Below are 71676 nucleotides of genomic sequence, written 5' to 3'. Positions count from 1 at the left end.
TGATGTATGAACAAATACATTAAAATGAATGGGTACATGTAGTGTCCATGGAAAATGCGGATAGCACGTGTCCGTGAAAAAGGTTAACGTGAACAAAGCCTTAGGCCAGTTTCAGACGAGCTAGTTATCTACAGGAAACACGGTATTATAAAAAATGTTAATGCCGTGAGATCCAGTTATAAGAGCAGGACGTCGAGGATGAGAAATCACACTCCCACATGGAGCATGTTTCCAGGAGACATCTCGCTCATCTGAAATGGACCGTAGCATAAGGGCTCATTCACACGACTGCAAATTGTGATCCATAATACACAGATACCAGCCGTGTGCCTTCCACATTTTGTGGATCGGAAAATTCTTCTCTATGATAGAAATGCCTATACTTGTCCACAAATACGGGCAAGAATAGGACATGTTCTATCTTTTTTCCAGGGTCACGTAATGGAAGTCTTTTGCGGCCCCATTGAAATTAATGGGTCCACATCCGATCTTCAAAATTGCTGAAAAATACAGTTGTGTGAATGGGCCCTTAGGGTTAGACCTCATGCACACGACCGTTGTTTTATTCCTTGTCCGTTGTTCTGTTTTTCGTGATTTTCTGCGGACCCATTGACTTTCAATGGGTCCATTGAAAACTCGGCTAATGCACCGTTTGTCATCCGCATCCGTGATCCGTGGTTCCTGTCCGTCAAAAAAATATAACCTGTCCTAAATTTTTCATGGAAAACGGTCCGCGGACCCATTAAAGTCAATGGGACCGTGAAAAAACGCAGAGGCACACAAGATTGTCATCCGCGTCGTTTTTTTTCCTATCATTTCCATGGCAAACTTGATTTTTTTTTACTTTCCATCATGTCTGGTGATCCTCCAAAAATAAAGGGTAGACACACGGAAACGGATCACGGAACAACGGAACCCCATTTTGCGGAACGGAACACAACAAAGGTCGTGTGCATGAAGCCTAAGACCCCAGGTGCTGATGGATGCATTTACGTCTACCTGTGACTGCTAAAGACTGCACAATTTGCTCTGTGTGTTTTTGCAGTTGGCATGGAGGTTCGACTGCGTGTTGTTCTGTAGTGTTTTTCCACTGGGATTTTTGCAAAATTGATTTTCAAAAACTTTTCGGCCTTTCAGGCTCACAAAGAGATGGACCGTTACCGAGCCAAAGCCAAACCATGACATATATAATCCCTTTTTTATATTGGTATGTATCAGGTTTTTACTGCAGATCACCATGCTACATCATCAGGCTCTGCCTCAGAGTCCAAACACACAGTAAGGGGTAATGGCTTATAATAAAAAGGTGTGGTCTGAGAAAAAGAGCATGTCAATGCCCCCCCAATATATTATCTGCACTCTCAGACCTCCCATACGCAAGTACAGAGAACACCTTTGTGTTTCTTTTGGACTGGATTGGGAAACAAGTGCTATGGCCAATTTTAAACAGAGACACACTACACCAGTAAATGATGATAAAAGGGTTTTCTAGATGTACTTTGAGCAGAGGTCATTGTGCAGGGAGGGGTTTAGATAAGGTGCATCTATCACTTATTGTCAATGGTGGATCCTATGCTATGTATACATAGGTTGGAATTGATGGAGTTTTGTCTTTTTCCAACCTTAACAACTATGTAACTATACAGAGGTGTTACTTGTCGTAGTAATCCAGCCTGTAATAAGAATGAGATGACTGCTGTATAGTGATCTGTACGAAACAAGAAGTTTTAGCATATAATAAGATTAGAATTTTCTTCTTTTTTTTTTTATACTGAAAATGAAAAATAACATCATCAAAAATTTTACATGAAAGCTTGTAGATTGTGCATTGTCAAGATATTGATGACCTATCTTCAGGATAGATCATCAATATCAGATTGCCACGGTTTTTATTCCCAGCACCCCAGCTGATCAGTTGTTTAAAGGGGTTGCAGCACTTGTGTGAGTGCTGCGTCATCTTCAGTGTTTACCTGCATGCTGTCTAGATCAGGGATCAGCAATCTTCGGCACTCCAGCTGGTGTGAAACTACAACTCCCAGCATACACATTTACTTGGCTGTTCTTGTAACTCCCGTAAAAATAAAGGGGAGTTGTAGTTTCTAAACAACTAGAGTGCTGGAGGTTGCTGGTCCCTGGTCTAGATTATAGTGGTTGAGCAATGTAATTACAACTTTTTTTCCCATTCAAGTGAATGGGAGATAAAATTGTAATTACTTTGCACTGCCGCTAGAAGCTAGATGGTGTGCTGGTAAACACTGAAAAGGATGCAGCGCTTGCACAAGTGCAGATCTGATAGGTAATCAAAATATCGTGAGACTGTGAAAACTCTTTAAACAATAGGTCATTTTCTGAAGACACATTCCCTTTAATTTATACAAAAAAATTGCTTTTTAGTAGATTTTTTTGCCTATTATTTTTCTATTCTTCTTTATTCTAGATTATCCATGCTGTCCCTTTATCAGGATTTTTTTGCCTGTTATTTTTTTTATTCTTCTTTATTCTAGATTATCCATGCTGTCCCTTTATCGGAATTTAAGCAATGCAATGTAAAAAAAATATTTACATCTAGGAAGGCTAAAGATAGGAAGCGATAGGAAGACATTCCAAGAGCACAATATTTAGGTTTGCACAATTGGTTTCTAACAATGGTTGATACTGTAAATAACAAAAACATTAAACCTGTTCAAGCACATGAATGAGCAGTACTTGTAAGACAAACAAGACCAGAAAGGGAAGAGGTAATGAGCACTGGCTTCCTGTTGGTTTGCGTCTTGAGGGTTCACGGCTATCGGAAGAGCGTAGGATGAAACATCCGGAGTGAGCTTCCAAACAAGCAGTAGAATGGGTTGACGTCTTGTGACATACACTGAAGGAATGCTTAGTTTCCTTATTCTTCTAAACAGAACTTATTGGAGGGTCTGCAGAAATATTAAATATGTGTGTGTTACAGGGGAGCTAATAAAGGGGAGTAGGGGCCAGCATCATTTGGCATGAGTGGAGATTGGCAACAAAGAAGAATCTCTGTCTCAGGGGCCAAGCCATTCTGTGCATTACATACATGGCCTATTACATACAGGGCACACAGTAATGCTTTGTTTCCCCAGATTACAGCTGATCCTTGGTGGTCCATGAGACCAGCTTCTTGTTGGTGGACCCTTCTAACCAAAAAAGATTTTCTAGAGAGATTGCTTTTAATGCCATTCTTTCATAATAGACAACTAGCAACAAAAGACGAGATCTGTCTTAACGCTTTCAGATGGTTGTTTTATTGAAATAATATCTGTTCATACCCTGCTAGGCAATATAGAGATCCCCCTCTCAGTAACCCTCTCTATGAACCATGGTGGAAAGTCCTTGTGTCGTCCTTGTATTATTACATGAAACAGCCGATCACCCTTTGGACTGCATATTGAAAAAGGTTGTCTTTAAGAAGACAATTGTCCCATCTAATATATAAAGCTGAGTGCATGTATGTGTGTATGTCCGCTAAAGGAATTCGTACCGTTGCATTTACAATCACCAAATTTTGAACACAGGTACATCAGGTTTTAGACCATGTCTCAGCTCTCTAGGACGTACCGGTCCTGAGATACAGTTAGGTCCATATATATTTAGACACGGACACAAATTTTGTTTTTATTACCTGTTTGCTAGAAACATATTCAAGTTATAGTTATATAATGGACATGGACATAAAGTCCAGACTTTTAGCTTTCATTTGAGGGTATCTAATTAAAATTGGATAAAGGGTTTAGGAGTTTCAGCTCCTTTACATGTGGCACCCTGTTTTTAAAGGGACCAAAAGTAATTGGACAATTGACTCAAAGGCTGTTTAATGGGCAGGTGTGGGCAATTATTTCATTATTTCATTCTCAATTAAGCACATAAAAGGCCTGGAGTTGATTTGAGGTGTGGTGCTTGCATTTTGAAGATTTTGCTGAGAAGTAAACATGAGGTCTAAGGAGCTCTCCATGCAGGTGAAACAATCCATCCTTCATAAGCGAAAACAGAAAAAACCCATCCAAGAAATTGCTACACTATTAGGAGTGGCAAAATCTACAGTTTTGTACATCGTGAGAAAGAAAGCACTGTTGACCTCAACAATGCAAAAAGACCTGGACGCCCACAGAAGACAACAGTGGTGGATGATCTCAGAATATTTACCATATTGAAGAGAAATCCCTTCACAACAGCCAACCAAGTGAACAACACTCTCCAGGATATAGGTGTATCAATATCCATATATACAATAAAGAGAAGACTGCAAAAAAGTAAATACAGAGGGTTCACTGCACGGTGAAAGCCACTCATAAGCCTCAAGAATAAGAAGGCTAGATTGGACACAAAAAAAAAATCTTAAAAAACCATCACACTTCTGGAAGAACATTCTTTGAACAGATGAAACCAAGAACAACCTCTACCAGAATGATGGAAAGAAAAAAGTATGGCGAAGGCATGGTACAGCTCATGATCTGAAGCATACCACATCATCTGTAAAACACGGTGGAGGCAGTGTGATGGCTTGGGCATGCATGGCTGCCAGTGGCACTGGGTCCCTAGTGTTTATTGATGATGTGACACAGGACAGAAGCAGCCGGATGAATTCTGGGGTTTTCAGAGAAATATTGTGTGCTCAAATGTAGCCAAACTGATTGGTCGGCGTTTCATAATACAGATGGACAATGACTAAAAAAACATGAAGCCAAGGCAACCCGGGAGTTTATTAAAGCAAAGAAGTGGAATATTTTTGAATGACCAAGTCAGTCACCTTATCTGAACCCAATAGAGCATGCATTTGACTTGTTAAAGACTAAACTTCAGACAGAAAGGCCCACAAACAAACAGAAACTGAAAACCACTGCAGTAAAGGCCTGGCAGAGCATTAAAAAGGAGGAAACACAGCGTGATGTCCATGAGTTCAAGACTTCAGGCAGTCATAGCCAACAAAGGGTTTTCAACCAAGTATTAGAAATTAACATTTTATTTACCATTATTTAATTTGTCCAATTACTTTTGAACCCCTGAAATGAAGGGATTGAGTTTAATAATGCTTTAGTTCCTCACATTTTTATGCAATCATTTTGTTCAACTCACTGAATGCCGAAAGTCTGAACTTCAACAGCATCTGAATTGTTTTGTTCAAAATCCATTGTGGTAATGTACAGAACAAAAATGAGAAAAATGTGGTCTCTGTCCCAAAAAAATATGGACCTAACTGTATTCCCAAAAAATACATTAGCCAATAGAAGCTCGCAGACCCTTAGTCTCCACATACACACAGTTTTACACCAGGTTTCCATAACAACCCAGCCATTTTACTTCACTGCTGTAGGTCAGCTTTAAAGGGGCAGGGCACTGTGGATGATACTGTTAAGGGAGAGGAGCACTGTGGAGTTAAGGGGGCAGGCTGCTGTGGAGGTCACAGTTAAGGGGACGGTCCGCTAAGGAGGTCAGTGTTAAGGGGAAGATTGCTGTAGACACCACAGTTAAAGGATTTCTGTCAGCAGGAAAATGGTTAAATGGTTATTAACCTGGCTGACATTAGTGATGTACTAATGTCAGCTGAACATAACTATAGAATAACTTTTATAATATTCAAAAAAGCCTCTAGGAGCAGAGGGAGGCGTTGATCCTGCTCCTAGAGGCTCCATTCTCCCACCTCTGGCTGTGCCCTGCTACACTTGATTGACAGGGCCAGGCAGCCTTGGTCTCCGCTTGCTGGCCCTGTCTCCTGTGGACAAGTATCCTTCAATTACTGCACCTGCGCCGAATACTGAGCGGGACGACACAGGCGCAGTAAGTCGGCTGCCGGCTTCACTCACTGTGCCTGCACCTAATACTGAATAAGATTTCCACAGGAGACAGGGCTGCGAAACCAACTTTTTCTCAATAGCGATGGCACTAATATAGTTATGTTCAGCTGAAATTAGTACATCACTAATGTCAGAGGTGTGGTGTTGTGGAAATCACTGTTAAGGAGATGGGGTACTGTGGAGGTTATTAATAAAGGGGTGGCCGTTGTGGAGGTCACCGTTAAAGGGGCAGTTGTTTCGGAGGTCTCTGTTAAGGGGGCAGGGAATAGTGAAGGTCACAGTTAAGGGGACGGTCCACTATTGAGGTCAGTGTTAAGGGGCGGGGTGCCGTAGAGGTCAATGTTAAGGGGGCGGAGTATTGCGAAGGTCACATTTTAAGGAAACAGAGCTCTGTGGACGTCACTGTTAAGGGGTGGGTTATTGTGGAAATCACTGTTAACGGGACGGGGTACTGTGGAGGTCACTGTTAAAGGGACGGCTGCTGTGGAGGTCACTGCTAAAGGGACAGGCGCTGTGGAGGTCTCATTTACCCTTCCCTATTTATTGTGGCTTCTCTCACCATGCTGTGCGGTTTATAGCTTCAGTCCTGTTATGGATTGTGGGGTTTGGATCTCAGTGGAGTTCCTGTGCTTCCATAGCCATTTGAAGTTAAGTGTCTTCTTCCCCTTTTGTTTATTGTTTGGGTTTTCTTGTGTTGCTCTTTTCCCTGTCATTTGTGTTTAGGCCTGATGGAGACTCCTGTTCGTCCTACCGTTTGGAGGAACAGGTTGTCTCTTGTCCTGAGATTAGTACCAGGGTCTTACAGGGTGAGTTAGGACTTTAGGTTCCGGAGTATGAACTCACCTACCTCTGGGGTCAGTTCATACTTGCAGTCAGTCAGGACTTTGATTAGGGTTTCTCTAGGTGACCTGCTCTTTTATCTAGTTTCCAGGCCTTTTCCCCTCACCCCTTTCCTTCCTACATTTGGTGTGGGTTTCCCTCCCACATTGAAGCGTGACAGGCAGCTTCTGTGGAGGTCACTGTTAAGGGGGTGGGTTATTGTGGAAATCACTGTTAAGGAGATGGGTTACTGTGAATGTCACTAATAAAATGGCGGCTGCTGTGGAGGTCACTGTTAAGGGGGTGGGTTATTGTGAAAATCACTGTTAAGGAGATGGATTACTGTGAACGTCACTAATAAAGGGGAGGCTGCTGTGGACGTCATTGTTTAAGGAGATTGTTTAAAGTGCTGTGGATGTTACTGTTAAGGGGGCATACTGTTGTGGAGGTCACTGCTAAAGGGGCGGGCACTGTGGAGGTCACTGTTAAGGGAGGAGGAGACTGTGGAGGCCACCATTAAAGGGGCAGCACGGTACTGTGAGGTCACTGTTAAGGCAGCGGGGTACTGTGGGGGTCAGTGTTAAGGAATGGGGGTTGTGGAGGTCACTATAAAGGGAGCAGGGTACTGTAAATGTCACTGTTATGGGGGATACTGTTGATATCTTTTAACGACACACACACAAACATTAAATGAAATATATGAAATATACCCGAGCGAAGCCGGGTCCTCCTGCTAGTCCTTTATATGTCTGACTTAATCATGAGTTCCTTTTCTCCCCACCCAGTGGCCCACCCACTGATGATAAAAGACTTAGAAGACTAAGGAAAGAACTATCAATCATCATAGGTTGGCAGGGAGAGGGGGAACTCATGCATAAGCTGGACTCTTCCCTGGTAGCTTGTGACTTTTCTTGGGCACACACTGCCAACATTAAACTGTATATTCTTAGCAACCATTGCACATTAGTAGCTGAATGATATCCTGCTGAATTCAGCGTTTATTGCTACTTTATACTGCTCTCAGTGACAACAACATAAATTATGTGACGGATCCCCTTTAAGGACAAACCTACAGTACAAACCAAAAGTTTGGACACACCTTCTCATTCAAAGAGTTTTCTTTATTTTCATGACTATGAAAATTGTAGATTCACACTAAAGGCATCAAAACTATGAATTAACACATGTGGAATTATATACATAACAAAAAAGTGTGAAACAACTGAAAATATGTCATATTCTAGGTTCTTCAAAGTAGCCACCTTTTGCTTCGATTACTGCTTTGCACAATGAGTTTTGATGCCTTCAGTGTGAATCTACAATTTTCATAGAAAACTCTTTGAATGAGAAGGTGTGTCCAAACTTTTGGTCTGTACTGTATATTGGACATGTCCTTGTTTTTCTCAGAGTTAAGTAGTAACATGGAAACCTGGGATGTTGCACTACTTAAAGGGGTTTTCCCACGAAAAATATGTAGTGCCCTAGGGCAGGGATATTTTAAAGTCTGGACATTTTTCCCCATTTCCCCTATGCAAAGTCATCAACTGCTTACTTTATTTCACTTTAAAAGATTAACTTGCACTGACATATATTGTTTAATAATGTGTAACTGCATTTTATATGGTTCTTTTGATATATATCCCGTTCATTTGCACTGTATTTGCACAGTACTGTGGAAAGGATTAAATAATACTTAAAGAGACTTTGGGGACTTTCTAGCTAATAATGAGAAGCTAGTAATTTTCCACAGTTATCATAATAGTTAGGCTACATGCACACGAAAAAAGTAAAAAAAAAGTCCTTTAAAAAGTGGCACATGGTCAGTTTTTTATCGCCATTTTTCAACCATTTGTGCATCTATTTTCTGGCCATCTGTCTATTCTTAATGGCTGCTTTGCATAAGTTTTTCATGGCCGTTAAAAATGGTCATGAAAAACTGATGAATTTCATTGGCTTTTTTTTTATTTTTATAAAGATCCTAACCCCTGCAGTGCCCTCAGTACACATCATGGCCCCCATATAATGTAATAATGTCTCCCATAGTGGCCCCCAGCATTAGTAATGTCTCCCATAGTGGCCCCCCAGTAGTTATAATGGCTCCCATAGTGGCCCCCCAGTAGTTATAATGGCTCCCATAGTGGCCCCAAAAATTACTAATGTCCCCCATAGTAGCTCATAAATAGAGATGAGCGAATCAAATCCCAGAAAGTGGAATTCGATCAGAATTTCAGGATAAATTTGATTTGCCTCGAAGCCGAATTTCTTTGTGCTTTATGTAAGCGAATCGATTTAACCTGAAAAATTCGCTCTTCTCTACTCTCAAAGTCTCCCATATGCCAGATGCGTAGCTATAAGGGAAGCAGGAGAAATGACATGACATACAGTATATACATGCAGAAATCAGATAGATTGGCTACCGACATTGGTCTGAGAGAGTGACCTTGACTAGCCATAGTAGTTGGGGTTGCACATTAGGAGGAGGAGTTTGAGAAGAAGTTGCTGGTGGTGGGGGCCTGATCAAAAAAATTCTGTGGGGCCCAATCATTTGTAGCTACACCACTGCCCCCAGCATTACAGGGAGTGCAGAATTATTAGGCAAATGAGTATTTTGACCACATCATCCTCTTTATCCATGTTGTCTTACTCCAAGCTGTATAGGCTCGAAAGCCTACTACCAATTAAGCATATTAGGTGATGTGCATCTCTGTAATGAGAAGGGGTGTGGTCTAATGACATCAACACCCTATATCAGGTGTGCATAATTATTAGGCAACTTCCTTTCCTTTGGCAAAATGGGTCAAAAGAAGGACTTGACAGGCTTAGAAAAGTCAAAAATAGTGAGCTATCTTGCAGAGGGATGCAGCACTCTTAAAATTGCAAAGCTTCTGAAGCGTGATCATCGAACAATCAAGCGTTTCATTAAAAATAGTCAACAGGGTCGCAAGAAGCGTGTGGAAAAACCAAGGCGCAAAATAACTGCCCATGAACTGAGAAAAGTCAAGCGTGCAGCTGCCAAGATGCCACTTGCCACCAGTTTGGCCATATTTCAGAGCTGCAACATCACTGGAGTGCCCAAAAGCACAAGGTGTGCAATACTCAGAGACATGGCCAAGGTAAGAAAGGCTGAAAGACGACCACCACTGAACAAGACACACAAGCTGAAACGTCAAGACTGGGCCAAGAAATATCTCAAGACTAATTTTTCTAAGGTTTTATGGACTGATGAAATGAGAGTGAGTCTTGATGGGCCAGATGGATGGGCCCGTGGCTGGATTGGTAAAGGGCAGAGAGCTCTAGTCCGACTCAGACGCCAGCAAGGTGGAGGTGGAGTACTGGTTTGGGCTGGTATCATCAAAGATGAGCTTGTGGGGCCTTTTCGGGTTGAGGATGGAGTCAAGCTCAACTCCCAGTCCTACTGCTAGTTTCTGGAAGACACCTTCTTCAAGCAGTGGTACAGGAAGAAGTCTGCATCCTTCAAGAAAAACATGATTTTCATGCAGGACGATGCTCCATCACACGCGTCCAAGTACTCCACAGCGTGGCTGGCAAGAAAGAGTATAAAAGAAGAAAATCTAATGACATGGCCTCCTTGTTCACCTGATCTGAACCCCATTGAGAACCTGTGGTCCATCATCAAATGTGAGATTTACAAGGAGGGAAAACAGTACACCTCTCTGAACAGTGTCTGGGAGGCTGTGGTTGCTGCTGCACGCAATGTTGATGGTGAACAGATCAAAACACTGACAGAATCCATGGATGGCAGGCTTTTGAGTGTCCTTGCAAAGAAAGGTGGCTATATTGGTCACTGATTTGTTTTTGTTTTGTTTTTGAATGTCAGAAATGTATATTTGCGAATGTTGAGATGTTATATTGGTTTCACTGGTAAAAATAAATAATTGAAATGGGTATATATTTGTTTTTTGTTAAGTTGCCTAATAATTATGCACAGTAATAGTCACCTGCACACACAGATATCCCCCTAAAATAGCTAAAACTAAAAACAAACTAAAAACTACTTCCAAAAATATTCAGCTTTGATATTAATGAGTTTTTTGGGTTCATTGAGAACATAGTTGTTGTTCAATAATAAAATTAATCCTCAAAAATACAACTTGCCTAATTGTATTGACCCCCAGCTGTAGTGACCCCCCAGCTGTAATGTTTAGCAAAAAATATATATAAATCCTGCTGAAGGACCTGCCCTCAATGTGATGATGTCACCATACGCTCCCAGCGGTCAAGCCTTATTTTTTGACCCCTGCTATTCACTGGCCTTTAAAAAACAGCCATGTGAATAGCCACATAGACTTTCATTGGTGCTAAAAAAGTGCATGTAGCCTTCAAGAAGAGTATGTTTTGGAGGGAAAAAGCCAGAATTGCTTTTCACCAAAACCAGAAAGACTGACCTTTTGAATGTCTGTTTTAGCTATCTTATCTTATGTCTGAAGACTGATTTCTGTCTGGAAAAAATACTGGGTCATTGCCATTAAGTATCATTGAAGTACTAATGTAAGTCTATGAGAGACGAGAAGTTGTAACTATGTATCAGTTTGGGCTGAGTTTCTCCACTCCATCCCTCCCACTAGAAGGTTCTAGAAACTGTATATAAGGAGAACAGTCAGAGCACCTAGTTTTCTGTAGTAAGGGATCAGTTCTTAAAATAACAAACTGCATGAGTGACCAGAAGAAGACGCTGAGATGGGGATGCTGAGCCACAGACCAAGGGTCACCAGCCCTGTGACCAAGGTGTCAGCCTGACTACTGAGCAACAGACCGTGGGCCTCCAGCCTTTGGCCAGGGTACCAGGCTTCTGAAAGAGAGGGAAAGAGCTAGCTCAGGCCTTTTCTCAGCATCAGGAGGAGACTGAAGAAGCCAGCTCAATGCCTTGTCTGTATTTTTTTGCACTTGAGTTCTGTTGAGGAATGGTTGAGACGTATTCATATATATCCATACATGCACGCAAACACGTGCATGCATGTATGGTATATGTGCATACATTGACTACCATATCATGGGATGATGTGTGCAGATGTGCCCAGCATCTGTGCACGTCTGCCCTTGGTGGCCCAGAGGGGCTCATGGTGGCCCCTGTGGGAAATATCTGCCCCTTATAGGTCCCTTGTTGTATGTATACATCTGTGCCCCCTTTTATATATCTATACTTCCTTATGTATATCTGTGCCCCCGTATAGATATGTGCCCCCGTATAGGTGCCCCCTAATTGGTGTATAGTATATTTAAATATATATGTCTTTTATAATACCCCAATATCAATGTATACATGGGTATGGATGTGCCCCAAGCATCCATATACATGTATATTATACATAGTTCCCCCTCCACAGGCCCCTTTACCTGAAACCAGGTGCATCAGTGTGAATGTGCCCCAAGCATTCACACTGATTTAATCTGGCTGATTGCATCAGAATGACAGGACAAGGGTCCGGTCATCCTGATGGATACAAAGAAATCAGGTTTAACAGAATCTGAGTCCTTTGTTCTAATTATCTCCAGCGCTGCTGGAGATAATTATGCATGATAGAAGGGAGTAAGAAACCTCCCCTCCTTCTATTATGCGCATTCCGGCAGCGCGATTACTATCGCACTGTCCGGAATGCAAGGTGCTGTAGGCGGGAGATCAAAGGCTTCTCCCACCTGTCAGCAAGTGGCGCGGCCCTGCTGTGCGTGTGCAGGGACGCGCGGGCTGGCGCAGTGACGTCATATCACTGCGCCAGCCCACGTTTCATGTGTCTTGGCCCGTGGCGTGCGTGCACAGCGCATGCGCCGCGGACCGGTAGTGCGGGCTGCGGGATATAAAGTCTGGCAGCCCGGCACTGAGGGGTGGTGAATCCCTGCCGGCCCCCTGAAGGAGAGCGCAGCCGGCGCTCAGGAGGTCGGAAGCCGAGCCGCCCCCCTGAAGAGGATCTCCCTGGACAACGAGCACCCCCTAGACGAACAAGCAACTAAGTGCTGAGTATTCCCCCTTATTAACCCTTCTACCGCTACCCCATCAACGATTTCCCCCACCACTATCCCACCAACGATTTCCCCCCTTATTGACCCTTAAAACCCGATCTACTGCTATCCCACCAACGATTTCCCCTACCACTATCCCACCAACGATTCCCCCCTGATTAACCCTTACCTACCGTCTCACCTACCATACCCATGCCCCCTATAACCCCTTGCCCTATACCTCCTCCCATACCCCCTACACAACCCCTATCAATCCCACCAACGTACCTCTACTCCCATTGTCCCTATACTATCCCTGCAGGCATCCATATTAGCCCTTGCAGTGCTGCCCCATACCCTAACCCTACAGGAGCATCCCTGCTCTAACCCTTCATTGTTCTCATATGGATAGAATTAGTCAGGTGGGGTGGGCTGCTAATACATGTGTGAGTGTACTGTATTAGATAGTTTGTGGGTGGAATTTGGGAACCGTGTAGTGTAGTTTAGTACTGTATTTATAGTGTTGTATTGTTAATGTATTGCGTGCGTAAGTGTACTAGGTATTAATAAATATCTTGTTTTACTTGTAACTATCTGTGTAACCTGTGATTATTGGCGATAGTGAGTTCAGTAAGGCGCATGCAGCTAGTTTAGTGATTAGCGTAAGGCAAAGTATTGTATTATTACTATATAAAGGTATAAATAGGCGGAGTCATCACTAGACGGCTCCTCCTATTTATGAATATGAATTATCAATATTTGCATAAATATGGTCATTAATATTCCCCCTTTACAAGTTACTATAGTACAGAAGCACACTGGCTAACTGAGGACCCTGTCTGTCTGGACTTAATTCTATTTGGGGTGCACCATGCCTTACCATCCCTTCCGGAGAGCAGAAACACGTGGCAACACCTCAACGTTGTCCGGAGGACCCAACGTAGCATTGGGGCCATCCCAAACCTGACCACTGCAAATATTCAACATTTTTCTAACTAGCACCTGGATCTGAATACTTTTGTAATTGCATGGAATTAAAAATGTGCAGTGTCCCACTCAGTGATGGTCGTGGGCACTTTAAACTTTTGTATTTGTCTATCAAATGTATTTTCTGTGTATACCTGTAATTCCTATCAACAGGCTGTTAGGTTGTATTTCATGCATTCGCCCCTAGGTGGTGCTGGCACAGCTAATATATAGCTATATTCTAGTAGGAGTGTGTGAGGAGAAGTAGAGGGCGTTGAGCTGAGCTAGTTAGTGGAGGAGCAGAACAGGCCTAGTCCACCATGTAGCTGCCATATTACTCCCTTGGCTCTGGCCAGGCTAAGGAAGCAAACAGATCAAGAACAATAGGGGAGGTTGGAGCTAAATTAGCCAAATGGACTTCACAAGCACCAGTGACCAGGAGGACCTAAAAGTACCTGGACACAGCCAGATGATTAATGCTCAAAATAATCCTTTCACTTTATACCTCGTTATGACATCACAAGTAGGCGAGTCATCTGCCAGGATTCTAATGATGACATCACAAGCATTGAATGAAATAAGATACAGACTACAGATTATGAGTTAACATTTCTTCCTCGTGGCTGATAACTTTGTAAAATCACTAATTTCCAAAAGCTTTGCTAATTTTGGACACGTCCAATAAAACAGGCAATACAGTAATAACATATGTGTTCAGATAGTATATGGGAAGATCTACACGGTGACATGTATTGCGTGACAAGTTGCGCAACAAGTGACGTAACTGTAATTGACTGGGCCTCACTGCAAATTTTTGAACAACCCCACCCCCAGCAACTTCTTTGCAATGCCCAACTCAGGTGCAACCCCCATTCCTGTGGCTAGTCAGGACTGAGCTCTCAGACGAGGCCCGGTAGCCGCTCTGTCCGTTTCCTACAGTGTATCTGTATATAATGTCATTGTATAATACTGTTGAGAGGGCCCCAGCCCTGACAAAGTGTTACTCGTCAGAAAAAAGGAGGCAGAATGCTTGCCCATATATATACACACAAGTAATAGAACGAGCCTGGGACTAAGGGACGTCGCTGTGACGTGGACGCCAGCTATTGGTGAAGGACAGAGCTGATATCATACCAAGCTAATAAAAGCTTGATTGTATGCTGTGGACACTATTCATTGCCCTAAACCCCTGAAGACACATGGGATTTGGCAAAATATGTCAGGTGGCAGTGTTCGGTAGTTTTACATCTGTCATCCTTCTGCAAGCCTACACCGAGGTGATAATAAATCCAAGTCCAGTACCAGACAGCCATATAGGGATATCTAGGTTGAGTGCACCAACCTTAAGCCCAGCTGACACTCTGAAATAGCAAACCTAGGCAGCAGCAGACGGGGTTTTTAATCTTTAGCTCAGGCATCCTCAAACTGCAGCCCTCCAGCTGTTGTAAAACTACAACTCCCACAATGCCCTGCTGTAGGATGATACCTGCAGGCTGTTAGGGCATGCTGGGAGTTGTAGTTTTGCAACAGCTGGAAGGCCGCAGTTTGAGGATGCCTGCTTTAGCTTCTGAGTTTATACATTAACCCCTTAGTGACCAGCCTATTTTGGGTCTTACTGACCAAGCGTTTTTCTTCCTGTTTTTATCATTGGGTTCCAAGAGCTATAACTTTTTTATTTTTCCGTCTATATAGGTTTGTTTTTTGCTGGACAAGTTTTTAATGGTGCCATTTTGGGGTACACATAATTTTCTGATTAACTTTTATTAACTCTTTCTGGGAGGGAGATGGGAAAAACAGCAATACTGCCACAGCTTTTTTACTTTATAAATTTTATGGCGTTTATTTTTCAGTATAAATAACATAATATCTTTATTCTCTGGGTCACTATGATTACAGTAATACCAAATACATATAGTTTTTTTTCCGTTTTACTACTTTTTTGCTTTAAAAGAAAAAAATGTTTTTGCATTGCTGCTTACCAAGACCCAGAACTTTTTTATTTTTATTTATATGGAGTTGTGTGAGGGCTTGATTTTTGTATTTTTCATTGGTATCATTTTGGAGTAAATGGTGCTTTTTGATTGCTTGTTATTAAATTTTTTGGTGGCAACTAAGAATAAATTACCAATTCTGTCTTTCTGTATTCACCGTAGGAGATAATTTACATAATATTTATATTTAACGGGGCTGCAAAAGATGCGGACAGCAAAGCCTAAGGCCCCTTAGTGACCGCTGTAAAAAGGCGTATGAGTGGTCACTAAGGGGTTAATAAAGATTTACGTTCATTAGGGGAAGGTACAAAAGTTGATTTGATACATTTCTCTAGACATGCTCTGTGACCTGTGCACAGATCAGGAAGGAGTAGATAAACTGTACATTAATTGCTATACAGAGGTGGTATCTGTCATGATAACGCAATGGCTACTGAAAAGTTACCTGCACAGTACAGAAACTCTGGTATTTTATTAGGCCTAGTGGTCAGTGTGAAAACTGCACCATTTTAGGATTTAAAAAAAATGTAGACAGTGACATTGAAAATGAAAACAAAAATCACCCAAAATTGTAAAAAAAAAAATTATATGCTTAACTTAAAAGTGTGATTTGAAAACTAGGTCATTTTCTGATGACACACTCCCTTCAACAGTTTATATTGAGGGGAAAAAAAACAGGCCATGACCGAGTAGCCTTAGGGCTTGTTCCCACAGACTTTTTTTGCGTTCCGTATACGGGTCGTTTTTCGATTTCCATATACGGTCCGTCTATAAAACAATTCATTTTAATGGTTCCGCAAAAAACAGGAATGTACTCAAATCATGTTCCGTGGCTCTATTCAAGTCAATGGGTCCACAAAAAAAAAAAAACTGAACACATACGGAATGTACTCTGTATGTCTTCCGTATCCGTTCTGTTTTTGCTGAACCATCTATTAAAATGTTATGCCCAGCGCAATTTTTTCTATGTAATTACTGTATACGCCATATGGAAAAACGGAAAAGAAAAACAGAATAGAACCGGAAACACTACTGAAACAAAAAACGGATCTATTAAAAACGGCCTGCAAAACACTGAAAAAGCCATACGGTCATGTGAACAAGCCCTTACATTGAAAAAGTGACTGGATTTCTCAGCAACCAGCATTTTAGGCTGGGTTCACACGGGCGAGATTTCCGTGTGGGTGCAATGCGTAAGGTGAAGGCATTGCACCCGCACTGGATCCAGACCCATTCATTTCTATGGGGCTGTGCACATGAGCGAGGATTTTCACGCATCACTTGTGCGTTGCGTGAAAATCGCAGCATGCTCTATATTGTGCGTTTCTCACGCAGCGCAGGCCCCATAGAAGTGAATGGGGCTGCGTGAAAATCGCAAGCATCCGCAAGCAAGTGTGGATGCGGTGTGATTTTCACGCATGGTTGCTAAGATGAAAGTCAATTCACTGTGTTATTTTCCCCTATAACATGGTTATAAGGAAAAATAATAGCATTCTTTAATACAGAATGCTTAGTAGAAGGTCAATTGAGGGTTAAAAAAATAATAATTTAACTCGCCTCCTCCAATTGATCGTGTAGCTGCCGGTCTCCTGTTCTTTCTTCAGGACCTGTCAAAGGACCTGTGATGACGTCACTAAACTCATTACATGGTCCATCACATGATCCATCACCATGGTGATGGACCATGTGATGAACTTAGTGACGTCACCACAAGTCCTTTGACAGGTCCTGAAGAAAGAACAGGAGACCGGCAGCTACGCGATCAATTGGAGGAGGCGAGTTAAAAAAAAATTTTTTAACTCTCAATTGACCTTCTCCTAAACATTCTGTATTAAAGAATGCTATTATTTTCCCTTATAACCATGTTATAAGGGAAAATAATTACATCTACACAACACCGAACCCAAACCTGAAATTCAGTGAAGAAGTTCAGGTCTGGGTACCACATTCAGTTTTTTATTATGCGCGTGCAAAACGCATTGCACCCGTGCGATAAAAACTGAACAACGGAACGCAATCGCAGTCAAAACTGACTGAAATTGTGTGCGCAATCGCGCGGGTTTCCCGCAATGCCCCCGGGACGCATCCGGAGCCAAAACGTGACAACCGTGTGAACCCTTATTAATTTTAAGCAATTTAATGCTGTTTAAAGTTTTTCTCTACCGTGAATAAATATTCTAAATTGGACTGTTAATTCACACCCCATTATCATGGCAGTGCTTGCTTTTAAGCTTGACACTAGTACCAGGATCTCAGAAAAAAACCTGTCACAATATACAACACTCCCTTTGTGGAAGTCTTTTGTTAAAATTGTCTAATTGAAAAACTAATTTGTTGCAAATAGCAACCCATCGCAGCGACACTTTCCATTCATCCAGTGAAGTTTAGAAATAAAACTGGGGCGCTAGTTGGTTGCTTTGGCAATAAAGCCAGTTCTGTTTTATAGATTGCAAGGGCAATTGACCTTACACAATGTCTGAAAATGTATTTGTTTTCAGGTGCAATGGTAACTGTGACATTATTAGTGATGTCACCAGGCGGGTGCTGATGAGACACGCTGTATAGTCTCAAATGCTCCCATTACCGTGAGTTTTATATATATATTTCCATCCTTTGGCGGCCCTGCTGTAATAGGGGTATCTCCTGCAATAAACTGTTTTAAAGAATTTCTGTATAAAATCTGTTGATAGCACTGCTAATAACTAGGCAAGACAACTCTCAAATATCTAAATTGATTTGAATTGAAGTTCTTCAGGGTTTATAATTACACAATACCTTGTTGATCAGTACCATTTATTCCAGGGCCTTACCAGAGGCTGATCTCCACACCAATAGAGGGGCGCGTAGATGTGTTGTGGACAATGCATAAGTCAATGTCCGACCAGTGTCACTCCAGAATCAGCAACAATGCCCACAGTAACCAGCACTGCTCCTCTAGTCAGCACAATACTTTCCGTGTCATACTCATTTTGTTCTTAAGGTAGAAAAGGCTGTAACTTTCTGTCCCTGCGATGATCTGCACAGTAGAAGTTTTTCCAGATCTCAAACAGATCTCTGATAGAGCACCTCTACCAACACAGAAGCATAACAGGACTGTACTACACAAGCTAGGACTCTTGGGGCTCGGAGGCATGCTGCCCCCCATTATGAACAGAGAGGCATCTCACAGTTTGAGAAACCCTGGTCTACCTTGTACCCAAAGTAGCCCATTGTATATTGTTCCACTTGCTCACATTATTTGAAAAGTGAAACAGATTATGGATTCCACCAAACTAGAGATTATTTCTGAGAGCACAGGTCAAAGTTTAGAGAAAGGCATGCAGTAAAATAATTAACCAAGTAGATTAGCTTGGACTGCATTTTTTGTACACAGTAAGGGCTCATGCACACTAGGGTGTTTCATTTTGTAATGGAAACAAATAAAAATGTTGCAGACACCCGGGGCTCAGTGATGTAAAAAATATATATGCCAAATTTCAAAAAGATTGTATAATATTTAGAGGTTGCACACTTTGATCAGTATTGTAAAAGTAGTCAAAAAATATGATTTTTCAATGTTAATTACTTTTATTGGGAAAACTAGAAATCACAAACAATAATATTAAAACTCGAAACTAAGATTAATAGGTGGTATGATAGGCAAAACATGTGTTATATTAATCAACTTTGAACGATGCAATCCCTTCTTTTGTTAGCTTGGTGATGACTTTTCTGTGTTGCTCTACTACCCTCAACAAGAATTGTTTTTGTTGTTCATCCCTTACCGATTCATTAATCTTTTTTATCAGAGCATTTTCTCTTTCTGCGGTATCATTGACCACCTTAACCACCTCCCGACCGCCTAACGCAGATATGCGTCCGGGAGGTGGTTGCTTTACTCCTCCTGGACGCATATACGCGTCATCTCGCGAGACGCGAGATTTCCTGTGAACGCGCGCACACAGGCGCACGCGCTCACAGGAACGGAAGGTAAGCGAGTGGGTCTCCAGCCTGCCAGCGGCGATCGCTCGCTGGCAGGCTGGAGATCCGAATTTTTTAACCCCTAACAGGTATATTAGACGCTGTTTTCATAACAGCGTCTAATATACCTCCTACCTGGTCCTCTGGTGGTCCCTTTTGTTAGGATCGACCACCAGAGGACACAGGTAGGTCAGTAAAGTCGCACCAAACACTACACTACACTCCCCCCCCCCGTCACTTATTAACCCTTTATGAACCCCTGATCACCCATAATCACCCCATATAAACTCCCTGATCACCCCCCTGTCATTGATCACCCCCCTGTCAGGCTCCGTTCAGACGTCCGTATGATTTTTACGGATCCACGGATACATGGATCGGATCCGCAAAACGCATACGGACGTCTGAATGGAGCCTTACAGGGGGGTGATCAATGACAGGCGGGTGATCACCCATATACACTCCCTGATCACCCCCCTGTAAGGCTCCATTCAGACGTCCGCATGTGTTTTGTGGATCCGATCCATGTATCCATGGATCCGTAAAAATCATGCGGATGTCTGAATGGAGCCTTACAGGGGGGGTGATCAGTGACAGGGGGGTGATCACCCTGATCACCCCCTGTCATTGATAACCCCCCTGTAAGGCTCCATTCAGACGTCTGCATGTGTTTTGTGGATCCGATCCATGTATCCGTGTATCCGTAAAAATCATGCGGACATCTGAATGGAGCCTTACAGGGGGGGTGATCAGTGACAGGGGGGTGATCACCCTGATCACCCCCTGTCATTGATCACCCCCCTGTAAGGCTCCATTCAGACGTCCGCATGTGTTTTGTGGATCCGATCCATGTATCCATGGATCCGTAAAAATCATGCGGACGTCTGAATGGAGCCTTACAGGGGGGGTGATCACCCTGATCACCCCCTGTCATTGATCACCCCCCTGTAAGGCTCCATTCAGACGTCCGCATGTGTTTTGTGGATCCGATCCATGTATCCATAAAAATCATGCAGACGTCTGAATGGAGCCTTACAGGGGGGGTGATCAGTGACAGGGGGGTGATCACCCTGATCACCCCCTGTCATTGATCACCCCCCTGTAAGGCTCCATTCAGACGTCCGCATGTGTTTTGTGGATCCGATCCATGTATCCATGGATCTGTAAAAATCATGCGGACGTCTGAATGGAGCCTTACAGGGGGGGTGATCAGTGACAGGGGGGTGATCACCCTGATCACCCCCTGTCATTGATAACCCCCCTGTAAGGCTCCATTCAGACGTCCGCATGTGTTTTGTGGATCCGATCCATGTATCCATGGATCCGTAAAAATCATGCGGACATCTGAATGGAGCCTTACAGGGGGGGTGATCAGTGACAGGGGGGTGATCACCCTGATCACCCCATGTCATTGATCACCCCCCTGTAAGGCTCCATTCAGACGTCCGCATGTGTTTTGTGGATCCGATCCATGTATCCATGTATCCGTAAAAATCATGCGGACGTCTGAATGGAGCCTTACAGGGGGGGTGATCAGTGACAGGGGGGTGATCACCCTGATCACCCCCTGTCATTGATAACCCCCCTGTAAGGCTCCATTCAGACGTCCGCATGTGTTTTGTGGATCCGATCCATGTATCCATGGATCCGTAAAAATCATGCGGACATCTGAATGGAGCCTTACAGGGGGGTGATCAGTGACAGGGGGGTGATCACCCTGATCACCCCATGTCATTGATCACCCCCCTGTAAGGCTCCATTCAGACGTCCGCATGTGTTTTGTGGATCCGATCCATGTATCCATGTATCCGTAAAAATCATGCGGACGTCTGAATGGAGCCTTACAGGGGGGGTGATCAGTGACAGGGAGGTGATCAGGGAGTCTATATGGGTGATCACCCCCTGTCATTGATAACCCCCCTGTAAGGCTCCATTCAGACGTCCACATGTGTTTTGCGGATCCGATCCATGGATCCGTAAAAATTATACGGACGTCTGAATGGAGCCTTACCAGGGGGGTGATCAATTGATCACCCCCCTGTCATTGATCACCCCCCTGTAAGGCTCCATTCAGACATTTTTTTGGCCCAAGTTAGCGGAAATTTTTTGTTTGTGTTTGTTTGTTTTTTCTTACTAAGTCTCATATTCCACTAACTTGTGTCAAAAAATAAAATCTCACATGAACTCGCCATACCCCTCACGGAATCCAAATGCGTAAACATTTTTAGACATTTATATTCCAGACTTCTTCTCACACTTTAGGGCCCCTAAAAAGCCAGGGCAGTATAAATACCCCACATGTGACCACATTTCGGAAAGAAGACACCCCAAGGTATTCGCTGAGGGGCATATTGAGTCCATGAAAGATTGAAATTTTTGTCCTAAGTTAGCGGAAAGTGAGACTTTGTGAGAAAAAAACAAAAAAAAAAAATCAATATCCGCTAACTTATGCAAAAAAAAAAAAATTTCTAGGAACTCGCCAGGCCCCTCATTGAATACCTTGGGGTGTCTTCTTTCCAAAGTGGGGTCACATGTGGGGTATTTATACTGCCCTGGCTTTTTAGGGGCCCGAAAGTGTGAGAAGAAGTCTGGGATCCAAATGTCTAAAAATGCCCTCCTAAAAGGAATTTGGGCCCCTTTGCGCATCTAGGCTGCAAAAAAGTGTCACACATGTGGTATCGCCGTACTCAGGAGAAGTTGGAGAATGTGTTTTGGGGTGTCATTTTACATATACCCATGCTGGGTGAGAAAAATATCTTGGTCAAATGCCAACTTTGTATTAAAAAATTGGAAAAGTTATCTTTTGCCAAGATATTTATCTCACCCAGCATGGTTATATGTAAAATGACACCCCAAAACACATTCCCCAACTTCTCCTGAGTACGGCGATACCAGATGTGTGACACTTTTTTGCAGCCAAGGTGGGCAAAGGGGCACATATTCCAAAGTGCACCTTTCGGATTTCACAGGCCATTTTTTACAGATTTTGATTGCAAGGTACTTCTTACACATTTGGGCCCCTAAATTGCCAGGGCAGTATAACTACGCCACAAGTGACCCCATTTTGGAAAGAAGACACCCCAAGGTATTCCGTGAGGGGCATGGCGAGTTCCTAGAATTTTTTATTTTTTGTCGCAAGTTAGTGGAATGAGACTTTGTAAGAAAAAAATAAAAATAAAAAATCATCATCATTTTCCGCTAACTTGTGACAAAAAATAAAAAGTTCTATGAACTCACTATGCCCATCAGTGAATACCTTAGGGTGTCTACTTTCCGAAATGGGGTAATTTGTGGGGGTTTTCTACTGTCTGGGCATTGTAGAACCTCAGGAATCATGACAGGTGATCAGAAAGTCAGAGCTGCTTCAAAAAGCGGAAATTCACATTTTTGTACCATAGTTTGTAAACGCTATAACTTTTACCCAAACCATATTTTTTTTTTTTGCCCAAACATTTTTTTTTAATCAAAGACATGTAGAACTATAAAGTTAGCGAAAAATTTATATATGGAAGTCGTTTTTTTTTGCAAAATTTTACAGCTGAAAGTGAAAAATGTCATTTTTTTGCAAAAAAATCGTTACATTTCGATTAATAACAAAAAAAGTAAAAATGTCAGCAGCAATAAAATACCACCCAATGAAAGCTCTATTAGTGAGAAGAAAAGGAGGTAAAATTAATTTGGGTGGTAAGTTGCATGACCGAGCGATAAACGGTGAAAGTAGTGTAGTGCCGAAGTGTAAAAAGTGCTCTGGTCATGAAGGGGGTTTCAGCTAGCGGGGCTGAAGTGGTTAAAAGGGTGAACCCGGACATCCCTCTATTTTCACCCCGGTAGCCCCCCTGACAAGCATCAGAGCAGTTTATGCTCCGATGCTCTCCTTTGCACTGCGCTAAATCTCGCAGGGCAAAGGCATTTTTTGGAGATCTGGTGACGTACCGGGCTCTCCATGGGGCCGCCAGGAAGTCCGGTGACGTCACTGGCACTGAAGGGTGGGCTTTAGCGCTGCCCTAGCCAGTATAGCGGAAGCTTCCGCCCGGCAGTGTGTGATTGTAAACAAAAGAGCCCGTGCCCTGCGCAATTTAGTGCAGGGCAAGGGAGCGCATCGGAGCATGAACTGCTCCGATGCTGAAGTCAGGGGGGCTGCCGGGGTAAAAATGGAGGTATGTCCGGGTTCAGCTCTGAACCCAGACAACCCCTTTAAGAGCGTTCACATGGCTTCTTAGAGAATCACTGCAGTATTCGGTCACGTCGTGGATCCCAAACAATTCAAAGAACATCTTTATTTTATTAGTAACAAAATGGCTCAGGTCTTTTCCTTCAAAAACTAGGTTTTTACCCTCTAATCATTTCATTTCCTTTGCAGGTTTGGTTTCAAAATTTGTTGTCATATTTTTTACCTTAACAGCCTCAGTAATACGTTCATCCAAAAAAGCCAATCCTATGTTTGTTTTCCTGACAGATACCAAAGGTGTCTCTTAGCAACTGTGAGACCACTTTTTTTTTTAACGTCTGCATCTGGGTAAGTGCTCAGAAGCTGTAGCATATCCAAATCATTCTTTGGAGCCCATCGACTTACAATTGCCTCGTGCAAAAGCGAACATATATGAGGCTGACAAAATGTGCAACCGGTTTCATTCCTTTCCATTCTCGTTGAGGAATATTCAACTGTTTAGTGAAGAGGACAATTTTAAGTGCATATATTGCATTTGTCATCCACCTTGCTTGATGCAGAGCCCCTGGGATCCTGAAACTGAAGTCGTTTTTAGACCAACCTCCTAGGTACAGGAGTGAGAGTAGTAATAAAAGTGATCAACGTGTGCAACCCCTAAATATTATCCAATCTTCTTGGCATATACAGTACAGACCAAAAGTTTAGACACACCTTCTCATTCAAAGAGTTTCTTTATTATTTTTTATGAATATTGTAGATTCACACTGAAGGCATCAAAACTATGAATTAACACATGTGGAATTATATACATAACAAAAAAGTGTCAAACAACTGAAAATATGTCATATTCTAGGTTCATCAAAGTAACCACCTTTTGCTTTGATTACTGCTTTGCACACCTCTTGGCATTCTCTTCAAGAGGTAGTCACCCGAAATGGTCTTCCAACAGTCTTGAAGGAGTTCCCAGAGATGCTTAGCACTTGTTGGCCCTTTTGCCTTCACTCTGCGGTCCAGCTCACGCCCAACCATCTCAATTGGGTTCAGGTACGGTGACTGTGGAGGCCAGGTCATCTGGCGCAGCACCCCATTACTCTCCTTCATGGTCAAATAGCCCTTACACAGCCTGGAGGCGTGTTTGGGGTCATTGTCCTGTTGAAAAATAAATAATGGTCCAACAAAACGCAAACTGGATGGAATAGCATGCCGCTGCAAGATGCTGTGGTAGCCATGCTGGTTCAGTATGCCTTCAATTTTGAATAAATCTCCAACAGTGTCACCAGCAAAGCACCCCCACACTATCACACCTCTTCCTCCATGCTTCACGGTGGGAACCAGGCATGTAGAGTCCATCCGTTCACCTTTTCTGCGTCGCACAAAGACACGGTGGTTGGAACCAAAGATCTCAAATTTGGACTCATCAGACCAAAACACAGATTTCCACTGGTCTAATGTCCATTCCTTGTGTTCTTTAGCCCAAACAAGTCTCTTCTGCTTGTTGCCTGTCCTTAGCAGTGGTTTCCTAGCAGATATTCTACCATGAAGGCCTGATTCACACAGTCTCCTCTTAACAGTTGTTCTAGAGAGGTGTCTGCTGCTAGATCTCTGTGTGGCATTGACCTGGTCTCTAATTGGAGCTGCTGTTAACCTGCGATTTCTGAGGCTGGTGACTCAGATGAACTTATCCTCCGCAGCAGAGGTGACTCTTGGTCTTCCTTTCCTGGGGCGGTCCGCATGTGAGCCAGTTTCTTTGTAGCGCTTGATGGTTTTTGTGACTGCACTTGGGGACACTTTCAAAGTTTTCCCAATTTTTGGGACTGACTGACCTTAATTTCTTAAAGTAATGATGGCCACTCGTTTTTCTTTACTTAGCTGCTTTTTCTTGCCATAATACAAATTCTAACAGTCTATCCAGTAGGACTATCAGCTGTGTATCCACTTGACTTCACCACAACGCAACTGATGGTCCAACCCCATTTATAAGGCAAGAAATCCTACTTATTAAACCTGACAGGGCACACCTGTGAAGTGAAAACCATTTCAGGTGACTACCTCTTGAAACTCATCAAGAGAATGCCAAGAGTGTGCAAAGCAGTAATCAAAGCAAAAGGTGGCTACTTTGAAGAACCTAGAATATGACATTTTCAGTTGTTTCACACTTTTTTGTTATGTATATAATTCCATGTGTTAATTCATAGTTTTGATGACTTCAGTGTGAATCTACAATTTTCACAGTCATGAAAATAAAGAAAACTCTGAATGAGAAGGTGTGTCCAAACTTTTGGTCTGTACTGTATATCTTTAACATCACTGAGACTCGGGGCGTAAGCAAAGTGATATGAAAATCACATCTTTGGAAAAATAAAACACCCTAATGCTGCTTGCAGATAAAGAACCCCTTTAAAGTCAATGGGTCCGAATCTGCAAACAAAGTGCACACGGCCAGTGCCTGTGCATTGCGGACTGCTATCAGCACGGGTACTGAGCCATTACGCTCGTGTGCATGAGCCCTAAGGCATAACCAATGATCCTTCTGTACCAGCTGTGGAAGGTCGAGAATTTCCTTGACATTTCATTTCTATATTGCAGCCACATGACCCACACTTCACATAAATCCTGTGAACTGAACTTAAATTTCTCTAGAACCCTATTGTTAAACCTTATGGTGAAATGTTTGGTTCACGTGAATGGGGGTCTGGTTCATGTGTCCGTACTACAAATGCTGCCTTAATGTGGCTAAAGCTTCATATGTCATTCATGTGTGCTCACTATACTGCCCAGCAATCCACCACATTGCCTGTAAATGGAAGCACATGGGTCCTCTTGGTACTTCTTACTAGCCATATGGGCTCTTGTGAGGGCTTCCCTTCAAGTTCATATTCACTTTTAAGAGTCGGAGTGGGAGGCTTGTTCACATCTGCGTATTTGGTTCCGTTCAGGGTCTCTTTGCAGATTCTGTCAAAAACAAAAGGAGACAAAAGTCCTGCATGCAGAATTTATTTATCCGCGAACTCTCAAATCGATCCCATTAAAAGTCAATGGGATCTGTTTGGCTCCATTCGGGTCAGTTATGTGCCGATTCCGGCACTTCTGTTATCTTCATTGTTCTGCTCCTCTTACCGAGCAAAACAATGGATAGGGGTGGTGGGAATTGACACTTATATGCTTTCAAGGAACGCTCCCTAGTGCTCTGCCAATTGTATTACCATGCGGTAATTGATGAAAGCTTCTTAGGTGGTGATGTGCAATACAATCACCTAGCATACACTGCGTCTAGAGATAGGGCAGGAAAGTGACATTACGAGTCTGAAAAATTTCAACCCTTATTATGCAACTTACATCATGAAGTGCACATAGAATTCTGTACACTGAGTACTGGTATTTTATTATAATATTTATTAGAATATAACCGTACATTAAAAAGGCACAAACATTAGGAACAATTCAATAAAACAAGAAGACAGTGATGTGCAAGGACATTCCTGTCATAAAGCTTAGAGAACATATATATTTTTTCTACACGTTATACGGTTCTTTGAACACTTGACATAAAGGTGCAGTGAGCGATCCATCAGTACAGGGCTATTGTCCAGTGATTAGCGGCACATAATTAATTTCCTAACAATAAATGGATCGCTGCAGCAAGTGCTAAAAAAGCTTTCATATCAGAATAATTGTTATGAACAGTATTTACATTTGTGCGTTACATTTTGTAGTGGTAACATTTAGGCAACATTAGCGAGCATTCACATTTGTGTTGGGCTGTTTCTTTGGGAGGCTAGTGTCTGACGGCAACACTAGGGTTGTCTCCAAGGTCTTTTTTACCATCCAAACTGAAATTAAATTTGACTGACCCTCTGTTAAGAGTATGTTCACTCAGTGGAAAACCTGTGGAATCCGTGGCAGAAATCCACTGTAGCATATGGGTTAGCCCTGCTCAATGGAGACATGTCACTTCTTGAGGCATAGCAAAAATACATTTAAAAGTTTCCCTTCAAACAATGGCATGGAGTTTGACACAAAATACATGCTAAAATCTGTGTGAAGAACTTACTGCCGCGAGAACATACCCTAAAAGTCTGTCTGTGTTATTAGGGGCTGTCCAAGAGCGGACACCCCTTTTAATATTGCCAGGTAGGATACAAAAAAATAACTCACCTGGCACTGGTGATATGGTTCCAGTGCGGAGCTCCCTTCTCCTCTGCTTCTGGTCACCTGTAGACTGGAAGTGTGACGTGATGTCTACTTACATCTCACCACTTCTGGCTGATCAATGACCTGAGTGGTAGCAGAGCTCACGTGCCTGCACACATCACCGATTAGTTTTTTTTTTCTTTTTTTAATCCCTGCATCCTGACTGGCATTATGAAAAGGGGCATTAAAAGAAGGCAGCCATGATGACAGTGTGAGCAGAACTCCTCCTGTCATACCTGTTAGGAGAGCTCTCCTATATAGGGCAGAGGATAACGTTTCTCCACAAAGAGCAGAATCAAAAAAACAACACACACACATCCCAAAACACATAATTTTTGGTAATGATGTGTAGTAGAATAAATCATTCTACTATACTTAACCCATCCAACTCCCTCCCAGCTTCCTCCAGTACTGATGGATCATTTGTTTAGTGACTTTGAAAGCCAGCCATGTGTGGCCAGTTTACACGTATGAATTATAGCTATGATTCGAGTAGTTCAGAGCGATTGTAACAGTAAAATCTGGTTATTAATGAAAACTGTGACATAATATGAGCAAGAGTATATAAAAATATATAAAAATAGGACATGTTCCATTATGGCCAACCACTGTTCATAATAACAACCAACTGTCTGTCAAAAAACATTTTTTTTCAGCTAGTCAATACCCAAAACAATGGAGCTATCGGCCATTCACTTTTTGCAAGTGCGTTACGTTCTTTTACATTTTGTTTTTCAATCCATGCCGCTGGCATGACAGTGCAGAGTGGCATGTACACGATTGGCCGCATGGGACAAGAAGTGGTACTTTTAAAACCACTTTCAGGGGCTGTGTTGACTGTCAGACATCAGCATTGTCCCTTAGATAGAACAGACGGGTGATGCCATTTACCAGAACCTGCCTTCAGATTGTGGGAATAGGACCTGTTCTTGGGATTGGTGGGGGTGCCAGACGTTGGATGCCCAGCGACCAGCTAGTTATCCTCTAGCCTGTGGATAGGGGATAACTTAAATTTGGCACGACCCCTTCTTCAAACTTTTACAATTTACCTTTACCAATATATCTTACCAGTGCTGATAAATAAGGCCTATCCTCCATTATTAAGAGTGATACTGGCTGCCGAGAGGCTGAATTAAGGCACTAGAATTATACTGATCAGATGTGGCAAAAGATCTGCTCACATCATATTAACACCAATATATTATTTCAGATACAGTCTACAAGGTGCAATGGCTTGTGGCACATCCTGTGCCACCAATGCAATGCATGTGGATAACCAGATTTCAAATATCTTGGTGCACAGTAGCTGCCTCCTGTAAAACTGCTCATCCAACTCCAATGGCTCTTAGAGAGGCCATTGGAAGTGCTATGCCCGTCACATGCGTTGGTGCCAAGAGGTAGCTGCCGCTCTCCGTTGGACACATCATTAGGTTGCCAGTGCTCAGTGAATGAGGTAGGCCCAGATTGCTTGTGCTGCTTGCAGATAATAAGTTGCTGTTGGGTTTCATCCGGATGTTCAGACGCTCCAAAACAGGAAGACAGGGGCTGGACGTTGTTCGAAGACTTGCTAGAGGAGAACTTAGTTCTGTGAAGGAAACACAATAATAACTTCAATCTACAGCAGACAACAATGGCTCCAGGGAAAAGGAAGCATTGTGGAATGCTAGAGCAACAGGAAAAGCCTGGAAAGCAAGACTATGACCTAAATTTTGCTTTTTAAAGTGCAGGCTCACTTGTGGGGAGGCTAGATATGTATTTTAGAGAACTGCATAAAAATCAGTTCCTTGAAGGAACAAGCTACCACTAATCCATAACAGAGGGGACAACTGTTAGAAGGGAGTCCTGTGCCCTAGTTGTATTGATGGAGCTGTGGTTGAGCATGTTCACTCATCTCTAAAGGACAGCCAGAGATAGCTGATTATGGTGTTCGGTCCATCTCCGGCAATCCCATATACTATAAATGGAGCGGCAGTAGTGCTCAGTTGCTGTTCCATTCAAAGAGGGGGTCAAGGAAAACCTATTCTCATGAATGGTTATGTTATTCCATATCCAGTAGATAGGGGATAACCTGTAACTGAAATACCTCATTACTACAGGAATCATTCCTTTTAAGTGACCCTGTGACTCCATCAGAAGAAAGCAACCTGCAAGGAACAGAAGACACATGTCTACCTTTTACCATCATGTGAAACTTCTGTGCTGACTAAATTCACAGGATAGGTAATAATTAATGGATCCCAGTAGATGGACACCTACAATCTTGAGAATGAGGGGTCTGCGAGTGCTCCCTCTGAATGGAGTGATAGTGTTCATATCTGTTCACGTTGCTTTTTTTACTGAGCTCTGTCTGAATGGAATCTATCTTAGCATTGTGGATAGGTGGTACGCAACTTTGGTGGAGTATGCACTAAGCTCTTTAGCTCCCTCTAGGGGCAGATGCAAGTAGACTACATGTTATCTTGGAGATGCATCATAAAAACAGAGCCTTACACATTTAAAGGGGTTATCCCACTTAGCGTTTCTATACTTACCTGCTGCCACCGCGCGTTCACTTCCTGGATTCTGGCTGGGGGCGGGCTTCATCTTGATTGAAGTCTTCTCCCGGCCGTGCCGCGCGCTGGAATGAATGCGCACGCCGCCGCGCATGCGCAATGGTGACTTATTCCTACAGAGCCGGCGTGCGCGTTCGCAGCTCTGTACTATTCTGGCCGGGAAGAAGTCACTGTCGCGCATGCGCGGCAGCGTGCGCGTTCAGAACAGCAAGCGGACCGGCCGGGAGAAAAGGAGTCGTCTTCTGGGCAAGCGCGACCTTCCGGCTTTTCAAGAAGAACAGTGGTCGTAACCAGGGGAGACCGAGTCACAACAATCAGGTAAGTGGGTATGAATTTTATCCTAATCGGTGGGGATTTGTTAATAAAGTATATTTACAAAAATGATCACTGTCAAATCATTAACAGATTTAACAGTGATCATTATGATGGGATAACCCCTTTAACTAGATTCTGTATAAACAGGAGTAAAGAGACAGACTGCTAATCTTCCTACAGCAAGAGTAATATAACTGGCTATGAAAGTGGGCACTGCCCCAGAGGCTCACCTAAAATCATATTTAAAGGGCATGCCTCGCTGAGATTGCAGCTGCACATTAACAAATTCTGGATCACTCTACTGGTCATACGGCTAAGACAACATATGGTGTAGTTCAGTTCTAGAGCATCCTAAAGTATTTACAAGTCTCTGAAGAACACTTGGCACTGCCAACGTATGGACGGCATCATCAAACACGTCTTTCATAAGAGATTAATTAACAGATGCTTTCATACTGCTGTAATTAGTAATTTTCAGTTGCAATATCAAGGAGAAGGAATGTGAAGGCTTCTAAAGAGAAGCTGCATACCTTGTATATAATAACCAACACATAGTGTCTTCTACTGCAACTGTGCCACTATAGCCGATACTTAGGCCCCTGTTCACACGAGCGCGTTTTCCGCACGGGTGCAATGTGTGACGTGAACGCATTGCGCCCACACTGAATCCTGACCCATTCATTTCAATGGGTCTGTGTACATAAGCGTTTTTTTTTTTCACGCATCAGTTCTGCGCTGCATGAAAAACGAAGCATGTTCTATATTCTGCATTTTTCATGCAGCCCTGGCACCGTAGTAGTGAATGAGGCTTCAGTGAAAAAATGCATTGCACCCAGGTGGAAAAAACTGAACAACTGAACGCAATCGCAGACAAAACTAACTGAACTTGCTTGCAAAATGGTGCAAGTTTCATTGAGCGCACCCTGAACACATCCGGAGCCAATCTGTCACGCTTGTGTGAAAGGGGCCTTAGACTGTTAAGATTTGCAGCATGTCAAAGGTTCTGCATATTAGTTCTCCTTCAGGAAGAAGGAAAACTGTCTCTCTAGTGCCACCTATGGTGACATTTGGCATTCCATGTGGTTGAAGATGCATGTACCCTCCTCCTTCCATCACTTGGCATAATTACAGACTCGGAATCTCAACTATCAGTATGTCCAGTCAGAACATGGCCGAAATTCTAATAAGGGTCCATTCACACGTCAGCAGTCCGCAAATTGCGGTTCTGCAAAACACAGACACGGGCCATGTGCGTTCCACATTTTGCGGTTTTCTTGTCCCTGGCTGCGGACAAGAATAGGACATCTTCTATTTTTCTGCGGAGCAGCGGAGTATAAATGGGGATGCGGACAGCAAAATTGCGGAACAGATGCGTTGCAAACGTGTGAATGGACCCAAATAAGGTGGCAGGGATGGCGTGTGCCCATAAAGTCTTCCATAAACTTGTAGGATTGTACAGAATGACAGCTAATGATAATAAAAATTAAAATACTTTCACGTGGCATCAACTTACAGCAGTTGTACCGCCAGTAAGCATCTTTATGTTCTACCTTGCTGTACTTTTAGGGGGTGGTCCTGGTTACTGATATTGATGGCCTAGCCTCAGGATAGGTCATCATTATCAGATTGGTGGGGGGCCAACTCCCAGTCCTCCTGCTGACAGGCCATTTTAAGGAGTTGCAGGGCTCAGGCGAGCACCGCATCCTTTTCAGTGTTTATCTGCAAGCTGTCTCCATTGTAGTGTATATAGAGCCTGGACAACCCCTTTAAAGGTTCCATAAAATGGCATAAAACCTTAGTTCACACAACCTTTGAGATGGGAAACATCTGCACCACTGGAATCTGCCAATAAAGTAAACTGACCCTGGCATTTGGAGTTATATTTAACAAGTATCCCATTCAATGGCCCAGACTGTGGGCACCACATTTAATACAGTGTTCTGGGCTCTATGATAGACAGAAATAGACACTTTTGTCTAACTTTATACCAACTGTCTTAATTTAAAACAGATTTTTACACCACAATTGTGTCCCAATTTTGGTGCAAAATCTCATATATTAGGCCATTTATTTTACTTTCTTGGGCTGACATATTACGCAGCACTTCACAGACCTTATCATCGCTTGCTGTCGAAAGTGGAGCTCACAATCGAAGTTCCCCATCAGTATGTCTTTGAAGGCCATGCTCCCTTTCATATGAAGCCACTGCTTCAATTTCTCTACAGTTAGATGTGCCACATTTTGGCAAAGGGTACAAGATCTAGGTGCACTGACGCTAGTAAATATGGGGCAATGTATTTTAAGCATTGACATGGACAGTAAGTTGTGAAAGCAAGGCTGCCCTCTAGTGTTTTTATCGAGATATACAAGAATTATGTGACATGGCAACAAATAAGGAGGATGTCACCACAAAATGCAGTGCAATCTGAGAGCACCATTTGTAGAGCTGAGCAGATCGATATATAATATTATGGGAAAATATTCAGTAAAACCTGTGATTTATGCATTTTAAGGGATTCTGTCACCAGATTTAACCCTATTAAAGGGGTTCTGCAGTGGATAGATCATCAGCTTCTGATCGGCGGGGGTCCGACACCCGGGACCCCCGCCAATCAGTTGTTTGAGAATGCAGCGGCGATCCAGCAGCGCCACGGCCTTCTCACTGTTTACCGCAGGGCCAGTGAGATCATGACTAGTATCACTGGCCTGGGCGCGGCTAAGCTCTGTTCACTTGAATGGAGAGCCGCTGCCTTTTCAAACAGCTGATCAGCGGGGGTCCCGGGTGTCGGACCCCCGCCGATCAGATGCTGATGATCTATCCAGAGGATAGATCATCAGTTAAAACAAACTGCCAGCCACATGCTCTGGTGAAATCTTGCGCCATTCAGCATTCGGCGCAGGAGCGGTGAGGGAAAGACGCTTGCAGGCTGCCAGCTTCCTCACCGCACCTGCGCCGAATACTGAACGGCGCGAGATTTCACAAGAGCACAGGGCTGGCAGAGAAATGCGAGCGCTGCCTGGCCCTATCAATCAGGACTTGGAGGGAGGCGACAAGGGTGGGAGAAGGGAGCCTCTAGGAGTAGGAACGAAGCCCCCCTGCTCCTAGAGGCTAATTAGCATATTATAAAAGTTAGATTTCTGGCGTAACGGGGGCATAGATAAAAGTAGGAATAGGCTACTTAGGTTTAGCTGACATTAGCACATCGCTAATGTCAGCTAGCTTATTAGGGTTAAATCTGGTGACAGAATCCCTTAAAATCTTAGCTTTTTTTTACTTCCTGAACAACTATCGGTACAGGGAGGAGGTGTTATCAGTGGCTGACAGCTACTTCTGTATGCACATATATACACACAGTGCTATCAATCATGCATACCCCTCCCTCCTGTACAGATAGATCTTCATTGGAGATAGAAAAAAGCTGAGATATAAATTATAGCTTTTACTGAATCTTTTTCGACAAAACTATATATCTCCTGCTCTATACCATGCTGCTTTCAGATTGCATTGCGTTTTGTGGTGACAGGTTATCTTTAACCATCAAGGGTTATTATCCATAATGGTAATGGTAAATAATTGTATTTAGCTCTGCCGATCCAACATTTCTATATTTTCTGTTCTGCTGATCCAGCATTAGACTTCTTCATCGCAATGCAAGAACTACAATACAATAGCTCAGAACACTTCAGCTTCCAGACCAGGAAGTATACAGCTGAGGTGTGACGGGTTAGGCTCAAAGGTATAGGACTAGTTATTTAGTAGGTTGGGTCTTGTTATACTACACAAACAGGTCTACTCTGAACTGTCCAGATGAGGACCTTATCTACACACACTTACCATCATTTACATGAAGTTGCATTTCATGGAGTTTCTGCTGAGATGCTACATGTCCCAATTTTGCAGCTCTTTCAAAATGTCTTAAAGCCTCCTGCCTGCTGGCTGGAACCCCAAATCCTCTTTCGTAACACACGCCAAGATTATACCGACTTTGTACATCCTGTTAAATTGAGACATAGATGAACTGTACATTCTCATGATATTTCCCATTATCTGTCTGCACAGTGCTGGACCTTCTAAACTAGGGGGCAACAACCTGCATACAAGTATATTCAATCACTTCCCTGGCTTCACTTTCTTCTTCAAATATGTTGCCCTCAGTGTCAAACCTTCCATCTCTGTCTGTATTATTTTTTTTTTTTTAACTCCCTTTCTACAATAACGACAGAAATGGCCATAAAGTCTGAATTCACTTCCATGGAAGACACAAAGTAGAACTGTAAAATGTCGTGAAATGGGACTGTAATATATAATTGCATATGTAAAGACTCAGCACTAGTACGACTGCATGGACTAATACCTACCCCATTTTCAGCTGCCATCCAAAAATATTTGGCTGCTTTCTGAGGATCAAAATGTGATTCTTTACTATAGAAGACCCCCAGATAGGCTTGAGCCTGTAAAGAAAAATGCACATTGATAATGTTCTCCCAGCTAAGTATACGGAGCACTTTTACCTAAAACTTAAAAATGTATCAGCAAAGCAGAAATTGTCACTTGGAACATGATTATTGTCAAAAGTTGCTTAGAAGCTAAATAACAAATGGCAATCAATAAGGCGTCAGAAAAGAGAAACATATCCTGTAGCTATTACACAGATTTGCTAATAAATGTATATTTTTATGTTTTGGCAAAAAATACTCTTCAATACACAGATTTTGTTAGGACTGGCTGACTATCTAATGCAGGCATCCTCAAACTGTGGCCCTCCAGCTGTTGTAAAACTACAACTCCCACAATGCCCTGCTGTAGGCTGATACCTGTAGGCTGTTCAGGCATGCTGGGAGTTGTAGTTTTGCAACAGCTGGAGGGCTGCAGTTTGAGGATGCCTGATCTAATGTGTACGAGTCCTGACTGACTGACAAGGAAGGATCAGGCATGTTGGATTTCAACACGCCAATCTGTTTTCTCACAGGAGTTCAGGCAATAGCTAGCTAAAGTGTAGGTACGGCTTTTTATTTTATTTTTATGTGCCAATTTGTATAATAGCCCAGTGGACATATCACAGATATACTGCCAGTCTCTGCGGGCAGCCTTGTCGGTCAATGGCTCTTCTCAGCGCTTTCTCTGAGAGGCTTTTAGTGTGACTATATCCTCCTCATCCTGAAGATGAGTGCCTGGTCTGACTACAAGTTATATATTTCAAGGTCTGCTTAAAAAGGGTGAACTTAGCTACCTTCCAACAGGTGGCGCCAGAGGCACAGCTTTCTTTTTCTTGTGGAAAACAAGCTAATTTCCCCAGAGGAGCACTCCATCACTTATAAGACTCCTTACGCCTCCTAGGCACTATCCATAAGCAGAAACGGCACCCCCAACATCCTCCCCAATCACCTACCTCCTTCACCCCCTCCTCAGCTGCTTCTTGCATCATTTTAACTGCTGAATGGGTGTCTTCAGGTTTTGCATTAATGACATAACGGGCATAGCGATATTTGGCTTGCTGATGCCCTCCTCTCGCAGCTAAGAGATACAACTCTGCAGACTGTAGAAGTAAAATTAGAAAAAATAAGCACAATAGAAAGAATGCGATACAAAAACAACTACATTTGATACATTTATAAAGATACACATATTGTACACCTGTAGTTTTGCAGTGAATGGTCGTAGGCACTACCTTGTGAACAGCACCAGTGTACATACATACACAACAGGACTAACTATACTGAGAGAATATGACAGATAATGCATGCTACCAAGTCAAGTAGGTATAATGGTAACGTTCAACTGGTACTAGCTCTGAAAGCTGCACCATCGGATAATGGCTAAAGCGCGGTTCAAACCTATAATCCCTGTATATAATTTTGGCGTGAGAAGCGTTTCCAGTTTTTGTGGAAAAAAAAAATAATGTGTGGAAAGTTCCTCTGTTGTAAAACACATTTTTGTTCTCCATCTTTTCACATTGAAGGTAATAACATAAATAAACTAAATAAAAAACACAAAAAAGGACAAGCCCTCTAGCCTGAGCATGGTTGTAGAGGCAGTGGCGTACATAGAGAAGTAAGGGCCCCATAACAAAGATCATACCAGGCCCCCCACACAGGACAGAAGGGTTTCCGCCTAAACCCCTTTCAACAACCCTTGGGCCATTTTTCCACTGCCTCATTTGATAAAAGTTGTTCCTTAATAGAAGGGGTGCTCAACCTGCGGCCCTCCAGCTGTTGTAAAACTACAATTGCCACCATGCCCTGCTGTAGGCTGATAGCTGTAGGCTGGGAGTTGTAGTTTTGCAACAGCTGGAGGGCCGCAGGTTAAGCATGCCTGCTTTAGAGGGTAGAGTCCTGACCAAGTTTTCACCTCCAGTAGAAGAGGAGATAATACCAACCAAGACTGGGGCCCCTCTTGCCTTGGACCCCATAGCAGTCGCATGGTCTGCCGCTATGGTAGTTACACCCCTGTGTAGGGGTATACCTATCTGAGACATTTATGGTACAACCAAAAGATCCCCTTGCAGTGGCCACATCCAGATGCATGCTGAACGAAATAGTCTGTGACTGGGTTCTGCCATACTCCATTGATATCACATCTAGCTTTAAGGGCTTCTCTAGGAATTAAAGGCGTTTTCTGGAAAACAAATATTGATGACCTATCCTCAGCATAGGCCATTGATATAAGATCAATGGTGTGGAAGGGGGGCAACATCCGGCATCCCAACTGATCCCCGCCAGCAATGCAACCTACACAGTACAGGTGAAACTCGAAAAATTTGAATATTGTGCAAAAGTCCATTTATTTCAGTAATGCAACTTAAAATTTGAATATTGTGAAAAGGTTCGATATTCTAGGCTCAAAGTGTCACACTCTAGTCAGCTAATTAGTCCATACCCCCTGAGCAAAGGGTACCTCAAAATTGTTACTTTGGGGTTTCATAAACTGTAAGCCATAATCATCCAAATTATAACAAATAAAGGCTTGAAATATCTCGCTTTGCATGTAATGAGTCTCATCTCATATATTAGTTTCATCTTTTAAGTTGCATTACTGAAATAAATGAACTTTGCACAATATTCTAATTTTTTTAGTTTCACCTGTAGATGGATCTGGAAGCAGAAGGCTCCATCTACTGTGTAGTGGCCAGACTGGGGTAGTGCAGCTCAGCGCCCAAATGCTCAGGACAGCGATTGGCTGAGGGTCATGTGGCATATACTGGTAGATTGCTGCCGCAGCTTGTAGACAAGCAGTGGTAGCAGGACCGGACGGGGTGAGGTTAATGTGAGTTTTTTTATTTTCAACTATTGCAGAGATTACCCAAGATTTTTCATTTTTTGGGGAAACCCCTTTAAATAATAAGCCTATGCAAAGTATAAAATATCTTAACCTAAAGGAGTTGTCTCAAAGACAAACGCTTTCAAAATGTGGATGCGAGGGAGATCCCATCACCCACTTCAAACAGCTGGTTTTGACAGGAATAGCAGTGTTGGCTGTTGTAGATGAAATTCGGATGGATGGTCGTCTATTACAAGGACAGCTCGATTCCTCCAGATGAGGAGTAGCTCTATGTCCTGGTTCATAGAGGGGGTTGCCTATGCCAAAGGAGGTCATATGAACAGATGGTATTTTTATGGGGCAACCCCTTTAAAACAAGTATCCTGTAAAATACACATAGGGGCACATTTATCAGGAGTAAGATGTTCCTCATTTATTAAGCGTCAAATGTCTCTAAGTAAATTAGGCACCTCTCTGGCTCTGGCTTTACAAAGTGGCAAGAAGCTCAAAAAGTCGCAAATTATGGTGTGTCGTAAATTGCGACTTTTTATTGCCACAATAGTACCGCAAACAGGTTGATAAACGTTCCTCATTATGTCAGAATGCTTTTGTTCCTCAGCAGATGGTACTGGCACTAATATATATATATATACAGACCATGGCTGTGGTGACACTGGCAGTTCAGACTGACTGTCTCCTTGGCCAATATAGCTACCATGAGCTAAATGCAGTATCATGCTCCGGAGGAATTTCACTTCAACCTCTTCATGACAAGACACATAGTGAGATGGTGATTCTGCACACTTGTTGGTTCAATGGCCCTAATTTTTTTGGGGTTGCCAAAATGATTTTTACGCCACACACGGCTGTTTTGACTACAGTTTTCTTTTTCTTATTTTTTTCGTGTTATAAGTGGTAAACTGCACAACAGGACCCGTGCATAATACTGACTCTTATGGTCACTTTTAGTCATTTTTGAGTATCTATATTATTTTTTTGCACTAATATATATATATATAGACCATTTTTATCTGTATTAAATTATTCCTATATGATGATACATGCACTTTATGATTCATTATTTTTATGAATATTTCTATATTTTATAATAGAAAATATGAATGATTTTTCACTTGAGTACTTATCACTATATTTGCATTTGGCATTTCCTTTTTTGTATGTAGTATTGCTATAATTATATCAGCATCAGGATTCGTGTTGCCACCCTCCCCTTTTTCCAGGGGTTTTTCATATCTGTATGGGCACTATTCTGTTATCATGGTGTATGCAGTGCATCACGTGTGGCCTGCCACGTGGCACTGGATATGACGTGTTGCTGTATGTCGGTGTATTGCCAGGGTTGGCGGTTCACGGAGGAGTATATACAGAGTATATAGTGAAACACGTCTTGAGGTTTCTTGTCCTCCCATACCCAGGATCCCCCAACTTGTTAAAAGGTAGGTAGTCTGGTTTGGGGAAGCGGAAACATGTGTCCAATGTGTGCTTATTGTAGCCTATGGCAGTACTGTATATAATTATATGTTTTTACTTTGTTGGATGCAGTCAGTATTTACTGCTGTGTCTTACCCCATGTAATATCTGGACATGCTACTGCTGCTCCGTTGCTGCCATTTTGGGATTATTAGGTTTATATTTGTGATTGAATAGCCATTATTACTTATATATGGTTACATGTATCCCATGGCCCTACTCCATGACTGTTTGTGACATATAGAATATTCTTTTGGGGGTAGTCCTCTGTATTTATGTACAGCTTTATAGGCTCCATTCACACGTCCGTAATAACGGGTCCGCATCCGTTCCGCAAATTGTGGAACAGGTGCAGACGCATTCATTCTCTATGGGGACGGAATGGATGCGGAGAGCACACTATGTGCTCTCCGCATCCGCATTTCTGGAGCGCACCGCCGATCTTCCGGTTCGCGGCTCCGGAAAAAAATAAAACATGCCCTATTTTTGTCCACAACTGCGGACAAGAATAGGCATTTCTATGGGGGTGCCAGCCAGGTGTATTGCGGATCTACAATTTGCACTACGGATGTGTGAATGGACCCTTAGGGTGAGATTATTTCATTGTTGATTTTGGCGATATTGTCAATTTTATTGGGTTGTTTTTTAACTTACTAAAGACACATCTGATATTTTATACTTGGGTCTTGCTTCCTCCTTTTTCCCAAGGAAACTTGTGCTTTAGGTTATATTGGGAGAGACCCATGATAATTTTTTTTTTTTTTTTTTTACAGGCGTTACTATAGGTTTATGCATGATGCTAGCTGGGGATCGCAGTTGTATCTCTCCATGTCAAATCTGAAGAAAGGGTGAAAGAGTAAGACTAGAGGGTTTTCCAGGACTTTTGTATAGATTGCCTATCCTTAGGATGTCACGAATATCAGATCAGATTTCTTGGCTGTTCTGTAGTAGGTTCAGCACTATGTACTGGACAGGGTTGTGAGGTTCTAGTGGTTATTTCCAGCAACTGAGCTACTGCAAGTCCCACATGATCAGATATTAAAAGGGTTGTTCAGGGTGAGAGTTGAACCCGGATATAACCCCTTCTTCACCCCTGCAGCCCATACGAGTTGAACATCAGAGCATTTCATGCTCCAATGCTCCCCCTTGCCCTGCGCTGTATCGCGCAGGACAAGGGCTTTTTGTTTACATTTTTACACTGCTAGGCACAGGCTTCCGTCTAGCAGTGTTCCCAGTGTTGTCACCAGCACTAATGGGTGGTCATTAGCACTGCCCTAGCCTAGGCTAAAGACCGCCCATTAGCAGAGCCCGGTACGTGTCACCGGATCTTCTCCGATGCTCAACTCATGCTGGCTGACTGGGTGAAGTAGGGGTTATGTCCAGGTTCAGAGCTTTAATGACCTATCGTAAGGACAGGCCATCGATATAAAAGCCCTGGAAAATCCCTTTATGTGTGGATTTTAGATGATCAACTCTGCGTACCCTATGCTATGCTCACAGTCACATGATAGCACATACTTTAGCCATATCTTTCTTGACACCTTTCCCTTTCTCATAGCATACAGCTGTGTTGTACTGAGCCTTGCTGTAGCCGGCTTCTGCAGACTCCCGGAAAAACTGGAAGGCAGCTCTATAGTCTTCACTGTCCCTTGCACTCACGATACCTGCGGAAAAAGTTTACAAAAAGAGATCAATGACTGCAAATCTGCTCTGATTATTAAAGATGAGAAGTAGAACGACTGCACCAGTAAGAGCACAGGTCAGACTGTGACTTGGTTCAGCACTACATTTTCTTGGCAGAGGTCGGACCCCTATGATCCTGAGAATAAAGGGGACCACAGTGCTGGTTTGCTGTGTCCTCTTCACCGTTTTTCCTTGCGTAGTGGTGACCCTCCCATCCTCTGTGCAGTGAACTTAAGCCACAAGCCTGTTTAGAGGACCGAGGGACAGCTGCAGTTCCCCTGGGAGCTCAGCTTCTATGGAAAACTTAAGAAGGACCTTTCACCGGTCCTGACATTACAAGTACCTGGCACTGTAGGACATTATTAGTAGATGGAAATCACTGTAATGTTTTTACAGCTGCTCTGTTGCCCAGCTGTGCCCTGTATGCTAATAGATAGCATCGTTACAGGGAGGAATAGACGCCAGTTTTCTTCTACCTGGCTGTGAGATGTCCAATCGCAGCGGAGCGCATAATAGCCGGGGAGGAGGTATTTTATTTTTATTTTTTCCCTGGCTTTGATGTGCTGCGCTGCCATTGGACATCTCACAGCCAGGTAGAAGGAGAAAACTGGCGTCTATTCCTGCCTGTAACAATGCTATCTATTAGCATACAGGGCGCAAAACCAGAACAGGGGGCACAGCAGGGCAACAGAGCAGCCGATCTGAAAAAATGACAGCTATGACATCGACTAATAATGCCCTACAGTGCCAGGTACTTCTATTGTAATGTCAGGACCGGTGAAAGGTCCTCTTTAGAAGGGGCTGAAGTGTTAAAGCAGCACTGCAGCCCCTATATTCTGAGGATCAGAGGGTGTCCCAGAGGTCAGTAAGTTAATAATTACAATGGAAATTGTGCATGATCATGTTTCCTATTTATACTATAACGGCTGACTGTTACCAAAGATATTCAGCACTGTAGGCATGCTGGTCTCCGTAATGTCCAACAGTCGCGAGGCAGCACCCTGAAGAGATTCTCCAGTTTCTTCCTTTGGTTCCAATGGCTAAAATACAAAGTGAGCAATTCTCTATGTTAAGGCAAGCTCCATCTGAAACTGACCTTCAATATTAATGAAGTGCTTGCACAAGGTAATTATTTAAACAACTACCACAACTGTCTACTGCAATATGCATCTTATGAAACTGTGCCGTTACCTCTTGAGTCGATTTTAACACGTTAGCCTCTCTACTGTCTGGTCCATATGAGGAGTCGATATCAAGAAAGTCCTCAGTCAGTGATTCTCCTAGAGCAGGAAAGCCAACAATACGCCAATTATAAAGAGGAGGACGCGTGATATACCCTATAGTCCCGAGAGGCAGTACCCTCCAAGCTTACCTTGTTCCGCCACCTGAAGTGGGCCACTAGAGGGTGCTGAAGAGGAGAGCTCGAGGGAGACATCTGCATCTTGCCGAGTAGCTTCACTTTGCAAACGCAGATCATTCCAGGTACAAGGCTGGATTGTTTTTGGCACAATGTGACTTTTCACAGCTTTATGTACACAAAAAAGATGAATTAAATTCTACAGGTTACATTCTATTAACCCCACTCTATATAGACTACTGCACATGTAAATCATACGAGCGTCCATTATTTCTACCTTGCCAAAGACATGACATGTACTCAGACTAATAACCTCATGCAACCCCCTCAAGATATTTAAACAGCAGATCCCCATTATTGAAACAACTGAAATATCTGTACCACCCAGCACGCTATTTGCATCACTCCATGCCCGATGCCACACTTCACTACTTTCACATTATGTCTTTGGCTGCAGGGTAACCTACACATTAAAATGGAGGGATGCCATACTGCGAAATTCGGAACTCCTAGTGTTCCATTTAATTTCATTTACTGGATATCACTATATGAAATTACACAGTTTACTGCTAGTAGCAAATCTGCAAAGTAATGCTTCCTGGGTACAAGTAGAAAAGCTCTCGTTCGGAAGAAGAAAACTTCCTCTCTGGTGTTTTCTTCTTTCTGGAAAAGATTTTGGATACTTTCACACTAGCGGCACGGACCTCCGGCAGGCTGTTCCATCGGGTGAACAGCCTGTCGGATCTGTCCTGCTGCTAATGAACGCGTGCCCCCGGACTGCCACTTTGTCCCCATTGACTATAATGGGGGAGGGGCGGAGGCACGGCAGCACACGGAGAAAGGCTGCCGGAATAAAACTATGACATGTCCGACATTTATTCCGGCAGCATCTCGCCATGCGCTGCCATGCCTCCTCCCATTATAGTCAATGGGGAAGGAGTGGCAGTCCTAGGGTATACGTTCTCTAGCGGCAGGACCTGACGGAACAGCCTGCCGAAGGTGCATGCCGCTAATGTCAAAGTAGCCTTATTTGGCATAATTTGCCTACTAAAATAAACTGTTCGCTTATTTCAATGAACGTCCTCTATATAAAAAGCTTTTAATGCAGTGTTTTTCCTTACTTGCTAAGGCTACTTTCACACTAGTATTTTAGTTTTCCGGTATTGAGTTCCGTCAGAGGGGCTCAATACCGTAAAAAAACGCTTCGGTTTTGTCCCCATTCATTGTCAATGGGGACAAAACTGAAATGAACAGAATGCTACAAAATGCATTCCGTTCCGTTTAGTTGCCTCCCCATACCGGAGAGCAAACCACAACATGTTGTAGTTTGCTTTCCGTCCAGGGATGCGGAGCAAGACGCATTCGGCATGACCCCCAATGCAAGTCAATAAGGAAGAATCTGTTTTCTCTGCCACAAAAGAAAACGGATCCGTCCCCCATTGACTTTCAGATGAGTTCATGACGGATCCGTCTTGGCTATGTTAAAGATAATACAACCGGATCCATTCATAATGGATGCAGATGGTTGTATTAGCAGTAACGGAAGCGTTTTTGCTGAACCCTGCCGGATCCAGTAAAAACACTAGTGTGAAAGTAGCCTAATAGGGATGGGGCTTAAGCAACGAACCCCAACTGTTACCTCTAAATTCTCTGATGGAACATTGCATAAGGAGTTGTTTGAACAGGCAATACCTGTAAAAAAAACACGAGCAAACCTAAAATAATGTAACAAAATCCAATAAAAGTCTCCACTTACAGAGAATGTTGCATTGGGAGAAAGATGCAAGGATTTGTTCCAGATAAGTACTTCGAGGGCGTCTGTCTTCCCGAGAGGGACTGGTAGAGTAATGGAACGAGATCTGGCGAGCCAAGTGCAGGAAAAATACAGCTGCTGCACCCTAAATCACCAAGAAAGGATCGTGAGTCCATTACTAAGAGGTATGTGAATGAATGACAGTCATAATAATAATTCAGAATTGTATAATAAATTATATATTCTCTTGCAGTGATTTTCTGACACCTGTTATATCCTGAACCTAGTGGCGGTCCAACATACGAGATGAAGAGGAAGTAGTTTCAAGATCACTCTCTCCCCCTAAAAATGTGCCAGTAAGCAAAATCTCTGCGCACACTATAAATCATTCTATATTCAGCTGAACGGCCATGCTGTCACAGGCAGACAGTGCCAATGACAGGACAGAAGGAACGTGTGAGGCTCCGCTCTGGAAAATACTAATCTTCAGGAATACATTTATCTGCTCCTCCAGGACAGACCGTTTTATCACCCTCAAACTACCCTCTATCACACCGACTGGCACAGAGAACGAGCATACCGCAGAAACAACACCGACTAGGACCGGATTGTATCTACATCCTAAAACCGCTGAAACGTCTCTCCCAACCGCCTTGTGACATGCTCCTAAGTTAAATCAACGCAGATATTCTCTGACAAACTTTATGTTATAATTGGGCCTAAAAAGGCTCCTCCATGCAGACATTTAAAGAACTTCTCCTGCAAATCAGCAGCAATTGCCAAAGTAGCTGTGGCTTGCGAGCCATTTGTATGTCCTCCAATAAACTCAATGGTTGCTCATTTAATATATAGACTTGCTGGGGCCCCTGAATTTGCTGTTTGCTATGGCACACAGACTATGGCACTACCTCTATGCTGCGCATATACCCTACTAGAGCATATAGAAAAGGGCCATCTTGATGCAACAACCCCTTTAAATAGACTGATAAAGGGGCATGCTATGGTCAATATGGAGGGTGCCTTTGTTGTCTGGCATATGGTTGGCATAGGATAATAAACGTCACCGTTCGAGAATAAAGTTTAGAAAAGGGGTAATTTGAACGCACAAATCCAGAAGCCATGAAGTCACAATACTGCCTCCGCAGCCCATCCACCGCTGACAGACTGCCAGGAACACTAAGTAGACAGCTTATAGCTGCCTGACTGCAGACTGCTTATTTCTCTGTATCGCATTCAAAGAAGCAAGCAAACCTCAGCAATGTTCTTGCAGCCCCCACCCATCAGGACAAAGGCATTCTACTGAAGCAGGACACCGAGTGCCATCCTTAGATGGAAATTCTCTGATCACTGATCACTGACAATGACAGGGACAGCAAGGCTGGCACCGCAGAAGGGGCGCAGTGTCAGGAACGTCTCAGAAGAAAATACCGTTTATGTTTTATTGCGACTATTGGGAGTGGCGTCATCTGAAAATTTGGCCCTTGGAGAAGATTAGGTTGTGCGCTCCTGATATAGCCTGAAGAGGGTTGTTGGCAAGACATACCGTATTTTTCGCCCCATAAGAAGGACCGCAAAACATTGCGGACGTGTGAATGGACCCTAATAATGCAAATTCAGGAAATGACTTCTGTCAAACTGCTTTACCCTTCCCTAATGTCCACATGGTGTCAATCTCTAAGTTCGAAATTGGACAGACTACTTAAGAGTGGACATGTCCCTAACAACCACTGTGTTCCAGATCACTTGTGCATACAACTCAAGCATAAACCGGAAGAGATGTATTGCTAAAGACTTAAGCTGGTGAAGCTTTGATAGACCGAGCCCACAATAGTGCGGATGTACATACCCGAAAAGAACTTTACCTCCAGCTCACAGTAAATGTACAACTTACCACTCCAACAGCATCCAGCATGCAGTACCGTGGCAGCTGACCAGTGCAGAACTGAAAGTTCCCTTTTTTCTTCTGCCCCTGTCCATTCTGACCACCGTGTTCACCTGAAGACTGGGAGTTGTAACTGGAAAACAGGAATAATGACATAAATGACTTATGGTGACATAGAAGACCTAGTAGCATACATGAAGATAACACAGCAATAGTAAACACTATACTGTACAAATGCACAACGGCTCAGATTTACTATTACTGTCCAACTTTACAATGTGTAGAATACGAATCCCAGTCTTAATATCAGGCAAATTTACAATTTAGCTGACCCAAAAGTTTGGGGTATTGCAAATTCTGCGCCATGTTTAAACCTGAATTCTGTCCAAAAATATATCCGTTCACCAAAAGTTTTTCCATGTTTCAGAACTGTGGTATTTTTGCCACTAACTGAGAAGACAGCAGACACCGTCTAAAAGTAAAACTGTGCCAAATTTATCCTAGTGGCCAACTGTGGATGATAAATCAGAATGTCTTGTCTAAGTTTATACCTCATATCGTGGCTGTTTTACTCCAAAAATGTTGGCGAAGCTATTAAGCCACACACCATTATACATGAAGTAACACCCCTTTTCTGATAAGCCACACCTCTCATCAAAAAAGGCTTATAAAAAGGTTAGAAAAATGGCTAAAACACTTTCTTTTAGACATTGGGGGAGATTTATCAAACTGGTGTACAGTAGAACTGGCTTAGTTGCCCATTTATGCCCATTTTTCACAGCTCCTTTGGAAAATGAAAGCTGAAATCTGATTGGTTGCTATGGGCAACTAAGCCAACTCTACTGTACACCAGTTTGATAAGTCTCCCCCATTGTGTTTAAAGGGGTTATCCAACCCCTGAAATGCCCCCCATATGCCTGGGCCCCTCACACACACAATATACTTACATTGCTCCCTGACACCTGCATCGCTCCTGGTCCCCGCAAGACGACGAAAACATCCGGTGTCGGGTGGAAGGTTGCAGCCAATGGCAGGCGTCACCCGCGATTCTAGGCAGGCTCGTCCCCGTCTGCCATTGGCTGCCCTCCCCCGTGACGTTTTTATACACGCACGGGGAACCAGGAGCGGGTGTCGGGGAGCAAGGTAAGTATATTGTGTGTGAGGGGCCAGGCATATGGGTGGGGGCATTTCAGGGGTCGGATAACTCCATTAGAATGCAAGCAAATACATGTGATACTGTAGACGACCACTAGAGGCATTGGTAAATAAACGCAAACTGTCTCTTGGCTGAACATGAAGCGGGTTTGAATCTGTCTAGTAGTTATTACGAATATACAGATTGTTTATAAATTAATTAATGGTATATAATAGATTCATTCTACAAATGTTGTTCAATGCTAGCATAAAATAAAAACAAGTAAAATACTAGCCTATGATAAAACAGTTTGTATATTTCCCTCTAAATTTATTGAGTTATCATATGGTGACCCATGCTTCAAATATGATGGTAAAAGCAGAGATTTTGTGGGCTGAATATACATTCAGTCAATGATTCACTGGGGATTGAGGACTGCATGATCCTAGTAAAATTTATAGAAAGAAGACATCCCTTATAACTGAATATATAAATCTTCTTTATTTTAATTTTTCACATTTTGCTTACTCTGGGGCTTTACATGAGTTATTTTGAGCTAGACCCGAGAAGGGCTTTTATTCCTGGCTATGAAGCTCAGGAGCAAGGACACAATCATTAAACAGCACAAAACTATCATTTTACTGGCGAATGGCGTGATACCAATAACCATTATTGCTTTTTGATTTATTTGTTACTGCTCATTACATTCTGTGGAGTGCGTAAGAGGTGACCTTTCTATAAGAACATTGGAAAGCCATTCACCTATTGCTCTCCTGTCAGGATGATTGGTGAAATGGACTTTCCCAAAGCTCTGACAGAGTGACTGCAATTTTGCCATCTTGGTAAATAGAGCTTAAGAAAAAAACTACCGGTATATAGAAACATGACCTCTAACTGTGCATTTCTTATTTCTCTCAAATTCATACAACACAACACTCTGCTGCACATCAACCAACGTCTCCAGGCCAGGTACCCATACCTGCCAAAGAATTGTAAGTTTTTTTTCCTACAGCTCCTATGCAAACCATGTGTCGTCATAGTAACAGACAACAAGCAAACCTTATGTAGTCAGATCTTGCAGTCAGATTGCTTCCTATCTTTCCTCAGAATCTGGCTAACACACCAAATGTATGTTAGCCCAATGCAGGTAACAAAAGGAAAAATATAAAATTTAAAGGAAAAAAAAAAAAAAAAAAAAAAAAGAAGCATTACTCACCTGACAGATTCCCTGCTGCTGCCTTTCTGGCTACCGGTTCATTGCTGGCCTCCACTTCCTGGTCCCTGCTTGAAATGCAAAAAAATTTGGAGAGATGCCCGCTCAGCAAATCAATGGCCAGTGACTGGCTAAGGCTACTTTCACACTAGCGTTCGATCGGATCCGTTCTGAACGGATCCGCTCATATTAATGCAGACGGTGGCTCCGTTCAGAACGGATCCGTCTACATTAGATTGACAAAAAATGGCTAAGTGTGAAATTAGCCTGAGCGGATCCGTCCAGACTTTTACATTGAAAGTCAATGGGGGACGGATCCGTTTGAAGATTGAGCCATATTGTGGCATCGTCAAACGGATCCGTCCCCATTGACTTACATTGTAAGTCTGGACGGATCCGCACGGCCAGGCGGACACCCGAACGCTGCAAGCAACATTCAGGTGTCCGCCTGCTGAGCGGAGCGGAGGCTAAACGCCGCCAGACTGATGCAGTCTGAGCGGATCTGCATCCATTCAGACTGCATCAGGGCTGGACGGAAGCGTTCGGGTCCGCTTGTGAGCCCCTTCAAACGGAGCTCATGAGCGGACAGCCGAACGCTAGTGTGAAACTAGCCTAACCAGGCATCTCCTGCATTTTGGTCTGGGACTAGGAAGCAGAGACCAATGGGAAATGTCAGATCCATGAGGTGAGTAATGTTTTTTCATCTTTTTATTATTTTTATTTTTTTTCAACCAATTCTGTATATAGAAAATTAAACGAGCCAGACAACCCCTTTAAAACATAATGCAAAGTTGATTACATTTTCATTTTGTACGGAGAATAAAAAAATTGTTTGTGAAGATGGACATAGCCTGGGTGCAACACGGGAAGAGACTATCTGTAATATTACAAAATTTCAAGTAAAAGCCTTAGCAATTTTTTCAGGTGACACAATGCCCTCATAGCACAGGTAGACTTTGCTTCCATTACAGTTTAAGCCACTGGGCTCTCACTTAAAGAGCCCACCAGAAAATGTTTATGGAGGAGTGAGAATGAAAAAGTGCCCCCATAATAGAGAAAACTTAGAATGGTAAAAGGCCAGAATATTATATAGTCAGCTCCCCATAAGGCCTGCATTACACCTACAGATTATCTGACAGATTTTCTGTCTTACCTACGGTTGTCACGATACCCAAATTTTGATTTGATTTCGATACCATAAAAAAGTATTGCGATACTCTATACCACACGAAAAAAATAAAAAAAACACCAAAAAAGCCATTCCGCATTTTATGGAAAGTCTGGACCATATTTTTGGGGGACAAAATGACCAAAAAATTGCAAATTGAGCGTTTTTTTTTTCCTTTTAGGGCATTCACTGCATAGGAGATATTTTAAAATATTTTAATAGTTCACACTTTTCGGGCGTGGCGATATGTAATATGTTTAATTTTTTGTTTACGGTATATATTTTATATGTAATATTGGGAAAAGGGGCGATTTAAACTTTTAGTATTTTTTTTTTTCTTTTCTTTTTTACTTACTATTAGCCCTCTTAGGGTAGAACCTGGGATCTTTGAATCCCTTGTCCTATTCACCCTATTAGAGCTCTATTAGGATTAATAGGACTTCACACTCTCCCTGCTGCCCTGTGCATAGTTCACACAGCAGCAGGGAGATTACCATGGCAGCCAAGGCTTCAGTAGCGTCCTGGCTGCCATGGTAACCGATTGGAGCCCCAGGATTACACTGCTGGGGCTCCGATCAGAAGCTGCCACTGCACCACCAATGAAGAAGAGGGGAGAGGACCCTGTGCCCACTGCCACCAATGAATATAACAATGGGGGGGGGGGGGTGCCTGTGGCCACTCCATCACCAATGATTATATTAGTTACAATACTGGGGTTTGGGGGCACACTGCACCACCAATGAATATAATTAACACATTAATTTAAGTGAATATAGTTTATGCCTGAATACAAACGCAGGCTGCTGGTGCTGGCCATATCCCATTCCTGGCTTCTATGACTGCGTGCTGCGATCCGCTGCAATTAACCCCTCAGGTGCCGCACCAGAGGGGTTAATTGCAGCGGATCGCAGCGTGCAGTCATAGAGGATGGGTGCAGAGTATGGAATATGGCCGGCATAGCAGCCTGCATTTGTATTCAGGCATAAACTATACTCATTGGTGGCGCAGTGGCCACAGCTCCTCCCCTCCTCCTCCCTGCCATCAGTCCATTGGTGGCAGCAGCGGCACAGGGGGGAGGGACTGCCTCCTTCTCCCCTGTACTGCTGAGAGCAGCGCGTGTCCGCTGGATGAAAGCCCTTTCTTCTTAAAGAGGCAGAACAGTCTTGGTGCCATTTTGCAATTCTAAGTCGCATTGGCGACCATTTTGGTCGCCATCTGGAGCCCTGCAATAAGAGGTGGCCTATAATGATGACTCTAGGCGTAAGAAGTCTGTGACAAAGCAGGATCCAGGGTATCACATGAGGCTGCAATACTTATATACAATGTAGTCTTGCCACTATAAAAACAAAAAGGTAAACAGCAAAATACGTCACAAACCATGTAAAATATGTTGCAACAGACTGTGAGTCCATAGGTTAAACAGGACAGCTAGTTCAGTCCAGTGACCGGCAGCTGCCTACGGGAAGGTGTCTGTGGAATTTGCTCTCAGGTGACACACCAGCCGATTGCACAATAGCACTTTCAAATTCAAGGCCTGTTCTGCATCTTTTTTTTACATTTAAAATGCTGCGGCATTAATAACAAGATAACTTTATTCTCTGGGCTAGTATGATTACAGTCATGTCAAATGTGTATAGTTTTGCTACTTTTGTAAAACAAAAATAAAAATCAGTTCCTAAAAATGTTTTTGTATCGCCAAGACCCTTAATTTTTGTATTTTATTTCGACAGAGCTGTGTGAGGGCTTTGTCTTTGAGGGACGGCTTAGTTCTTCATAGTTCTCATTGGTACCATTTCATTGTTCTTTTTATTCCGTTTTTATTTTTTTATGGCGTATAAGCAAAGAACGGCAATTCTGAGGAAATACCAAATATGTGGAGGGGTTATTTCTTTTTACATTTTGTTCCATTTAAAAACTCTCAAGGGAAATGTGTATATATATATATATATATATATATATATATATATATATATAAAAATTATTTTATTTACAGAATGCAGACATGCAGGCATTTACAGAATGCAGACATGGAGGCCTTCATTAGACGTCCCTGTAAAGGCATCTGCACCCCAAGATGAGTGAAGCGAGCGGCGGATGTTATGTTACATGTGAAGTCGTTTGGTTCAAAAATTCGGATTAATACTGTACAGAGATCCGTCTCCATAAAGTATTAAAATGCATGGGCCCTGATAAGCCGAAGTTAGTTATTCGCCCAAGTTGCACGTGACTTCCCTGAGTAACTTCGGTAATTGATTTTTAAAGTGGAAAACCACTTTAAAACTTGAAACCAAACTTGGCTTTGGTTCCGAGGTAGCCTTTTCTTCCCGTTTTGCAATACAAGACATGGTAAATCAAATGGTGCCACTACAAAATACAACTTATCCTGCAAAAAATGAGCTCTCATATGAAATGGAAAATTTAAAAAAAGTTATGACTCTTGGAATGTGGAGAGGAAAAAATAAAATAAAAAAATGGGCCTGGTACTTAAGGGGTTAAGGAAGAGCCGTCCCAGACTGACAACATAATAATGCTACCAAACGTGTCAACCTGTCACCTGATACACTGCGAAGTAACCAGGAATTACAGGAAGCACATGAGCATACGTTTACATTGGGTGTGTATACGTACATGCCGCTGCACCTACTAGGCCAGATTGTAAAGTATAGGCTTTTATACACATTAAAATAGGTTTGTCCGACTTCCTAAAAGGTCTAAAAATAACACCCAGCTCAATAGCACATACTCACTATTCCTTCCCCTGTTTACTTGCACAGATATTTCAGACAGGGTGGACCCCATACATTTCTCTGGTTCAAGGGAAAAATAAGGACAAAACACTTACGTGGCGCCCTCCTTTTCATCTGCAGATCCATCGATTTCCAGGCTCCTCTTCTGTCATCCAAGATGGCTGCACTGCTTCTCAGACTGACTACGTGGTGCACACTATGCATCAAGCTACGTCCTGCTTGTCCAGCCGAACTTGAGCAATGCTGGCCAGTCCAAGGGCAAATGCACGATATGCATCGGGCAGTCTGAGAAGCGGTGCGGCCATCTTGGATGGCAGAAGAGGAGCCAGGGAACTGGCGGATCTGCAGCTGAAAAGATGTAAAAAAAGGGCACCATGTAAGTGTTCTGTTCGATCTCCAGTTAATGTTTTTTTTTCTCTTGGACTAAAGGTTCACTTTAAAGCAGTTATCCCGTGATTATTGTAAAATAATTAAAATCAGACACCATATAGTACATGACAATCTCTTCCTAACAAAGCTAGAACCAGCCCTGTACCTGACATGGATCCGGAGTTCTCCGCATTCATTGCTCTGCTAGGTTTATATCAAGCTGACAGATCAAGGGGAGTGTCTATTCTGCTGCAGCTCAGGGGGCGTGTCCATGCTCTCCCTATCACAGATCAGGAGGCAGGTTGAAGGATGAAACTGAGCATGTGCGGCCTTCTCAATGAGCAGGACAAAGAAATAAGAAAACAGGTGGCGCGACACAAATACATTTTATTGAATAACTCAGTGGCTATGCTAAATTTTTAATTACATGCAATTACAAATCAATTCAGATCAAGGTGCTGGTTTGAAAACTGTAGAATATTTTTTTTTTTGTGGGACAAACCCTTTAAGATGTTGGAGGGCCAAGGAGTCCTTTTATGAACTATGACTGATTTATGAAATGATGGTAGGGGGTATCATAATGTAACACTGGAAAATGATTTTATTAATGGGGGATTTATTTATTTATTCTACTAGGGGGGTATTACGGATATATATGTGGGGTATTTTGATAATTCACATGACCTAGGACTTATTGTTTATGGGGTACATACATTATATTATGCATGCACAAGTATACAGTATGAAGAATAAATACAGATGAGGGTGACTGATCAGGAGTGTGAGTTCCGTTACACAGTGTGGCACTAAACACCCATCACAATATACACGGTTTATTAGTAGATATAATGTGGCTTAACGTGTAGAAATCTGTCATAGATGTAGGCTAGCCATCATCTTTACAGATACAAGTAGGAATACAGGGTCTCCTCCGGGTAAGAATGTGGCTGCAGTGGCACCATAATATTTCTGCAGTGCGGGATGCTGACTTACATGACTGTGGGCACAACTTCCAATTAGATGATGGCGTGCGTCACAGCCCTACGGTTTACCTGATCATGAACACTTACTCTTCATGAGAATGGGGCATTGCGACTAGCAGCAGGGAGGAAGCAGTTACATGTTACGCATCATCATGTGTTCCTGGGCCCGGCATGGATCTACTTACATCCTATAGGGCAGTGATGGCTAACCTTGGCACTCCAGCTGTGGTGAAACTACGACTCCCAGCATGCTCCATTTATTTCTACAGAGTTCTCAGAGCAGCCAAGCAAGGGGGGCATCTTGGGAGTTGTAGTTTTACCACAGCTGGAAGCCAAGGTTAGCCACCACTGCTATAGGGTAAGCTAGGATATTCAATTTATTGGTGTGGACTTACATACATCTTTAGACCCCCCCGAAGATGCACCAGTGAAATACGTGTTATGGTACAGAGCTACATTTTAGTCTGTATGGAGACGTTATCTACTGAGTGGGGTCTCTGTAGGGTTTTTATACACGTGCACAATTGAGGTTCAACTAGGAGGTCCCACTTAGATACTAGATGGAGTATCTTGAAGACAAGAAATATAGTAGTAAGGCTAATAATTTCGAGTAATTGATTTAAGTATACTTTTTTAGAAACCAGATAATCCCTTTAATATATTAGGGTAGATGTCAAACCATGATGAAACAGCGGTATGGCATGGGCATCACAGAAGACATTCAAATCCCATGTGAAGACAGTAGCTGGGGTGATACAGTGCATTGAAAGAGTATGCATACCCTATGAACATTTCCACATTTTTTCACGTTACACCCAAAAACGTAATGTATTTTATGTGATAGACCAGCAAAAAGTAGCAAGTATGTGTGACGAGAAAAGAAAATGATACATGGTTTTCAACATTTTTTATAAATAAAAATCTGGTAGGTGTGGAGGGCATTTGTATTCTGCTTCCCTGAGTTAACACTTTGTAGGGCCAGGTTTTGCTGCAATTACAGCTACAAGTCTTTTGGGGTATGTCTCCACCAGCTTGCCACATCTAGAGGCTGAAATATTTGCCCATTCTTCTTTGTAAAATAGCTCAGTCAGATTGGATGGAGAGCATCTGTTAGCAGCAATTCTAAGGTCTTGCCACAGATTCTCAATGGTATTTAGGTCTAGGTCATTCAAACACATGGATCTGCTTTGATCTAAACCATTCCATTGTAGCTCTGGCTGTAGGTGTAGGGTTCATTGTCTTGATGGAAAGTAAATGTCTGCCCCAGTCTCAAGTCTTTTGCAGCCTCTAACAGGTTTCCCTCCAGTATTTAGCTCCATCCATCTTCCCATTAACGCTGACTAGCTACCCTGTCCGTGGTAAAGAATAGCATCCCCACAGCATGATGCTGCCACCACCATATTTCATGGTGGAGATGATGTGTTCAGGGTGGTGTGCAGTGTTAGTTTTCGACCACACATAGCGTTTTCACATTAAGGCCAAAAAGTTAAACTTTGGTCTCGTCTGACCAGAGCACCTTTTCCCACACATTTGCTGTGTCTCCTACATGGGTTGTAGCAAACAGGAATTCTTATGCCTTGCTTTCAAAAATTACTTTCTTCTTGTCAATCTTCCATAAAGGCCAGATCTGTGGAGTACAGACTAATACTTGTCCTGTGGACAGATTCTTCCACCTGAGTCGTGGATCTCTGCAGCTCTTCATCAGCGGCCTCTTGGCTGCTTCTTTAGTTAGTGCTCTGCTTGCTTGGGCTATATTTAGGTGGACAGCCATGTGTTGGTAAGTTTGCAGTTGTGCCATACTCTTTCCTGTTTCGGATGATGGATTAAACAGTGCTCCGTGAGATGTTCAGAGCTTGGGATATTTGTTTTAGCTTTACCCCGCTTTACCATTCTCCACAACTTTATCCCTGACCTGTCTGGTCTGTTCCTTGGTTTTCATGATGCTGTTTGATTACTAATGTTCTCTAACAAACCTCTGAAGACTTCAGAGACCATCTGTAGTTATACTGAGAATTTATAAACACACAGGTGGACTCTAACTACTAGTTAGGTGACTTCTGAAGGCAATTGGTCACACTGGATTTTATTTAGGGGTATCAGATAACAGGGGGGCTGAGTACAAACACACACACACCACACTTTTCAGGTTTTTATTTTTTATAAACCATGTATTATTTTCTTTTCACTTCACACACTCTTTGTGCTGGTCTATCACATAAAATCCCATTAAAATACATTTAAGTTTTTGGGTGTAACGTGAAAAAAAGTGGAAATGTTCAAGGGGTATGAATACTTTTTCAAGGCACTGTACCCCCCACAGTTATTTGTCAAATTTACCATTTAGGCATTTTCCACGTACCTTCTGCTACCTGCATTCTGTCCCAAGGGAATCAAGGAGGAAGGGTTCAGTGTTTCAGCTTCCCCATGTACACAGCCCTGGATGTTGGCTGCATGGAAGCGGTTCAGGGCTGAAAAAAAATAATAATAAGGACCATGTTACTACAACATAATCTCTATGTCCAATTTACATACATTTATGCAGAGGAGGAATTGTAGGAAACGTTCTCCTCTATATATAGGGGGAAGAGTTATTTTGTAGGTTAATACTAAAGGTGTATTTTTTTTTATGTTTAACAAAACTGTGCCACTTTACCAATTTCAACATTTCTGCTTACCGACACGCTAAAAAAACATGCTCTTTTCATGTTGAACGCACAATGGTAAGGACTCAATAGAAGAGAGCTCTAATACAGAGTTCTGAAACCTTGATACTATCAGGAAAATCTGTAGGTGCCCACAATGATGTCCTTATACTGCAATGCTGGGGTCACACTTGGTTCAGAAGTTCAGGTTCACAATGGTGTCAAATAATGAATTAAAGAGCAACTGACAGCAGGTTCAACCCTATTAGACCAGGCATACTTCCTGGTAGAGTTGATTCTGTTGATTAAAATGATAGTTTTTTTGTGAAAATTGACTGTGGCATTCCCGAGAAAATAAGATTTCTATTCCTTATGCCAGTGAGGGCTTCAGTGCACTGAGGGGTATAGCTAGCACTGGAAAGCTGAGGAGCTCAGAGAGGCTAGCCCCACCCCCAGTGCACTGAAGCCCGCACTTACATAAAGAATAAGGCCTCATGCACACGACTACGACTGTATATATAGCTGCGGACCCGCAAAATACAGATACCTGTCGTGATCCCGCACTTTCCTCAGTCCCCAATAGGTCCCTTTCACACGAGCGAGTATTCCGCGCAGGTGCAATGCGAACGCAATCTAGACCCATTCACTTCAATGGGGCTGTGTACATGAGCGTTGGTTTTCACGCATCACTTGTGCGTTGCGTGAAAATCGCAGCATGTTCTATATTCTGTGTTTTTCATGCGACGCTGGCCCCATAGAAGTGAATGGGGCTGCGTGAAAATCACATATCATCCGCAAGCAAGTGCGGATGTGATGCGCTTTTCACGGATGGTTGCCAAGAGATGTTGTTACGATACCTTCAGTTTTGTATCACGAACGTGCAAACCATATTAAATCGCATTGCACCAGAGCAATAAAAACTGAGCAACTGAACTGAATGACCTTGCTTGCGAAATCGCCCATTTTTCACTGAACGCATCTGCAACGCATCCGGACCTAATCCGAACACGCTCGCCTGCAAGTGGCCTTATAGAAATGCATATTATTTTCCGCAAAATGCACAAGAATAGGACATGTTCTATCATTTGCGGAATGGTCACACAGATGCGGCCCCGCAGTAATGAGTAGGTCTGCGTCCGAACTGTATAAAAAAAAATGGTGAATGTTTGATGGCCCTCGTTCCTGGCCATCTGCCGGCATCTGGTGACTTCATATCTCGATTCTATTTATCCTGATGCCCGACCTCCTTCAGAGCGTAAAAGTGTGTAAACTATTTGTTTCTTTTATGTAGTGCTCATAACACTTTTATACTCTGATGATAGATGATACAGTTGTGATATGAATATTTAATGGCCGCCCTGTGTGAGAATAAACTATTAATGGACTGAGCCATTTAGAAGACTGCTCTGCTAGTTTAATCATACAGTAAGGAAATCGCCCTGGCACAGGCCGTATATCGCGCTATAATTACAAACTCTATACAGATGGTGGTCCATCCAGAGATTAGCAGACGGGATGTGGGAGCCGACGCAGCCATAAAATACGTGCCAAGTGCTTTTTATCATTCATTACTGAAACAGGCAAAGTAATTAATCCCCAATCTGCAAAGATAGACCCTTACAGTTGTGATCACTAGACATTTAGGCCTCATGCACATGATCGTATGTATTTTGCGCAAAATACAGATGATGTCCGTGTTGCATTAAAAAATAATAATTTGCGGACCCATTGACTTCAATGGGTCCGAGGTCTGCATTTTGCATATGGAACATGATCTATGCATACATCGTTTAGCAGAATGGACATACGGATGCAAAAAGCACGCGGATCATTTTGGCCGCAAAATGCGGTTCATGGGCCGATGAAGTCAACAGGTCTGCAAAAAAAAAAAAAAACGATGCAACACAGATGTCTTCCGTATTTTGGTGATTTGCAGACTGCAAAATACACACGGTTGTGTGAATGGTGAATGCACCCTTAGGCTGTCGGTATATGACAACCTTGTTGCGCAGCAGTGTCAAAGCCTAATGGAAGTGAACGGGGTTGCTGCTGCAATCGCACAGCGGTGTTTTTTTTTTTTTTGCAATTTTGGGTTCACGGCGACTTGCAGATTTTGCAGAGGATTCAATGCGGAGTTAGCTGCAGAAGATCAATGGAAATCACAGCAGCTCTGCCTACATTTATGTAATGCAGCCTGACATTAAAGGTGTTATCCAATTTCTCAAACCCCCTCACATGTGCCGGGCCCCTCACTGGTAGTATACTTACCCCGCTCCTGGCTCCTGCACCGCCGCTGCTACTTCTCCCTGCACACGGATTAAAACATCCAGTTTCGAGGGGGGGGGGGAGCATCTAATGGCAGGTGCTAGGGAGGCTCGCCCCCGTCCCTGCTTGCCATTGGCTGCTACCCCACCGACACCGGATATTTTCATCCCTGTGCAGGGAGAAGCAGCAGCGGTGGGGACCAGGGGAGGCAGCGGGAGCGGGGTAAGTATATTACCGGTGAGGGGCCCGGCACATGTGTATGTGTGATGCAGAATCAGCTCCAGGATTCCTTGTGGTTTTTTAGGGCTTATGCAAATCATGGATCCACAAAACACAGATTCCTGCCGAGTCCATGCCGCCATTTTTTTTATTCCTGCAGAAATGTCCTGTCATTGTCTGCAAAACAAACAGATATAGGACATGTTCTATCTTTTTTGCGGGGCTGCAGAACGGACTTATGGATGCAGACAGCACATGGATCAGATGCAAACCAAAACTACAGCCGTGTACATCAGCCCTTAGGATGCGGTTTTTATTCAGACGCAGTTTTCCCCAAATTTTTAGGGCTGTTTCATACGAGCGCATGCCGTGCGTGACATCCGCTCCGTGAATGACAGCCAAGACCCGATGCGAACTGCAGAGGCACGGAGCAATAACATGATTGATAATGCTCCGTGCCTCTCTGTGATCTCTTTACTACGAAATCACAGTGACAACTTTATCTCACTGTGATTTCGTAGTAAAGAGGTCACAGAGAGGCACGGAGCATTATCAGTCATGTTAATTCTCCGTGCATCTGCTGTCCGCATCGGGTCTTGGCTGTCATTCACGCTGCGGATGTCACGCACGGCATCCACTTGTGTGAAACAGCCCTTAATGTGGTTTTCATCCTGCCTATTTCAAAAGCCTCTGGATGAGGATTCTGCGTCAATAACGGACATAATCTCTTTTTTCTGCACAGCGGTTTTTAAAACCAGGAATGGAAAAAAGCACAATATAAATGAATGCGGTTTTCCCATTGAATTTAATGGAAATGTATTGCAAGCATTTTTGGTGTGTTTTGGGTGTGGAATCTGCGACAAAATCCAGAGAAAAACTCTGTGAACATACCCTTAGCGGGATTTCTGCATGGAAACTGCTTTTAAAGGGGTTGTCCGTGACACAACCTGATCTGCACTCATTTACTATGAATGAGTGGAGCATTGAAGATTTTCACACTCCTCCTTGCCCTGCGCTGTATCGTGCAGGGCAAGGGCTGTTTGTGTACATTTGGACACTGCTAGGTGGAGGCTTCAACCTAGCAGTGAGCCCGGGAACGTCACTGGCTCTAATGGGTGGTCTTTAGCGCTGCCCTAGACTGTAAAAACAGCCTAGGGAAGTGCTAAAGACCGCTCATTAGCGCCAGTGACATCACCAGACTCACTGCTAGGAGGAAGCCTCCGCCAACTTACCCATGGAGAGCCTGGTACGTTACCGGATCTAATAAAAATTCCCTTACCCTGCACGATGCAGGGCAAGGGAGAGCATGGTAGCGTGAAAAGCTTCGATGCTCCACTCATTCAACGAGTACAGATCGGCTTGTATCCGGGTTCAGCTCTGAAACTGGACAACCCCTTTAACCGAGGCAGGTGTCCAGATGAACGGGGGGGGGCCAAAGCTATGTTTGCACCACTAGAACAGAAGTGGCTCGGTTCCATGACAGCCATGGCCCAGCAATGGCCACGTGCGCTAGAACGGCACATGGCAATACATGTTATGCCTAACGGGGCACAAAGAATCCAGCTCCACAGGCAGGTGCAGATCAAAGGCAAGCCCAGCCTGCGGAGCTCGGACACTTATAGCCCCAAACCTCCCACCACCACCAATCAATTACTGTCTCCAGGGCTCCGCTAACCTTCCCCGAGATCCTGGGACATCATGGGCTAGTTGCCCAGCCAATTGAGGGAAAAATCACCGGGCAGAATTAAACTTCTGCCCAGTGATCCCACAAGAGTGGGAAACCTTTTCCCTCCAAAACTGGGCTCCTAAAAATAAACTCCTTGTCACCGGGCAAAACACCTCAGCCCCAGAGACAATACAGCCATCAGGCAATGCCAGTATGGCCATGCGTCCCCCTCCATAATGTACGGGGTCCTTCTATTCCGGCCCACAGCAACCAATCAGATGCAGCCTTTTATTTTTCAGAGCTCCTTTCCAAATAGAATAGAATCTGATTGGTTTCTAGGGGCAACTAAGCCAGTTCTACTTCACACCAGTTTGATAAATCAACCTCTGAGTGAATTGGGGGGGGGGGGGATTTACGCCACACCACCAGTAAGTGCTGTCACTAGTGGTAGATAATAATGCTACTAATCTGCATTATCCGGATTTACTACACTGCTGCACACTGACAGGTTTACTGCAGGGTCAAAGAGGCACATTTATTGAGTCGGCAGTGGCGTCAGCCTCTACATAAGGCTACATTCACACTAGCGTTGGTATTAAGATCCGTCAAAGGGTCTCAATACCCGAAAAAAATGCTTCCGTTTTGTCCCCATTCATTCTCAATGGGGACGAAACGTAACTGAACAGAACAAAATGCTCTAAAATGCATTCCGTTCTGTTCTCATACCGGAGAGCATGCTGCGGTTTGCTTTCTGTCCTGAGATGCGGAGCAAAACCGTCATAACCCACAATGCAAGTCAATGGGGACAGATCTGTTTTCTCTGACACAATAGAAAACGGATCCGTCCCCCATTGACTTTCAATGGAGTTCATGACGGATCCGTCTTGGCTATGTAAAGAGAATAGAACCTGATCCGTTCATAACGGATGCAGGCTGTTGGATTATCAGTAACGGAAGCGTTTTTGCTGAACCATGCTGGATCCAGTAAAAACGCTAGTGTGAAGGCAGCCTAAATTTGGCGCATCCAGCTCCAATCTACATGTAAGACAGCTTTCTTGCGGTCTTAGGCCCCTTTCACACGAGGGAGTATTCTGCGCGGGTGCAATGCGTGATGCGTACAAATATCCTTGGAATCTAGGAGCCAGCTAAAAAAAGTTAGGAGCTGTTTTTTTTTTTTTACCTTATAAAGCCTTATTTTCAGCGACAAAAATAACACCTCTTGTGTATACACCTGTGTGTATAATCTCTGCACTGGGACGTCACTGTGTGTATAATCCCTGCACTGGGACGTCACTGTGTGTATAATCCCTGCACTGGGACGTCACTGTGTGTATAATCCCTGCACTGGGACGTCACTGTGTGTATAATCCCTGCACTGGGACGTCACTGTGTGTATAATCCCTGCACTGGGACGTCACTGTGTGTATAATCCCTGCACTGGGACGTCACTGTGTGTATAATCCCTGCACTGGGACGTCACTGTGTGTATAATCCCTGCACTGGGACGTCACTGTGTGTATAATCCCTGTGCTGCAGCTGACAGAACTGAGATCCCTTCCCCAGGATGTTTGGTCCGGGCTCATTCATCTCATAGAACTGCAGCTATGAAATCCACAGCGTATTGCAGCAAATACCAGCAAAATGGATAAGATTTTGCCAAAAATCCTCACACGTCATAAAATCTACACGGAAATGTACCTACTGTGCACAATTCAAATCATGGTAATATATGATTTCACCATGTGTAACTGAATTCCACAGAAAATCCACACGCTACATGTAGAGTTTGATATAAATCCACAACAGGTAATCCTCTGTGGAAAATATTTCCATTGGAATTACCCTAGGAATACTGAGGGGCCTTCTAGCTCTCTCATGGATTGTCACCAAGCTTTCCTGGTCTTCTAGTCCTGAGGAGAACATATCTCACTACGGGAACATATAGAGAAGTTATCAGATGATTTAGCCATTCAGGAGTCTTATGGCAGCTCCTAGGAGACCTGTGTGGTATACAGCCTGTCACCCAGCTTTCCTGAGGGGAATATATCTCAGTATGGGAACATATAGAGAAGTAATCAGATGATTTGGCCATTCAGTAGTCTTAGTTCTCATAGGAGCTGCAACCCGGCTTTCCAAGACTCCTGAATGGGTAAATTATATGATAACGTATCTAAATGTTCCTATACTGAGATATATTCTCCTCAGGAGACCAGGAAAGCTGGGTGACAGACAGCCTGTATACCACACAGCTCTCCTAGAAGCTGCCACCCGGCTTTCTGTGTGATATACAGACAGGGATGAAGCATGCTGCAGGAATGGCCACCAGTTGTGGCTAGCAGGAGCTCCGGCCTAATGACGGCAGCAGGTATGCAGCTCCCCCCCGGGTTCATGGCCGTGCTTGAGGCCAACATGGCTGCAGCAGGCAGACATTATAAACTTTGCAGAGCGCATCATTTACCGCCACAGAGCCGGCAGTGCAGGGACCTGGCAGCACTTGGTGCCCTGGGATGTTGCGCTGCCCGATCATGTCCGCTGCTGTATACAGCAGGAGGAATGATGATAGGCTGATTGTCTTCCCTCCACTTGTCAGCGAGTGCAGCGCCGCTACCTGTGCTCCCGCTCTGCCTCCCCTGCACTAACTCCTCTCCCCCCGACGAGGCTCTCACCGGGACACGGGCTCTGATGTCTGCCAGACAGTTATCACATAAGTACCGGCCGGGCTTCGGTAAAGGCTTTGCCATTTTCAACTGCCCTGGAGATGACGCACGGTGACATCAGCACGCTGCGACCGATAGACGGCGAGAGAGAGTGGCCAAACCACGATGGAGCCGAAGCTGAGGGGTCCGGGCAGGGTGGCAGTCCAAACTTAGGTGCAAGTGATAAAAAAAAAAAAAAAGTTACATTTTGCTTGCAGTCTTAACCCTCCAGTGGCTGCGTCCAGCTGCTGGTGTGCTGGGCCTGTTTTTAAGCAGGGGCAAATACCCAGGCGCCAGGACAAAATTCCTGGTCGTACGCATTGCGCCCGCACGGAATCCGGACCCATTAATTTCAATGGGGCTATGTACATGAGCGTTGGTTTTCACACATTACTTGTGCGTTGCGTTAAAATCGCAGCGTGTTCTATATTCGGCGACTTTCACGCAAAAACGCATAGGAGTGAATGGGGCTGCGTGAAAATGCGTTTTTCACGGATGTTTGCTAGGAGATGTTGTTTGTATACCTTCAGTTTTTTATCACGTGCGTGCAAAACGCATTAAATCACATTGCACTGAACGCGATCACAGACAAAACTGAATGACTTTGCTAAATCGTGCATTTTTCACTGAACGCATACGCACCTAACCCGCACACGCTTGTCGGCAACGGGCATTACATTTAGTCTGTTTTCTATGCCTAAAACAGGCATAGAAAATGGTCTAAATTTTGCGCCGCAATCTGCGCCTGAAATACGCCTAATTTCGGCGTATTTCATATTGATAAATTACCCCAAAATGTTTGCTGGCAGATGAATTAGCTTCTGTCTGATTATGACACAAGCACGCTCTGAAACTACAACTCCCAGCATGCACACATAGCTGCTCTTATAACTCCCATAGAAGTGAATGGAGCATGTAGTTTCAGAACAGCTGGCGTGCCGGAGGGTGCTGACCCCCGACCTATATTATAGGTGGGTATTAACCCATAATGCTATATTTGGTGTTTGGGAGTGACAGACTTGCTTTTCTCCCAAGCTATGGTGTATAAGCTGCCAGCTGAGTGTTACCAGTTGGGGGTGTGTCCACGCCTGCTAACACTATCCAATCAGTGTGGACTGTGCCAAAGTGACGGGACACACCCCCTCAAGGTCTGTGCTTTGTACTGCAGCTCCATCCCATTACTGCTGGGGGCTTGTGGGTCCAACTACAACCGATCCTGCATTGAAGGAATCTTCTAGGTCAGGGATCAGCAACCTCCTTCACTCCAGCTGAAACTACAACTCCCAGAATCCTCCTTTCACTTCTATTGGGGTTACAAGAACAGCGGAGTAAGTATGCATGCTGGGAGTTGTAGTTTTACAGCAGCTGGAGTGCCGAAGGTTGCCGATTCCTGTTCTAGGTGCATGCTATAAAATGGCTGTCCAATGTTAAAAAACAGTGAAAAACAGCGCCATGTTCTATCCTTCCTTCTACTGCAGCAGGACGTCCTGTATACTGCACATCACCCATGGAGTTAACCACTGGCCTCAAAAGGTATACGCGTAAGACCACTGACACCAGCAGTTGGTTGCAGCAGTCACATCACCGCTGCGAGGATGGGAGTGGTTGAGCTGGAGCGGAGGAGGGTCAATCAAATGTGACATATGTGGTAGAAAACAATGGTCCGTCTATTAGGTGACAATGCGCACACGTGCTCAGAGGCGCTCCCATCTATATTACCGCCTGTTGGTACCAGAACAACCGCACCATGTACAGCCAACAGTGGTGCTCCATGTCACTCTGCCTGTCAATATCCCTGCCATAGGCCCAGTCAGTGGTGGTCCTGAAGAAAGGGCAGGGGTGACAGCCAGACACCTCATCATATAGCTCTAGCCTCCAGTACAGTGTAAAGCCACCGATATCGAAAAGATCAGATCGGAGATCGATCTGTCAACATGAAGCTGTATACATTCCGGAAGCTGAAATAACAAACACCACTGCCACAATACAATCCAACAGTGCAAGACTGCCGGGAGCCCGGGCCACCTACCACACACGCCTCAGCTGTCACACTCACCTCTAGACAGGAGCCCCGAAATCCGCCACATGGCTACCCCGGTTCCAGATCACAGGACTTCAGCCGCCAGTGCGCATGCGCAGCCGAGCAGCCTGCTGACCATCTTAGAGTGCGGAAAGGAGGGGCGGAGTTTCTGCGATGACGCTGAAGAGAGGCGGGAGCGGACGAATGGTGTGACAGGTACGCGATGCATCGGAGGCCATATTTGTGTCTGGCAGTGGACGACTGGAGAAGTCGGAATTTCTGAGGACACAAGCAATAGTGTAGCATCACGTTGTTGTTTGTGAAGTATAAAATCGCATTTTGAGTAGATTTTGATAGTGCCAGCAAAAAGTGTTAACCCCTTAATAAGCCATCCCTGAAAAGACCCTAATGACCAGCAAAATTTATTTAGTTTTTTTGTCTCCCTGAATTTCACCCGCCGTAACGTGTAAGTTTATTATTTTATAATTTTTATTGATGTGGCAGTCTGAGGCTTTGTTTTAGGCAGGAGAAATGTGGTTATTTTTTGCTGTTGGGGCATACCTATAAATTACGATGACATTTAAATATTTTTGAGTGTGGAAATATACAGAGCAAAAAAGCACTTTTTTTAAAAGAAATGTCACGCCATTCATGTTTCATATGAAATAGCCTGATAAATAAATCCTTCAGGTTATTATGGTCATGTGAATTCCTAATATATATATATATTTTTTTTATTTATTTAATTTTTTTATTTAATGTGTGCAGAAAAAATGTATTTTATACCAAATAAGGGCATTTGTTTGTTTTTTGCAGTTTTTTTTACTACATTGTTTATAACATTTTTTTAAAACCCATTTAAGGGGTTGTCTGGATTCAGAGCTGAACCCGGACATACCTCCATTTTCACCCCTGACTTGAGCATCGGAGCAGTTCGTTAAATCGCGCAGGGCAAAGGCATTTTTTTTTAGGAGTTTCGGTGACGTACCGGGCCCTCCATGGGGCTGCCAAGAAGACCGGTGATGTAACCGGCACTGATGGGCAGGCTTTAGCGCTGCCCTAGCCAGTAAAACAGCTAGGGCAGTGCTAATGCACACCCATCAGAGCCGGTGACGTCACCGAACACACTGCCTTCCGGGCAGAAGCCTCCGCCCGGCAGTGTGTTATTGTAAACAAAAGAGCCTGTGCCAGGGCAAAGGAGAGCATCGGGGCATGAGATGCTCTGATGCTAACAACCAAGGGGCTGCCTGGGTGAAAATATGGGTATGTCCGGGTTCAGCTCTGAACCCCGACAACCCCTTTACCACATTAACATACCTCCCAACTTTTGAAAATCACAAAGAGGGACAGTATGTACGGTGCGCATGACGGCAGTTTTTTTCATACTAGGCCACGCCTCTAACTCCACCCAAAGCAGAAATACTGTCACAACTGCAGCAGCTGGGGACTGGTTAGGTGAGTATAAGTTCCTGGATTTTTTACAGCATGTGGAGCCCCTGGGACTAATTTTTTCTTGCACTTCAATACTTCAAATATTAGTATAAATCATCCGATTATAGATATTTTAAGGTCCAAATTGTACCAAATAATGAAGTTCTGGTCTAATATAAACGTAGAAACCATACAGACACTTTAGTAAGGAGCAATTTAATAAATTTATTAATGCGCATTTATGCATTAATTTCCCAGGTCAAAAAGAGGGACATTTAAGGATCAAAGAGGGACTTGGGTCAAAAAGAGGGACACTTGGGAGGCATGCATTACTATTACGGCATACCTGGACAGGCAGCCCTGGGGTCCTTTGTAGACCCTCAGGGCTGACTGCAGATGGCATCTCCCATTCCAGATCAGGTCACTAGGAAATCCAATGACCCGATTGTAAGAGGGATTCCCCTTTAATCGTGTCATGATCCCTGGCAGTCAAAGGACTCATGCACACAAATGTATTTTTTTTACCATGTCCATTCCATTCTTTTTACGGAATGTATGCGGAACCATTCACTTCAATGGGGCCACAAAAAATAATGACTCTGTGTGCATTCCATTTCCGTATTTCTGTTCCACAAAAAAATAGAACATGTCCTAATATTGTCCACATTACAGACAAGGATAGGACTATTCTATTAGGGGCCAGCTGTTCTGTTCCGCAAAATACGGAATGCACACGGCCAGTATCTGTGTATTGTGGATCCGCAATTTATGGGCCGCAAAACATCCAACATTTATGTGAATGAGCAAAAAGGGTTTACAGTCGGGATCAGAGCTGTGGATCAGGAGGCCGTGCTTAGGACCTGAGTTGTTAGTAAGAACTGATTCTTAGGTCAGTGGGGCTTCTGCAAAACTGCAGGCAGGTTAAAAGACATTGCTACAGACTGAGGCCCTGCACTACCCGCTATCAAAAGGCAGTTTGAAACATGCCCCCCAATGCACAGGCCCCTCATATAGATCATAGTTACTCCGCTCCCCGGCACCCGGTTCGCTCCTGGTACCCGCACGGCCGCCGAAGCAATCTGATTAGTTGTTATGGGTGACACCACATGTTTGCTGTTACATAGTGTAAGACTCTGTTCATACTATTACAATGTGCATGCCAACTCTACTGACTTCTCAGAGACTCCTGGAAAAAAGGAAGACCTCCTAAACTCCTGGAAGAATTAGCAGATCTCCTAAGTTTTACATAGAGGGCTGCTTTCTCATTAGACACAGCCCTTCCGCCAGGGCCATATTTAGAGTCCATCCTGCTTTAGGCACATTTAATGCTGGCGCTCGGTTGTACAGTAACTCTGACATGACATTGTGGTGAGTCGAAATCCATGGCCAAATAACACGTTAAAGGGGTATTTCAACCACAAAAAAATGTACTGTGGTCTTGGAAACAGAAATATGATATAAAATCTCTCACTCACTTACTGAATTCCACTCCATTCCAGCTCTGAGGTTCCCATTCCCGTCCCATCTCATCCCCGGCAAATGTGAAGTGATGACGTCTCTTCCTCTCAGGGACATGTCACCACTGAGGCCAGTGAATGGTTGCCGTGGTCCACAGACAGGATGTCATCACATGGTTTTATCACATGGCGTTTTTACATCTCTTCTACATGTCATGATTGCATTCTAGTAAACAAGACCCGTCAGAGGGCCATAGGACTATTGGCATGGGAAAGGAGAGGGTTATTAAAGAGCCTCTGTCAGCATGGTCAACCCTATTAAACCAGCTATTATGCCTTGTAGGGTCGAGATTAAAATGATACCTTTTTCTTTTTAGCTTGTACTATGCAATCAATGTCAGATGGGTGCTGGTTCCACCTATGCACCTATGGGACCTGCTCCTATCTCCAGAACGGGGCGACTGAAGTAAAGGACCACTCATGACTGGTGACTATTCACTGCTCTGGGACCTCTTAAAATATCTGAGCAAGCACGCTCGGCTATTTTCGGAAGTCCTATAGCAGTAAGTGGAGATCAAGCCTTTGTAAAATCTTTTGAGATTTGCGAAAATAGTTTGTATGGAAATACAACTTAAGCTTATATTACACTGGCAGATCACACAGGCAATTGCCGGGAGGGGAACGTTCCTTCCTTTCCTCCTCAGTATGGGGGCGAACGATCGCCTATGCCATCGTTCATCCCCATACTGAATCACTATTTGCTGGCAGCAGATCATGACTAGACACCACAATCTGCTGCCAGCAAACTATGATTTTTAAACCTGTTTAAAGATTTGCATTGCCCCATGAACAAGCATTTGCTCGTTCTTCAGGTAATTGGCGGCAGTATTACACTGCCAGATCATCACTAACAAGCGTTCCTATGAACGATTGCTAGCGATGATCTGCAAGATTATCTGCCAGTGTAATATAAGTTTTAGAAAATTTTCCATGGATGCCATGGTTCTCTGCCAGATCCTTTATCTGATGGGTCCCAAGGATGCCCAGCAAACCTCAGTGTGGTGTTTTGGCTTTTCATGGCCAGAATAGTGCCTCTTTCTACCCTATTCTTGCTGTCAAATCTGAAAAACGGAGCAAAACCTCCAGTGGCAGAGCCTGAGGTAAGTAAATCCGGAGATTATGTTTTTTTATTCAGATATATTTTGTAACATGGAGAATGGGGTTCAGGTACAATGGTCTAATGATATCTCCGTAGAAAAACAAATCCTGCACCAGAAACAGTCCAATACAATCCACGGCTTATTTCTTGAGATTTATAGATGATTTACATTTTTATTTTTTTTTGAAAACAGGAAAAGAGGATTTTGACCAGCTTGTGGAATACATTAATAATAACTCTACAAATTTAAGATTCAGAAACGAGAAACCTCTATCTTGGACCTGAGGCTATGAAGTATGGATGAGAGAGTGGAAACTGCATCCCATAGAAAAAAACAGCCAGCAATGCAATCCTCTAATTCGTGTCATCGAAGACATATATATATATCACATATGAGGAATGGCTGAGACTGAGGAGAAATTGCTCTAATGATCTTACGTTTTCCCAAGAGTCACAGGTATTATACAAAAGACGGTTCTGGTGGTCTCCTCCTAGATGCATGGAAAAAAGTAATTAAAAGATCTGACGTAATTGCAAATATGGCGAAAAGGGATAAAAATAAAGAAAAATCTGATGCAAACGTCACATTTGTCACAAGCAATAGTTGCCGATTTGCAAAAATAAAAAGCATCATTTTGAAATATGTTCCTATACTGTTCCAAGGTGAACAATTGAGAAATATACTGCAGCCAGGGGTTAAAGTGGTAGCAAGGAGCAGGGCAGGGACAAGGTATTTCGGCGCCCTAGACCGAGCAGGCAAATTGCACCCTCCCCCCGAAACAACTAAAAGCGATCTAGTGACTTAAAGGTGAAGTCTCCACTGATTTCAGTTGTTCAATTTCCCTTTCTTCTCCATTTGGTCCAGACACATTTGGTCAGGGGTGTGCAGCCCCCTCTGCCACATAAGACACCAGTATTACTATGTGACACATGGTGTTACAGATTTTGCAAGTGACAGTTTAAAATACCCTCCCCCCACCCTAGTGCCAGTATATAATGCTCCCCCCACCCTAGTTCCACTATATAAAGCTCACCCTAGCGCCAGTATATAATGCACCCCCTCCCTCCTATAGTGGCAGTTATACATGATGCTCCTCCGCACCCTTCCTTATTGCCCCCAGTAAGTCTTGCCTAGGCAAAAAAAAAACAAAAAAACCCCACCTCACTCCCATTCCTATGCCGTTGTCTGCGATGGATGCAGGCCACAGCCTGAGCTGTGACCTGTGTTGCCGAGTCCTGGCACAGATGGTCCACATGACATCACCGCTCCTGTGCCGGGTCTCGCACAATAACATGATCACAGGAGACCAGCGCAGGAGGGTGCGGTGACATAATTGGGACCTCTTGCACCACTCTACTGCCTCATAGGCTTCAGGCCCAGCAGCCTAGGAGACTAAACATCTGCATATATGGGTAGCGAGGTGGCACCCTAGGTGAGCGCCTACTCCTCGTTTCGGTCCTGGCTAGTAGGGCTCAGACGTTAGGGTCCCTCTTTTCCCCAAGTGTCTTTTTAGACCATGAAGGAATGAGAGGAAGAGCTGCATGGCTGGCAGCATGGGGTTCACATGTATGCAGTATATCTAGCCCCTTGTGTCACTTGTAATAAGCAATATGTGGGATGTACCACCAACCAACTGAAAATACAGATTAGAAAGCACTTGTCTGATAGTCAAGGAGAAAAAAATCTCTGATGTTTCTATGCTTTCACAACATTTTAAAGAAATGCAAGGAGATAATATGTCCGGTTTGTATCTGGTATAGAAAGGGTATATAGACCAAAAAGAGGAGGAGATCATCCCAGACAAATTTTAAATGGAAAATCTTACTGGGTTTTGTGTATTGCACTCTAGGGAGCTGTAAGGTATGGACAAGCAGCAAACTCTCATACTCAATACTGATTGAGGTTGACAAAAGTGCGAACAGGGGCTAATTGTTAAAGGGAATATTCATCATTAATATTTGGAGTTAATATTAATAATTAATAAATAGTCGTCTATTGATGACTCCGCCTATTTATACTTTATATACAAACTACCTGTTGCTATGCCTCCTTCCTGAACTCCGTGCGTTGACTTGCGGCTGCGACTACAAATGACTGTAAACTGTGTTTTGAACAATAAAGGAATTTATTAACAATCACAAGTCTACAGTTGATTATATTTATGCTATATCTGTATATATATATATAGACGAAAACGGACAGCACATCCAGTAGAAAAAGTGGAAGTTTATTGGGCCACAGTGGCACAGTGAGGCGAGGTTTCGGCCTCAAAACACAGAGCCTTTCTCAAGCATCAAACACAAGTGTAACAGATGGTATAAATAGATATACATAATTAGGGGGTGGAGTGA

At 43.5% G+C, this 71676-nt stretch overlaps 1 protein-coding gene across 1 annotated transcript; it reads right to left on the bottom strand.

Annotated features, from left to right (window-relative positions):
• Nucleotides 1-27033: 27033 nt before the first annotated feature.
• Nucleotides 27034-65448, bottom strand: DELE1 (DAP3 binding cell death enhancer 1). Its single transcript, XM_044280957.1, has 12 exons — nt 65314-65448; nt 56129-56237; nt 46164-46287; nt 44276-44417; nt 42535-42687; nt 42354-42442; nt 42100-42202; nt 40998-41143; nt 36121-36267; nt 35090-35182; nt 34566-34725; nt 27034-29448 (listed from the first exon to the last, which is right to left on the bottom strand). The coding sequence occupies exons 1-12, from the start codon at nt 65342-65344 to the stop codon at nt 29189-29191; spliced, it is 1557 nt and encodes a 518-aa protein (XP_044136892.1). The 5' UTR covers nt 65345-65448; the 3' UTR covers nt 27034-29188.
• Between the last annotated feature and the right edge of the window lie 6228 nt (nt 65449-71676).

This window comes from Bufo gargarizans, chromosome 2 (assembly GCF_014858855.1).
Source record: "Bufo gargarizans isolate SCDJY-AF-19 chromosome 2, ASM1485885v1, whole genome shotgun sequence".
Lineage (NCBI taxonomy): Eukaryota > Metazoa > Chordata > Amphibia > Anura > Bufonidae > Bufo > Bufo gargarizans.
Note: the sequence above shows the minus strand (reverse complement) of the source record. Positions and strands in the feature narration are given on the sequence as shown.

Bases quoted from the DNA above. Each gene is read 5' to 3' on its own strand.
- DELE1 (XM_044280957.1), bottom strand. From the start codon at position 65,344: ATGTGGCGGATTTCGGGGCTCCTGTCTAGAG. The intron at 42,203-42,353 runs GTAACGGCACAG...TTTGTATTTTAG, and splicing joins TGTTAAAATCGACTCAAGAG to CCATTGGAACCAAAGGAAGA. The intron at 36,268-40,997 runs GTATGTGCTATC...TTACTTCTACAG, and splicing joins TCAAGAAAGATATGGCTAAA to TCTGCAGAGTTGTATCTCTT.